Source organism: Corvus hawaiiensis, chromosome 2, assembly GCF_020740725.1.
Source record: "Corvus hawaiiensis isolate bCorHaw1 chromosome 2, bCorHaw1.pri.cur, whole genome shotgun sequence".
Taxonomy (NCBI): Eukaryota; Metazoa; Chordata; class Aves; order Passeriformes; family Corvidae; genus Corvus; species Corvus hawaiiensis.
The window spans coordinates 123,334,806-123,403,855 of record NC_063214.1 but is presented as its reverse complement, the minus strand read 5'-3'; the positions used below and the strand labels follow the sequence as shown (position 1 = coordinate 123,403,855).

General features: G+C 51.9%; 2 protein-coding genes and 2 long non-coding RNA genes across 7 annotated transcripts; 3 read left to right on the top strand and 1 right to left on the bottom strand.

The window, feature by feature from the left end:
• Nucleotides 1-27,527: 27,527 nt before the first annotated feature.
• On the top strand, nucleotides 27,528-31,751 carry LOC125320708. 4 transcript variants are annotated; one of them, XR_007201259.1, is made up of 5 exons: nucleotides 27,528-27,732; nucleotides 29,824-29,955; nucleotides 30,079-30,220; nucleotides 31,240-31,296; nucleotides 31,538-31,751. It is a non-coding gene; the product is annotated as an uncharacterized LOC125320708 (long non-coding RNA). The 4 variants fall into 4 exon arrangements; XR_007201266.1 differs by lacking the exon at nucleotides 27,528-27,732 and adding an exon at nucleotides 29,528-29,601 and having other exon boundaries at nucleotides 30,079-30,148; XR_007201258.1 differs by lacking the exon at nucleotides 27,528-27,732 and adding an exon at nucleotides 29,528-29,601.
• Nucleotides 31,752-36,058: 4,307 nt separating this feature from the next.
• LOC125320700 lies at nucleotides 36,059-40,551 on the top strand. Its single transcript, XR_007201255.1, has 2 exons — nucleotides 36,059-36,768; nucleotides 38,977-40,551. It is a non-coding gene; the product is annotated as an uncharacterized LOC125320700 (long non-coding RNA).
• Nucleotides 40,552-44,666: 4,115 nt separating this feature from the next.
• Nucleotides 44,667-56,657, bottom strand: LOC125321186 (epidermal growth factor receptor kinase substrate 8-like protein 2). Its single transcript, XM_048293581.1, is given in 13 exon segments — nucleotides 44,667-44,690; nucleotides 44,930-45,062; nucleotides 45,469-45,589; nucleotides 45,592-45,651; nucleotides 46,745-46,886; nucleotides 47,731-47,850; nucleotides 48,618-48,729; nucleotides 50,600-50,730; nucleotides 51,030-51,165; nucleotides 51,311-51,459; nucleotides 52,121-52,195; nucleotides 56,098-56,238; nucleotides 56,457-56,657. Coding segments are annotated over 13 exon segments (1,545 nt in total).
• Nucleotides 56,658-61,966: 5,309 nt separating this feature from the next.
• LOC125321185 lies at nucleotides 61,967-67,961 on the top strand. The gene is made up of 12 exons (XM_048293579.1): nucleotides 61,967-62,002; nucleotides 62,097-62,150; nucleotides 62,244-62,287; nucleotides 62,369-62,424; nucleotides 62,491-62,531; nucleotides 62,641-62,679; nucleotides 62,893-63,051; nucleotides 63,893-64,019; nucleotides 64,416-64,522; nucleotides 66,007-66,300; nucleotides 66,950-67,154; nucleotides 67,766-67,961. Exons 1-11 carry the CDS (start codon nucleotides 61,967-61,969, stop codon nucleotides 66,980-66,982), a joined length of 990 nt encoding a protein of 329 aa, XP_048149536.1. The 3' UTR covers nucleotides 66,983-67,154; nucleotides 67,766-67,961.
• Nucleotides 67,962-69,050: the final 1,089 nt, after the last annotated feature.

Sequence of the window (69,050 nt, the reverse complement as noted above, 5' to 3'; positions counted from 1 at the left end):
GCCGCCCCGCACGGCGCCCACTCCTTTCCATAGCTGTGGCCCCGCTCACGCACGGCCCTGTCCCTCGGCGCTCCGAGCCGCCCTTCGCCCCTCCCCTCCGCTGACAGACCCAGCCCCGCTCGCTCCCGCTCCTTGCCCTTGCCACGCTCGGCAGCCACCGAGGCCGCCGCCCTCTCGGCTCAGCCGGCACCGGGCGGCAGCAGCGCCGGGGCGCCGTGTCGGGGGCGGCAGTGCCGCGCTCTCGCCACCAGGCGGCAGCAGCGCCGCCCAGCTCAGCCCGGGGGCAGGGACAGAGCAGAGGCAAAAGCCGCCTCTGGGCGCTCTGCAGCTCCTGCAGCCCGAGCGTCTCGGCTCCCGGGGCCAGGCACTTGCTTCTTTCCTTCCTACAGAAAAACGCCGGCTCGTTATTCGCAAAACTTGCTGATCTCTATTCCCAGCTTCTTATATTCCTGTATGCGACAGAGTAGAGAGAGAGGGCTGGCTCATTTCAAAATGAATTTACATCTAAATCAGTAGCACTTGCCTATAGATGTAAAAGTGAAGAACTTAACAGGTTTTAGTATTCTGCACACATCCCTCGCTGGGAGGAATGGTAAAAAGTTAAAAACGAATGAAATGTAAAAAGTAGAAACTTAGAAACAAAGTTACAACAGCAGAAATTTAGAAACAAACAAAGAGGTAAAATACAAGAAACAAACAAATTTCCAAAGGTCGAAAGTTAAAAACAAACAAAGTTAGAAACAAAAAAAAAAAAAAATCAGAAACAAAATTAGAAAGGTAGAAATTTAGAAACAAACTCAGAAAGGCAAGTGTTGAGCCTTTGACAGGGTACCCTTCCTTCTCGGACCAGGGTGAAAGAGCAGAGGAGGCTGCTGTTCTGCTGAGTTCTTTATTTCACAGTCTCACAGCTGTCTTGAAGGCAGAGTTCGAATGGGGTTACATGATAAAGCCAAGCAGCAGCAGCAGGCAAAACCAGCTTCTTCTATATGCTCCATACACTGTATTTTTTCTTACAGAAGTGTGGATTCTATTTGTTAATTGACCAGTAAGATTAACACACCATTCTAGTTTTCTTTTTCTTAACCCATCCTGGTCTAATTCTAACAGTCGTAAGCCTCACACAAGTGTCATCTGCCCTTGTTCCATAAGGAATCCCTCTACAGACAGGGAGTTGTCACCGGCCCCCTGCTCATGGCCTGCAGGGGACACCTGCACTGAGGAGGAAATGGAAACGGGAAAGAGGGAAATGCAACCGGATGGGACGCACCTCTGGCACCACATTTCCTCTTCTTCCTGCTGTCCTGGAAAGTCCCAAGTAAATCCAGTCCCTCAGACCTTGCATCCCTGAACGCCAGGAGAGCCGGTGTTTTACCCAGATCCCAGTGCCCTGCACGGCTGCGCTGACACGAGCGCAGGCCGATCCCTCCGCCCAGCACCATCCCTCATTTGCCTCCCACGGCTCCCCAAGCGGCCCCAAACCACCCCAGCGTGCCCGTGCCGGGGCCAGGGCCTGCCCCGAGCCCGACCAGAGGCTGTCACCCAGCCCTGCACCAGCTCCCACCCCTGGGAGAGCTGGGAATGCACTGAGAGCTCGGCTCCCCGGGCTCCCCAGCACCCAAACCGCTCCTCACACACACAGAAATGCCCAACCTGCCCCTCTGGGCACAGCCAAACACCACAATTCCATCATCCCCAAGGAACTCTGGCACTTGCCTCTTCACCTCTGCCCATTTCCAGTAGCCGGGGCTAGGACCGGCCTGTCAGAAAGAGCATTCCCTAGGCAGTTCATCCCAGCCCAGAGGAGAAGAGGAGCCTGTCCCTGACCCACACCACGGGCAGGACAAGGGGGGCCCTAGCTGGCTTTGCCTACTCCAACACCAAAGCTCTTGGTCCCAAAGATGGGGCGAGGTCAGTGGTTTTTCCTGTCCTGAAAGAGAGCAGAAAAGGGAAGTTAATCCCACTGTGGAATCCAAGACTCCTGCATTTCCTATTTCTGCTCTGATTGCTCACCGTGCAGTTTTAGCCATGGGAAAAAAAAGGAGAATGACACCATATCAAATAAAAAGTTGATTAATCCACGTAGGGGCTGTGGAGAGAAGGATACAAAGGAACTTTTCCATGATTTTGGGGCTTGAAGAGGGAGTGAATTTCCCTCGAAGCTGGGAAGGGCCTGAGGATGATAAAGCAAAGGAGCAGCTTCATCTCTCCCTGGCAGAGAGCTCTGGGCTCCATTATGGATACAAATCAATCCCAGCAGGATTTCAAAGGGTTTCTTTAGGATGTCAGGTCCCTCTTTATCAGATCCCTGCTGGGATTCAGGGCCTGCCTGGTCACGGGGTGCTTTGATAAGGGCTGGATTTAAATCCCAGATCTGAGAGCAGACATGAAAGTTCCCTGGGTTTCTAAGGGTTGAAAAGCTCGAGCTGGATTCGCTGCAGAGCTGAAAAGTCAGGATAAGAGAGAGCAAGGAGTGGCCAGCAGGCTCAGGCTCCTGATCACGCCCCTGGGATCCATGGCATCCATAGGATCTGTGGCCTCTGGCACGCTGCTCCAGCACCCTGCAGGGTGACTGACAGCCGGGCAGGGGAAGGAGCCACCAGCAGCTCTGCGATGTGCACCATCCTTCACCTTGCACGTGGCCTAAACAGCCACCAAGCACCGATGGACTGACTGAGCCGAAAATATCGGAGAGATCTCAGTTTGCACTCCAAATTCCCTGCAGCCTGTTCCCTTCCTGATCCATCCCTTGAAGCAGCAAGAGTGGAATTCCTCCCGTGGTTGCTCTTTCCCTCCTGTTTTCCACGCAACAAGAAAAAGCAGCCACGTGAACAGGAGTAAAAGCCCCAAACCCACAAAAAAGCACATTCTCAGCATCACTAATCCCTGCCAAATTGCCAGGAACCTTCCAAAACTACATCCAAGCTTGGAAACAGGGAGCCAGTTGTTTGTTTAAGCAGCTATTGATCCAGTCTCTTCCAGCTAATTAAACTATTCACTATTTAAACTCATTAAACTGCTCATCCTGCTCCTGGCAGCCAGAGGCAAAGAAGAAATCGTGTCTAGATTAAGTGGTGATGGTGAATGTGCCCATGCCAGTCCTTGGAGAGGTTGGAATTGCATCCCTGTTCCTCTGCTCTCTTTTCCTTCCTTTTTCCTGCAGTGATTCCCACCCGGATTCCTCAGCTCCAGCTCTCTGAGCAGCCTCACAGGGAGCATTTCATCCCCTTGGAGCCAACTCCATTTGTTGCATCCTTCATGCCTCAACCACCCCTAAAAGCAGGGAAGTGCTGATGGGCAGTGCAGCTGCTTCCACTCGGGAATGTTTCCAGTGGAACAGGGAGGGAATTCTGAGAAGCTTCCACCCACTGCACGTTATTGCTGGATAAAAGGTGAGGCAGCAAAGGATCAACAAAGGGAGATTTCAGCAAGACAAAGTCCAGACAGAGAGGCTGCAAGTGTTGCTGGGGCTGCTAAGCTGGGAAAACTGCAAGGTCAGGCTGTGGGAACATGGATTATACTGAGGTCTGGAACCGGTGTTGGGAAGAGAGGGAGAAGGAGAAGGAGGAGAAAGGGCCCAAAGTAACTGCACAGCGAATTTCCTTACCATGAGCCAGGCTCATTCCCTGAGCTGACCAATATCTCTGAGCTCCCCTTCATGGCACAGCCCTGCCAGTAAAGAACAGAAGTTCCTGCCGCTCCCACTGGAATTCTGTAGCGTGCCTGGCATTCCATACGTTCTGCTGCCTGAGAATTCCTGCAGCCGTCCTTGGGAAGAGCAGTTCACTGCCACAGGAGGAACAAGAGGAAAGCAGTTGCCACTCTCGGGTTCTGTGCTCTGTAAAAAGTAAAACCAGATAAAGATCAAAGCTCCATAAAGCTGGAACCATCTCCAACCTCGGGACAGCCCTTCTGTGGGAAAAGCGTGGATGGGCAATTAGGAAGGAGATCATCATGCACATGGGCAAGGGGGGGGAATTAAATTCTGTTACTTTCTGATTGAGGCCTGCTTCAATTTGCAGCCTTTATAATATCAGTTTAATGGGACTTTTTGTGCTTTAAAGAGGTTTTTATTAGCTGGGGGTTGTCCCTGCCTGGACTGAGGCACAGCACAACGAGTCTCCTGCCTCCTGAAGCCGTGTCGTTATCCCAGCATCTGAAATTAAAAACCAGCACTCTGGGAAACCTCTCTACTCTGAGGAGAAGTGTGTTTGGGTCTGTGGAGAGCCTGGAACAGCTCTGAGAGACACCAAACATCCTGTGGATCCCAATGAACAGCAAAACATTCCAGCAGCTCCTTCCAACACCGCCCTTGTAGGGAACTCTGTCACCCCAGTGGGTATTTGTGGGAGTAAGGAAGAAATCCCACTGATGACCTCAGTGTGATCACCTCTGGTTCGTCTGGGGATAAATCTCCTTTATCCTTCTGGGAGAATAAAGGAATCCAATGCTGCCTTAATCCCCTGCTCCTCGGAGTCTGGATTTCCAGAATCCATCTCCTGGCCCAGCATGGGAAGGGTTGTCCAGCGCTGGAACAGCTGCCCAGGGCAGTGGTGGAGTCACCAACCCTGGAAGTGCTCATAAAATACATGGATATGGCACTTGAGTGTTCATAAAATACATGGGGAAATACATGGGGAAATATAGGGATAAATACAGGGGGAAATACGTGGATAAATATATGGATAAATGTATATGGATAAACATAGATGGATAATCCACGGATAAACATATGGATAAATATAGGGATAAATATGTATGGATAAATACAGACCTTGCCTCCCTGAACGCCAGGAGAGCCGGTGTTTTACCCAGATCCCAGTGCCCTGCACGGCTGCGCTGACACGAGCGCAGGCCGATCGCTCCGCCCAGCACCATCCCTCATTTGCCTCCCACGGCTCCCCAAGCGGCCCCAAACCGCCCCAGCGTGTCTGTGCCGGGGCCAGGGCCTGCCCCGAGCCCGACCAGAGGCTGTCACCCAGCCCTGCACCAGCTGCCACCCCCGGGAGAGCTGGGAATGCACTGAGAGCTCGGCTCCCCGGGCTCCCCAGCACCCAAACCGCTCCTCACACACACAGAAATGCCCAACCTGCCCCTCTGGGCACAGCCAAACACCACAATTCCATCATCCTCAAGGAACTCTGGCACTTGCCTCTTCACCTCTGCCCATTTCCAGTAGCCGGGGCTAGGACCGGCCTGTCAGAAAGAGCATTCCCTAGGCAGTTCATCCCAGCCCAGAGGAGAAGAGGAGCCTGTCCCTGACCCACACCATGGGCAGGACAAGGGGGGCCCTAGCTGGCTTTGCCTACTCCAACACCAAAGCTCTTGGTCCCAAAGATGGGGCGAGGTCAGTGGTTTTTTCCTGTCCTGAAAGAGAGCAGAAAAGGGAAGTTAATCCCACTGTGGAATCCAAGACTCCTGCATTTCCTATTTCTGCTCTGATTGCTCACCGTGCAGTTTTAGCCATGGAAAAAAAAAAGAGAAAGACACCATATCAAATAAAATTGCCCTTCTCCAGCATTTTTATTCCAGGCATTAAAAGGATGCTCATTTCTCTTCTAGCATTGTTTCCCTCATTTTAGGAGAACCGTTTTCATCCCAGACCCCACTCGTCAGTTGTTCGATCCTCTGGCACTGGATTTGGACAAAAGAAGGGACGCACCTGGACTGCAGGAAATCACTGAGAGAAAACCCTTCCAAAACCTGACAGAGAAAAAACAACAGGAGATGCAGGAAGACACATCCCTCATTTGCACATCTGCAATGCTTTTCTAAAGCCTTCTCTGCATCTGGACGCTCCTTGCTCTTGGCTTTCTTCACAAGAATGCATTTGCTGCTAAACACGTCTCAGACCCTTATTTGATCGGGATAAGGTGGGATGGAGATGAAGACTCCCACAGGGAATAGCCAGGGAGATGCAGGGCCTGGGAACATCAAGGACAGAGAAGAGATGGAACAGGGATTGTTTTTCTTGTTTAGAGCCAGCAGTGCTGTGAGCTTGGAGAACACACGGCACCGCAGGGATCCAGGGCAGGAGCGGGATAACTCCGGGATAAGGGGAATCTGCTCCCACTCCAGGGCTGTGCCAGTGAAGGAGGGGAATTTTTTAGTGCCTTCATTGCACGCAAAAACCAAACCCAGCACCACCGAGCTGGACTTTCGTGAGCTGCAAAACAAAGCGGCCCCTGGCCTTTGGGGGAACACAACCTCCCCGAGTCACGGAGCCAGGGGATGACACTTGGGAATGATCCTTGCTGCCTGCAGGCAAATCAGATGAGGGAGCCACAGGAGCTCTGGGGTTTCCTGCTCTTCCTGCAACGCCATCGGTCCAGACCAGGAGACCTTTCCTGGAACAGATCTTCCCTGTAAAGGGAGCTGCACCAAAGCTCAAGCCCTCATTTAGAGACCCCTGGAAAAGCAAAGGTGAGAGGGGATTACCTGGAGCCCCAGGGGACCGAGGTGAAGGCGATGAAGAAGCAGACAGCAAAGTGCTTCCACTGCTTCTCACTCCAGCAAGGGGAACATCCCTGGAATTTCATGTCCAGCGTCGCTCCCAAGCCCCACAGGTGAACCCACACGTACTCCAAGACTGATCTCCTTCAAACTTCCAGCAGCACAGACCCACCGGGAGGAACTGCAATCCAAGGACACACATCAGCAACCGTCTTCCCGCTTGCCGCTCTCTCCACATTTTCCCTTTCCAGTGGGATGCAGGTGCCACCCCCCAGAGGCAGGAGAACTGCCTTGCAATCCAGTACAAAACCTGCCTGGAAAGCCCAGGATGCCCGGAGCCAGCAGCCGTTTCTCCTGGAGCGCCTGCTGACAGGCATTTGAAGCCTGCTGTGCCTCACAGCTGCTTTTCTGCCAAGGGCATTCCCATCTTTTCTTTTTTAGCCCAAATAAAGCTTTGCAAAGCTGAGTTTTGTGAGAAGTGCTTCATATTTGGATTATTCTTAACTTGGAGTTTCCCTCGGCACCAAAATCAGGGGCTAAACCCAACATGGCCTCAAAGGGCCATAAGATCCCAGATATGCAATCCCCAGTTCCCTCAGGATTGGTTCATTAAAGCTTTTCAGGGGTAATTTGGCAAACTTCAGGGTTTGCTGATTTCACCATCAAAGCCACATGAAACCTGTGCAAAAGGAACTTAACTAAAGCTGGCTAAAAGTGGTCCCTGCTGATGACTCATTAAAACACCCCCTTAAAAAGGAGCTAGGATTGATTCCACACTCACAAACCCCCCTTGCCACGATCGGCGCTCTCTGCCCGCCAAGGACACGGCACCGGCCAGGGACGTTTCTCCCACTCCCCGGCAGAGACCTCCTCCTGCCACATCCAGGGAACCGCAGCCGCTCAGGGAACACCAACTTTGTCCTGGGCTGGGAACAGGACAGGGACAAGGAACACTTTGAAGTCATTCCCACCTCGGTGCTGTCCAGACCTGGCAGAAAGCGCTTCCCACACCTCTCCTGGAATTCTCTTCCCCGGCCCTTCCAGCTTCGGAAGGCTTCTGGGGGAGCCTCAACTTTCGGTGCAGCTCAGAAGCTGCACGCGCCTAAAGCATCCCCACGGGAACACGAAGCTTCCCTCGGGCATTTCGTTTCTTTATCCCAAATATTCTCCCCACTCAGCCACAAGCTAGAAAGAACAAAACGGAAAAGAAGGAAGACCAATTAATTTTGACATAAGGAGTCTTGACTATCCTGACACACTGCCACGTGAAAAAACATCCCTGCCCCTCTAACAAATCCCTCTGATACTGGCTCCTTTCAGGATCAATTATTTAAACGCTGTATTAAGGAGCGTAAGGACACAACGCTTGGAGTTCTCAACAACGGCTCAGCTCTCGGCTACTCCAAGCACTTTCCCACCCGGGGAGCGGAGCTGTCCCAGATTTAAACGCCACGTTTGATCCAAATCCGACAGAAATCTGATCTTGTTTGCCTACTGAGCTTTCCCAAAAGCTGTGCAGTCAAGCCTGGAAATCCTCACTGAAGCCTTGCCATGTCACATCGGGATTTACCCTTGGGAAAACCCCACTCTGAGCACTTGGGTTTCAAGAGGTTGCACCCGATGTTACAGACGCAGAATTCCTGTGGGGTTTGGCATTTCCTGCACCTCCAAACACGTGAAAAGAATGAAGTGCAGAGTCCCAAGGCTCCATTATTGCCATTCTCCTCACATCCCTCTCCTCAGCTGCACGTGGCTTTGTGCCTCCTCTGAAGGGCTGGAAAGGAATTTGGGAACCCCCCCTCAGCTCCTTCGGTTTTCAGCCTTTTCTCTGAGGCAGCCCAAAAGGCAAACAGGAAAAAAAACCCCCAGAAGTGCACAAAATCCCAGCCCCTCCCAAGATGCAGCTCCTCACACCAAACCTTGGGAGAATCCCTGGTGCTTCCAACACCGCTGCAATCCCACCTGGAGCTGAGCTTACAGGCTGCTCTGCCTAATCCACATGCAAGCCTGGATAGCCCAAAGCCTGCAAGAAAAGAGGAGGCAAAGTGAAGGGGAGAGGGGAAAAAAACGGAGTTTTGGGTTTTCCCCGTGTTTGCAACAGGATTGAAGGGCAGGATGGAGAGGTTTCGTGGAAAAGAAGTACCAAAGGCTGCTTCATTCCCAGCAATTAGCGCTGCTCAGGTTGAATCCAAGAGGACAAATGCACCGGGATCAAACAGGAGCGGCCGACAGGATGGGTTATGACACAGATTTGTGAAGCTGGAGCCTTCTTTCTTCTCCCGGGCTCTCCCAGAAATTCTCCATGGCCGGACGTGCTCCCGCTCTCCCCGCTGGGGAGGATGGACTTGGATAGCCCGGGTGACTGGTGAGCCTAAAACAGGAAAGTGATGCAGTGATCCAAGTGTTTTTCCAAGGAAATGACATATTCTCTGGACCTGGCATAACCCATATCCCATGGCCTTCTCCAGGAAGGGTCCCAGCTGGATATGGTCTCCCAGAAAGGATTCCATAGGGGCTCACCTTTTGCCTGGAGCTTGGCTGAAGTCCTCAGCAATGCCAGGGAATGTGGCCATTGGAGGCTTTGGGCAGATTTGGCTCATTTGCCTTTTTAGGCTTTGCTTCCTTCTCTCAGCCTTGCCACTGGATTGTGGCCTCCGAGGAATACGTAAAATCCCATTCTATTCCTATTCTTTCGGACAATTTTTTGTACCGTTCCTGTACAAAACGAGGCCCCCTGTTCGATGCTTTTCCCCACCGTTCTCCGGCAGTTTTATCTGCCACTGCATTCCCTGCGTTGCTTGGGCTCTTCCCAGGTCTCTGAGCTCCTTCACAAGGCAGGAGATCGATTTGGCCCAGGAACTAAACCCTCCCCAGGAATTGTCTGATGCCATCTCCGCATTTGACAGCTGATCCTTGTGCTCAAAGGATCCCTCTTTCTTCCCTTCAGCCAATTCCAAGGCTCGCTGCCCCCAGCTGGGATCAGTCCCCAGTCTGATCCCTGCAGTCTTCCCTGCCAGGATCCTGCTCAGGAATCCATGGGCTACGAATGTAAGAATTAATTCTTCCCACCCCTGCCCAGTTCCAAAGGATTTGGTGTCTGCCTTACCCGGCTGGAGCCTGCTTCCAACTCTGTTCTTGCTGCTTCTGCTGCTTTCCATTTCCCAGGAATTCCACCGACGGAGCGACAGCGATTTCCAGCTCCTCCAGGATTCCCTCTGTTGCCTTTGGGTGCTGGAAGGATATCAAAACCAGGGTCTCTGGGGCTTTACTATCAGGAATTACATCCCCGGATTTGTTCATTTCCAAATATTATCTCTTCCCAACAAAGCACTGGGCATCCAAGGAATACAGAAAGTGATGGGCTGACCACTGCTTACTCCTCTGGAATGTCAGAGCTTGGAAAAAAAGGGCAGTTGAGGCTTCTCCTGGTGCTGCCCATGAGGTGTATTTTACTTAAGAGCCCCTTCCCGTGTCTTTCCCTGTATCCACCAAAAAATCCACCCGTTCATTCCCCAGCTGCTTGCTTCCTCCCTCTTTTCCTGTATCCAACAGAATTTTAACAGGTGAATATTCCCCTCTGCAAGAGCACCTTTCATTCCAAACCTAAGAACAAATGAATCACTTCCCTTTGACCGTCCTCAGTAGGATTCCACTGAGAGCAGTGGATGGAAAACGATCCTCTCCTGGTCCCTGCTGGATTCCCGGAGCAGGGATTCTTTCCCTCTTTCACCCCCCCACGGTGCCCTCCTCCCCCTCCCCCTCCCGCCCCACCCCGCACCCTTTTCAGGCTTTGTTCCACAGCTTTTGCCTCCAGACCTCCGATCCTTTCGTTCTACAGGAGCTCCCAGCAGCTCCACAGCCTTTCCTCTCCCATCCTGATCATTTCTCCAAGAATGGAGCTCCACATTTCAATTGCCTTCTCTTTTCTCTGACAATTCCCACCAATCCAGACCTAAAACTGACACAAGGAACACTCGGTGCCCACAAATCCAAACCCAGACCCGGCCATCCCTAAACCAGCAACTCCCGGACAATTTGCGTTCGTTCCAACCTAACACTGAGGACTCACCCAATCCTTCAAAATTCCCAAGAAATATCCCGTTGCCTTCACAGCTCCCAGGGGATTCTGCTTCGTGCTCACACGGATTTGGGACTTCCCTGAAAAAAACCGTGCAGGGCACGCTGGAATCCCCGATCCCGTGAATCCGGGGAGCGTTAAAAGCTCGGTCCAGCCTGGGCCCCCGGAAATTTTTGCCAACTATCCCCCAAGTCCTCGGGATAACAGAACTCTCTGGTACTGCATTTTTGGCGTTGGAAAGCCTGGAATTACTTTATTCCTAGTGCTGGGCTCTGCATATGGCCGAGAAAATCCCGGCCTCCACACAGACCCAGATTCCAAACTTTTTGATACATTTCAGCAAACCGAGGAATTCACCTTCCCTGCTCCTTCTTAAGGGCATCCTTCTCTTCCCTTACCCGGCGGGCTCTCTCCCACTGGGGGTGGGTTTTTCCCTTCCCATGCTAATTAGTCCCTACTTCTAGGAGGTTTAGGTACCTTTCTTCCCTGCGAGGGATTTCTTAACACAGCTACCGAGGCTTTGGGAGTCTTCTTTATCTCCTACTTTCTGCAAAAACACCCTGTGATCCATAAATGCCACAATCCAGACGCCCAACTTCAACAAGACATCCTTTTTACCTAAAAACACTCACTCTCAACTCTTAGATCTTTTCAAGTTTCACCCCCGCAAAATTCCCCTATCTTTCCACCACTGAATTCCTCAGTCCTGCTTCCAAGGATTTCTTGAATACCACGGGGCTTTTCTCAACATTTACCCCCACCACCTTCCCTACGTGCCCACTGCTCATCACCTCATTTTTCCCTCAATGTCTTTGTTCTCCACCCCAGGGAGTTTGTCAAGTGTTGCCTCCAAAATGTTCCCCATCTGTCCACTACTCAGTTCCCCATTTTGCCTCCAAAATATTCCTTCTGTCCCCTCCAGATTGCATCCACTTTTACCCCCAACATTTTACTTCCTCTACAATATTGATTAAACCTTTTCCATCCCAAAAATGTGCACTCTCTCCCTTAAACAGCACCTCAGCTTTTCCCTCAAAAACGCCCCAGAGGGAAACTCAGATTCAGCCCCCAAACTCCCATTTTCCTACACAAACAGCTCTTGTGGCCCCTCTCAATTCCCCCAGGCTTTCAGCTAAAGGAAGAACTGGAAGCCTAGTCCCTCATCTCCGCCCCTGTTTTGCTTTCCCGGAAAACCTTGCGATCCCACACTTTCTCCAAGAGATCTGCTGGGAGTACTGCAAGGTTTGCTCTCTCAGAGTGCCAGGGGGGTTTACAGCACTTGTTCCTCTGCATCTTTATCCTTTCATCAGCTTTCCCCTGGAACGGTGTTGTGGGAGAAGCTTGGAATTACCAGAAATGGATCAGGTTCACATTTTTGCCCCACCAGTTTTTATCTGGTTTGAAATTCCTAGAATTACCCTCAAATGTGCCCAGGAACACTGCTGTGAAAGGATCAATGAGAAGAACAGCCTGAAAGCAGAAAACCACCTCCAGCAGCAGCCAGAATGATCCCATTTCTCTTCTTACCTGGTCCTGCCAGAGCTCCCAACAGCCATTCCCATTCCAAAACAAGAGCTATGGAAGACATTCCTGCTGTCCGTGAGGGTGAGGTGGCAGTTCTGGATGGTCTTTGCTGTGGAACCAGACAACAAACAGAGTGGAAATGATCTTGGTGGTCCCTTCCAAGCCAAACCAGCCCGTGATTCCATGCGTGGATCAGCACCTGTCCCAGCTCCACTCCAGAAACCTCCTCCCATTAACCCAGAACTTTCCTTTTGCTGCTCAACATCAGGGATTTGCTGCCGAGTGCCTCGGGCAGGGGACGCCTCAGCCTTCCCTGGGACCGCAGCATTCCCTGCGCTGCCTCAGCACTCCCTGCGCTGCTGTTCCACGCCGATCCCGTGGTCCAGCGCCTGTGCGGGCTGCAGTGCCGGGCTCTCCCCACAAGGCGGCAGCACCGGGAGCGAGCAGCCCCGGCCGGTCCCGCTGGCTCGGGGCAGCTGCGCCTTGAACCCGCCCTGAGCCGGCGGGGCCGTGAACACAGCGGGCACAAACCCCACCGGTGCCCTTTATTTCACCCTCAAAGGCACAGGATCGCAGCATTTCCTGGGCTGCAAGGGACCCGCAGGGAGCATCGAGTCCAAATCCTGGCCCTGCACCCCAAGAATCCCACCCTGTGCCCGAGAGCCTTGTCCAGACCCAAACTCTTCCCCCAAGACCCTGAAAACACAGCGGGGCTGGGAGAAGGATGACCATGGAGGATTTCTTAGATAGATCTCCTTGTACGATCGTTATATAATATTATTAGATAGTCCAGGAACCCATCCCTGTGCCTGGACACCCATCCCTGGGCCGGGACACCCATCCCTGGGCCGGAATACCGATCCCCCGCGGCCCCCACCGTCCGCTCGGGGCTGTCCCCGTTCCCCGCTCACCTCCGAGCCCGGAGCACCCGCGCCGGTGCCCCCGGCCCGGCAGCGCTGCTCCCCGGGCTCCCCGCCATTGCCGCTCCCGGCGAAGAAGGGCGGAAGTCACCGGGACCGCACCAATGTGGCTATTCGACCTTCTCAAGATGGCGGCCGGAAGGACCCCGCTCCGTCTATTCGACTGCCTGAATGCTCCCGCCTGCCCCAGGCGCCGCTGACCCCACAGTCGGTGTCCGCATAGCGGGAAACGCCTCAGAAATCTGCGTGCAAGCGCTGGGCTGGCGTCGGCGTCGGCGTCGCGTTCAGGCAGCCGAATAGACGCACCTTGGGGGGGCCTTCCCTGCCGCCATATTGAGAAGGTCAGAAAACAGCGTACACGGCCGCCATCTTTAGTGTGGCGGTGACGAAACTTCCGCTCTTCGCCGCCATCTTGGGTGCTGGCAGAAGCCACTTCCGGTCGAGCCGCCATCTTTAGTGTGGTACCCTTAAGGGGGGGGCCCCCCCGCCCTTTACAGGGGCGTCTATTCGGCTGCCTGAATCCGGCCCGGACTCCGACGCCGGCCCCGCGCTTTCCGCGCGATTTTCCGCGGTGCTTCCCGGTGCGAGGACACGGCTGGTGGGGTCAGCGGCGCCGGAGGCGGGCGACTGCTCCGCGACCGGCGGCAGGCATCGGCAGGGACACCTCTCAAAGGGGCCTAGTGCGTCCGCCATCTTGAGTGTGGCGGAAGTGTAAACCACCCTCTGCAAGGTCCTGGCAGGTTCTAATAAAAACGTCACTTAACGCCGTCCCGAGAGCGCCCAACTGCGCCTTCCTTTCCGAGCCGCCCCCTTGAGAGCGGCACGCGGGCGGCTCCATTCCGACCGTGCCCGCCCGGTGCCCCCCGCCCGGGTCGCGCTGCGACCGCGCCTCTGCTGCCCGGCAAAACCGGCCCCGCCGGGCCGCCCCCCGCGCTGTCATTCCTCGCGGTCGCCGCCCCGCACGGCGCCCACTCCTTTCCATAGCTGTGGCCCCGCTCACGCACGGCTCTGTCCCTCGGCGCTCCGAGCCGCCCTTCGCCCCTCCCCTCCGCTGACAGACCCAGCCCCGCTCGCTCCCGCTCCTTGCCCTTGCCACGCTCGGCAGCCACCGAGGCCGCCGCCCTCTCGGCTCAGCCGGCACCGGGCGGCAGCAGCGCCGGGGCGCCGTGTCGGGGGCGGCAGTGCCGCGCTCTCGCCACCAGGCGGCAGCAGCGCCGCCCAGCTCAGCCCGGGGGCAGGGACAGAGCAGAGGCAAAAGCCGCCTCTGGGCGCTCTGCAGCTCCTGCAGCCCGAGCGTCTCGGCTCCTGGGGCCAGGCACTTGCTTCTTTCCTTCCTACAGAAAAACGCCGGCTCGTTATTCGCAAAACTTGCTGATCTCTATTCCCAGCTTCTTATATTCCTGTATGCGACAGAGTAGAGAGAGAGGGCTGGCTCATTTCAAAATGAATTTACATCTAAATCAGTAGCACTTGCCTATAGATGTAAAAGTGAAGAACTTAACAGGTTTTAGTATTCTGCACACATCCCTCGCTGGGAGGAATGGTAAAAAGTTAAAAACGAATGAAATGTAAAAAGTAGAAACTTAGAAACAAAGTTACAACAGCAGAAATTTAGAAACAAACAAAGAGGTAAAATACAAGAAACAAACAAATTTCCAAAGGTCGAAAGTTAAAAACAAACAAAGTTAGAAACAAAAAAAAAAAAAAATCAGAAACAAAATTAGAAAGGTAGAAATTTAGAAACAAACTCAGAAAGGCAAGTGTTGAGCCTTTGACAGGGTACCCTTCCTTCTCGGACCAGGGTGAAAGAGCAGAGGAGGCTGCTGTTCTGCTGAGTTCTTTATTTCACAGTCTCACAGCTGTCTTGAAGGCAGAGTTCGAATGGGGTTACATGATAAAGCCAAGCAGCAGCAGCAGGCAAAACCAGCTTCTTCTATATGCTCCATACACTGTATTTTTTCTTACAGAAGTGTGGATTCTATTTGTTAATTGACCAGTAAGATTAACACACCATTCTAGTTTTCTTTTTCTTAACCCATCCTGGTCTAATTCTAACAGTCGTAAGCCTCACACAAGTGTCATCTGCCCTTGTTCCATAAGGAATCCCTCTACAGACAGGGAGTTGTCACCGGCCCCGTGCTCATGGCCTGCAGGGGACACCTGCACTGAGGAGGAAATGGAAACGGGAAAGAGGGAAATGCAACCGGATGGGACGCACCTCTGGCACCACATTTCCTCTTCTTCCTGCTGTCCTGGAAAGTCCCAAGTAAATCCAGTCCCTCAGACCTTGCATCCCTGAACGCCAGGAGAGCCGGTGTTTTACCCAGATCCCAGTGCCCTGCACGGCTGCGCTGACACGAGCGCAGGCCGATCGCTCCGCCCAGCACCATCCCTCATTTGCCTCCCACGGCTCCCCAAGCGGCCCCAAACCACCCCAGCGTGCCCGTGCCGGGGCCAGGGCCTGCCCCGAGCCCGACCAGAGGCTGTCACCCAGCCCTGCACCAGCTCCCACCCCTGGGAGAGCTGGGAATGCACTGAGAGCTCGGCTCCCCGGGCTCCCCAGCACCCAAACCGCTCCTCACACACACAGAAATGCCCAACCTGCCCCTCTGGGCACAGCCAAACACCACAATTCCATCATCCCCAAGGAACTCTGGCACTTGCCTCTTCACCTCTGCCCATTTCCAGTAGCCGGGGCTAGGACCGGCCTGTCAGAAAGAGCATTCCCTAGGCAGTTCATCCCAGCCCAGAGGAGAAGAGGAGCCTGTCCCTGACCCACACCACGGGCAGGACAAGGGGGGCCCTAGCTGGCTTTGCCTACTCCAACACCAAAGCTCTTGGTCCCAAAGATGGGGCGAGGTCAGTGGTTTTTCCTGTCCTGAAAGAGAGCAGAAAAGGGAAGTTAATCCCACTGTGGAATCCAAGACTCCTGCATTTCCTATTTCTGCTCTGATTGCTCACCGTGCAGTTTTAGCCATGGGAAAAAAAAGGAGAATGACACCATATCAAATAAAAAGTTGATTAATCCACGTAGGGGCTGTGGAGAGAAGGATACAAAGGAACTTTTCCATGATTTTGGGGCTTGAAGAGGGAGTGAATTTCCCTCGAAGCTGGGAAGGGCCTGAGGATGATAAAGCAAAGGAGCAGCTTCATCTCTCCCTGGCAGAGAGCTCTGGGCTCCATTATGGATACAAATCAATCCCAGCAGGATTTCAAAGGGTTTCTTTAGGATGTCAGGTCCCTCTTTATCAGATCCCTGCTGGGATTCAGGGCCTGCCTGGTCACGGGGTGCTTTGATAAGGGCTGGATTTAAATCCCAGATCTGAGAGCAGACATGAAAGTTCCCTGGGTTTCTAAGGGTTGAAAAGCTCGAGCTGGATTCGCTGCAGAGCTGAAAAGTCAGGATAAGAGAGAGCAAGGAGTGGCCAGCAGGCTCAGGCTCCTGATCACGCCCCTGGGATCCATGGCATCCATAGGATCTGTGGCCTCTGGCACGCTGCTCCAGCACCCTGCAGGGTGACTGACAGCCGGGCAGGGGAAGGAGCCACCAGCAGCTCTGCGATGTGCACCATCCTTCACCTTGCACGTGGCCTAAACAGCCACCAAGCACCGATGGACTGACTGAGCCGAAAATATCGGAGAGATCTCAGTTTGCACTCCAAATTCCCTGCAGCCTGTTCCCTTCCTGATCCATCCCTTGAAGCAGCAAGAGTGGAATTCCTCCCGTGGTTGCTCTTTCCCTCCTGTTTTCCACGCAACAAGAAAAAGCAGCCACGTGAACAGGAGTAAAAGCCCCAAACCCACAAAAAAGCACATTCTCAGCATCACTAATCCCTGCCAAATTGCCAGGAACCTTCCAAAACTACATCCAAGCTTGGAAACAGGGAGCCAGTTGTTTGTTTAAGCAGCTATTGATCCAGTCTCTTCCAGCTAATTAAACTATTCACTATTTAAACTCATTAAACTGCTCATCCTGCTCCTGGCAGCCAGAGGCAAAGAAGAAATCGTGTCTAGATTAAGTGGTGATGGTGAATGTGCCCATGCCAGTCCTTGGAGAGGTTGGAATTGCATCCCTGTTCCTCTGCTCTCTTTTCCTTCCTTTTTCCTGCAGTGATTCCCACCCGGATTCCTCAGCTCCAGCTCTCTGAGCAGCCTCACAGGGAGCATTTCATCCCCTTGGAGCCAACTCCATTTGTTGCATCCTTCATGCCTCAACCACCCCTAAAAGCAGGGAAGTGCTGATGGGCAGTGCAGCTGCTTCCACTCGGGAATGTTTCCAGTGGAACAGGGAGGGAATTCTGAGAAGCTTCCACCCACTGCACGTTATTGCTGGATAAAAGGTGAGGCAGCAAAGGATCAACAAAGGGAGATTTCAGCAAGACAAAGTCCAGACAGAGAGGCTGCAAGTGTTGCTGGGGCTGCTAAGCTGGGAAAACTGCAAGGTCAGGCTGTGGGAACATGGATTATACTGAGGTCTGGAACCGGTGTTGGGAAGAGAGGGAGAAGGAGAAGGAGGAGAAAGGGCCCAAAGTAACTGCACAGCGAATTTCCTTACCATGAGCCAGGCTCATTCCCTGAGCTGACCAATATCTCTGAGCTCCCCTTCATGGCACAGCCCTGCCAGTAAAGAACAGAAGTTCCTGCCGCTCCCACTGGAATTCTGTAGCGTGCCTGGCATTCCATACGTTCTGCTGCCTGAGAATTCCTGCAGCCGTCCTTGGGAAGAGCAGTTCACTGCCACAGGAGGAACAAGAGGAAAGCAGTTGCCACTCTCGGGTTCTGTGCTCTGTAAAAAGTAAAACCAGATAAAGATCAAAGCTCCATAAAGCTGGAACCATCTCCAACCTCGGGACAGCCCTTCTGTGGGAAAAGCGTGGATGGGCAATTAGGAAGGAGATCATCATGCACATGGGCAAGGGGGGGGAATTAAATTCTGTTACTTTCTGATTGAGGCCTGCTTCAATTTGCAGCCTTTATAATATCAGTTTAATGGGACTTTTTGTGCTTTAAAGAGGTTTTTATTAGCTGGGGGTTGTCCCTGCCTGGACTGAGGCACAGCACAACGAGTCTCCTGCCTCCTGAAGCCGTGTCGTTATCCCAGCATCTGAAATTAAAAACCAGCACTCTGGGAAACCTCTCTACTCTGAGGAGAAGTGTGTTTGGGTCTGTGGAGAGCCTGGAACAGCTCTGAGAGACACCAAACATCCTGTGGATCCCAATGAACAGCAAAACATTCCAGCAGCTCCTTCCAACACCGCCCTTGTAGGGAACTCTGTCACCCCAGTGGGTATTTGTGGGAGTAAGGAAGAAATCCCACTGATGACCTCAGTGTGATCACCTCTGGTTCGTCTGGGGATAAATCTCCTTTATCCTTCTGGGAGAATAAAGGAATCCAATGCTGCCTTAATCCCCTGCTCCTCGGAGTCTGGATTTCCAGAATCCATCTCCTGGCCCAGCATGGGAAGGGTTGTCCAGCGCTGGAACAGCTGCCCAGGGCAGTGGTGGAGTCACCAACCCTGGAAGTGCTCATAAAATACATGGATATGGCACTTGAGTGTTCATAAAATACATGGGGAAATACATGGGGAAATATAGGGATAAATACAGGGGGAAATACGTGGATAAATATATGGATAAATGTATATGGATAAACATAGATGGATAATCCACGGATAAACATATGGATAAATATAGGGATAAATATGTATGGATAAATACAGACCTTGCCTCCCTGAACGCCAGGAGAGCCGGTGTTTTACCCAGATCCCAGTGCCCTGCACGGCTGCGCTGACACGAGCGCAGGCCGATCGCTCCGCCCAGCACCATCCCTCATTTGCCTCCCACGGCTCCCCAAGCGGCCCCAAACCGCCCCAGCGTGTCTGTGCCGGGGCCAGGGCCTGCCCCGAGCCCGACCAGAGGCTGTCACCCAGCCCTGCACCAGCTGCCACCCCCGGGAGAGCTGGGAATGCACTGAGAGCTCGGCTCCCCGGGCTCCCCAGCACCCAAACCGCTCCTCACACACACAGAAATGCCCAACCTGCCCCTCTGGGCACAGCCAAACACCACAATTCCATCATCCTCAAGGAACTCTGGCACTTGCCTCTTCACCTCTGCCCATTTCCAGTAGCCGGGGCTAGGACCGGCCTGTCAGAAAGAGCATTCCCTAGGCAGTTCATCCCAGCCCAGAGGAGAAGAGGAGCCTGTCCCTGACCCACACCATGGGCAGGACAAGGGGGGCCCTAGCTGGCTTTGCCTACTCCAACACCAAAGCTCTTGGTCCCAAAGATGGGGCGAGGTCAGTGGTTTTTTCCTGTCCTGAAAGAGAGCAGAAAAGGGAAGTTAATCCCACTGTGGAATCCAAGACTCCTGCATTTCCTATTTCTGCTCTGATTGCTCACCGTGCAGTTTTAGCCATGGAAAAAAAAAAGAGAAAGACACCATATCAAATAAAATTGCCCTTCTCCAGCATTTTTATTCCAGGCATTAAAAGGATGCTCATTTCTCTTCTAGCATTGTTTCCCTCATTTTAGGAGAACCGTTTTCATCCCAGACCCCACTCGTCAGTTGTTCGATCCTCTGGCACTGGATTTGGACAAAAGAAGGGACGCACCTGGACTGCAGGAAATCACTGAGAGAAAACCCTTCCAAAACCTGACAGAGAAAAAACAACAGGAGATGCAGGAAGACACATCCCTCATTTGCACATCTGCAATGCTTTTCTAAAGCCTTCTCTGCATCTGGACGCTCCTTGCTCTTGGCTTTCTTCACAAGAATGCATTTGCTGCTAAACACGTCTCAGACCCTTATTTGATCGGGATAAGGTGGGATGGAGATGAAGACTCCCACAGGGAATAGCCAGGGAGATGCAGGGCCTGGGAACATCAAGGACAGAGAAGAGATGGAACAGGGATTGTTTTTCTTGTTTAGAGCCAGCAGTGCTGTGAGCTTGGAGAACACACGGCACCGCAGGGATCCAGGGCAGGAGCGGGATAACTCCGGGATAAGGGGAATCTGCTCCCACTCCAGGGCTGTGCCAGTGAAGGAGGGGAATTTTTTAGTGCCTTCATTGCACGCAAAAACCAAACCCAGCACCACCGAGCTGGACTTTCGTGAGCTGCAAAACAAAGCGGCCCCTGGCCTTTGGGGGAACACAACCTCCCCGAGTCACGGAGCCAGGGGATGACACTTGGGAATGATCCTTGCTGCCTGCAGGCAAATCAGATGAGGGAGCCACAGGAGCTCTGGGGTTTCCTGCTCTTCCTGCAACGCCATCGGTCCAGACCAGGAGACCTTTCCTGGAACAGATCTTCCCTGTAAAGGGAGCTGCACCAAAGCTCAAGCCCTCATTTAGAGACCCCTGGAAAAGCAAAGGTGAGAGGGGATTACCTGGAGCCCCAGGGGACCGAGGTGAAGGCGATGAAGAAGCAGACAGCAAAGTGCTTCCACTGCTTCTCACTCCAGCAAGGGGAACATCCCTGGAATTTCATGTCCAGCGTCGCTCCCAAGCCCCACAGGTGAACCCACACGTACTCCAAGACTGATCTCCTTCAAACTTCCAGCAGCACAGACCCACCGGGAGGAACTGCAATCCAAGGACACACATCAGCAACCGTCTTCCCGCTTGCCGCTCTCTCCACATTTTCCCTTTCCAGTGGGATGCAGGTGCCACCCCCCAGAGGCAGGAGAACTGCCTTGCAATCCAGTACAAAACCTGCCTGGAAAGCCCAGGATGCCCGGAGCCAGCAGCCGTTTCTCCTGGAGCGCCTGCTGACAGGCATTTGAAGCCTGCTGTGCCTCACAGCTGCTTTTCTGCCAAGGGCATTCCCATCTTTTCTTTTTTAGCCCAAATAAAGCTTTGCAAAGCTGAGTTTTGTGAGAAGTGCTTCATATTTGGATTATTCTTAACTTGGAGTTTCCCTCGGCACCAAAATCAGGGGCTAAACCCAACATGGCCTCAAAGGGCCATAAGATCCCAGATATGCAATCCCCAGTTCCCTCAGGATTGGTTCATTAAAGCTTTTCAGGGGTAATTTGGCAAACTTCAGGGTTTGCTGATTTCACCATCAAAGCCACATGAAACCTGTGCAAAAGGAACTTAACTAAAGCTGGCTAAAAGTGGTCCCTGCTGATGACTCATTAAAACACCCCCTTAAAAAGGAGCTAGGATTGATTCCACACTCACAAACCCCCCTTGCCACGATCGGCGCTCTCTGCCCGCCAAGGACACGGCACCGGCCAGGGACGTTTCTCCCACTCCCCGGCAGAGACCTCCTCCTGCCACATCCAGGGAACCGCAGCCGCTCAGGGAACACCAACTTTGTCCTGGGCTGGGAACAGGACAGGGACAAGGAACACTTTGAAGTCATTCCCACCTCGGTGCTGTCCAGACCTGGCAGAAAGCGCTTCCCACACCTCTCCTGGAATTCTCTTCCCCGGCCCTTCCAGCTTCGGAAGGCTTCTGGGGGAGCCTCAACTTTCGGTGCAGCTCAGAAGCTGCACGCGCCTAAAGCATCCCCACGGGAACACGAAGCTTCCCTCGGGCATTTCGTTTCTTTATCCCAAATATTCTCCCCACTCAGCCACAAGCTAGAAAGAACAAAACGGAAAAGAAGGAAGACCAATTAATTTTGACATAAGGAGTCTTGACTATCCTGACACACTGCCACGTGAAAAAACATCCCTGCCCCTCTAACAAATCCCTCTGATACTGGCTCCTTTCAGGATCAATTATTTAAACGCTGTATTAAGGAGCGTAAGGACACAACGCTTGGAGTTCTCAACAACGGCTCAGCTCTCGGCTACTCCAAGCACTTTCCCACCCGGGGAGCGGAGCTGTCCCAGATTTAAACGCCACGTTTGATCCAAATCCGACAGAAATCTGATCTTGTTTGCCTACTGAGCTTTCCCAAAAGCTGTGCAGTCAAGCCTGGAAATCCTCACTGAAGCCTTGCCATGTCACATCGGGATTTACCCTTGGGAAAACCCCACTCTGAGCACTTGGGTTTCAAGAGGTTGCACCCGATGTTACAGACGCAGAATTCCTGTGGGGTTTGGCATTTCCTGCACCTCCAAACACGTGAAAAGAATGAAGTGCAGAGTCCCAAGGCTCCATTATTGCCATTCTCCTCACATCCCTCTCCTCAGCTGCACGTGGCTTTGTGCCTCCTCTGAAGGGCTGGAAAGGAATTTGGGAACCCCCCCTCAGCTCCTTCGGTTTTCAGCCTTTTCTCTGAGGCAGCCCAAAAGGCAAACAGGAAAAAAAACCCCCAGAAGTGCACAAAATCCCAGCCCCTCCCAAGATGCAGCTCCTCACACCAAACCTTGGGAGAATCCCTGGTGCTTCCAACACCGCTGCAATCCCACCTGGAGCTGAGCTTACAGGCTGCTCTGCCTAATCCACATGCAAGCCTGGATAGCCCAAAGCCTGCAAGAAAAGAGGAGGCAAAGTGAAGGGGAGAGGGGAAAAAAACGGAGTTTTGGGTTTTCCCCGTGTTTGCAACAGGATTGAAGGGCAGGATGGAGAGGTTTCGTGGAAAAGAAGTACCAAAGGCTGCTTCATTCCCAGCAATTAGCGCTGCTCAGGTTGAATCCAAGAGGACAAATGCACCGGGATCAAACAGGAGCGGCCGACAGGATGGGTTATGACACAGATTTGTGAAGCTGGAGCCTTCTTTCTTCTCCCGGGCTCTCCCAGAAATTCTCCATGGCCGGACGTGCTCCCGCTCTCCCCGCTGGGGAGGATGGACTTGGATAGCCCGGGTGACTGGTGAGCCTAAAACAGGAAAGTGATGCAGTGATCCAAGTGTTTTTCCAAGGAAATGACATATTCTCTGGACCTGGCATAACCCATATCCCATGGCCTTCTCCAGGAAGGGTCCCAGCTGGATATGGTCTCCCAGAAAGGATTCCATAGGGGCTCACCTTTTGCCTGGAGCTTGGCTGAAGTCCTCAGCAATGCCAGGGAATGTGGCCATTGGAGGCTTTGGGCAGATTTGGCTCATTTGCCTTTTTAGGCTTTGCTTCCTTCTCTCAGCCTTGCCACTGGATTGTGGCCTCCGAGGAATACGTAAAATCCCATTCTATTCCTATTCTTTCGGACAATTTTTTGTACCGTTCCTGTACAAAACGAGGCCCCCTGTTCGATGCTTTTCCCCACCGTTCTCCGGCAGTTTTATCTGCCACTGCATTCCCTGCGTTGCTTGGGCTCTTCCCAGGTCTCTGAGCTCCTTCACAAGGCAGGAGATCGATTTGGCCCAGGAACTAAACCCTCCCCAGGAATTGTCTGATGCCATCTCCGCATTTGACAGCTGATCCTTGTGCTCAAAGGATCCCTCTTTCTTCCCTTCAGCCAATTCCAAGGCTCGCTGCCCCCAGCTGGGATCAGTCCCCAGTCTGATCCCTGCAGTCTTCCCTGCCAGGATCCTGCTCAGGAATCCATGGGCTACGAATGTAAGAATTAATTCTTCCCACCCCTGCCCAGTTCCAAAGGATTTGGTGTCTGCCTTACCCGGCTGGAGCCTGCTTCCAACTCTGTTCTTGCTGCTTCTGCTGCTTTCCATTTCCCAGGAATTCCACCGACGGAGCGACAGCGATTTCCAGCTCCTCCAGGATTCCCTCTGTTGCCTTTGGGTGCTGGAAGGATATCAAAACCAGGGTCTCTGGGGCTTTACTATCAGGAATTACATCCCCGGATTTGTTCATTTCCAAATATTATCTCTTCCCAACAAAGCACTGGGCATCCAAGGAATACAGAAAGTGATGGGCTGACCACTGCTTACTCCTCTGGAATGTCAGAGCTTGGAAAAAAAGGGCAGTTGAGGCTTCTCCTGGTGCTGCCCATGAGGTGTATTTTACTTAAGAGCCCCTTCCCGTGTCTTTCCCTGTATCCACCAAAAAATCCACCCGTTCATTCCCCAGCTGCTTGCTTCCTCCCTCTTTTCCTGTATCCAACAGAATTTTAACAGGTGAATATTCCCCTCTGCAAGAGCACCTTTCATTCCAAACCTAAGAACAAATGAATCACTTCCCTTTGACCGTCCTCAGTAGGATTCCACTGAGAGCAGTGGATGGAAAACGATCCTCTCCTGGTCCCTGCTGGATTCCCGGAGCAGGGATTCTTTCCCTCTTTCACCCCCCCACGGTGCCCTCCTCCCCCTCCCCCTCCCGCCCCACCCCGCACCCTTTTCAGGCTTTGTTCCACAGCTTTTGCCTCCAGACCTCCGATCCTTTCGTTCTACAGGAGCTCCCAGCAGCTCCACAGCCTTTCCTCTCCCATCCTGATCATTTCTCCAAGAATGGAGCTCCACATTTCAATTGCCTTCTCTTTTCTCTGACAATTCCCACCAATCCAGACCTAAAACTGACACAAGGAACACTCGGTGCCCACAAATCCAAACCCAGACCCGGCCATCCCTAAACCAGCAACTCCCGGACAATTTGCGTTCGTTCCAACCTAACACTGAGGACTCACCCAATCCTTCAAAATTCCCAAGAAATATCCCGTTGCCTTCACAGCTCCCAGGGGATTCTGCTTCGTGCTCACACGGATTTGGGACTTCCCTGAAAAAAACCGTGCAGGGCACGCTGGAATCCCCGATCCCGTGAATCCGGGGAGCGTTAAAAGCTCGGTCCAGCCTGGGCCCCCGGAAATTTTTGCCAACTATCCCCCAAGTCCTCGGGATAACAGAACTCTCTGGTACTGCATTTTTGGCGTTGGAAAGCCTGGAATTACTTTATTCCTAGTGCTGGGCTCTGCATATGGCCGAGAAAATCCCGGCCTCCACACAGACCCAGATTCCAAACTTTTTGATACATTTCAGCAAACCGAGGAATTCACCTTCCCTGCTCCTTCTTAAGGGCATCCTTCTCTTCCCTTACCCGGCGGGCTCTCTCCCACTGGGGGTGGGTTTTTCCCTTCCCATGCTAATTAGTCCCTACTTCTAGGAGGTTTAGGTACCTTTCTTCCCTGCGAGGGATTTCTTAACACAGCTACCGAGGCTTTGGGAGTCTTCTTTATCTCCTACTTTCTGCAAAAACACCCTGTGATCCATAAATGCCACAATCCAGACGCCCAACTTCAACAAGACATCCTTTTTACCTAAAAACACTCACTCTCAACTCTTAGATCTTTTCAAGTTTCACCCCCGCAAAATTCCCCTATCTTTCCACCACTGAATTCCTCAGTCCTGCTTCCAAGGATTTCTTGAATACCACGGGGCTTTTCTCAACATTTACCCCCACCACCTTCCCTACGTGCCCACTGCTCATCACCTCATTTTTCCCTCAATGTCTTTGTTCTCCACCCCAGGGAGTTTGTCAAGTGTTGCCTCCAAAATGTTCCCCATCTGTCCACTACTCAGTTCCCCATTTTGCCTCCAAAATATTCCTTCTGTCCCCTCCAGATTGCATCCACTTTTACCCCCAACATTTTACTTCCTCTACAATATTGATTAAACCTTTTCCATCCCAAAAATGTGCACTCTCTCCCTTAAACAGCACCTCAGCTTTTCCCTCAAAAACGCCCCAGAGGGAAACTCAGATTCAGCCCCCAAACTCCCATTTTCCTACACAAACAGCTCTTGTGGCCCCTCTCAATTCCCCCAGGCTTTCAGCTAAAGGAAGAACTGGAAGCCTAGTCCCTCATCTCCGCCCCTGTTTTGCTTTCCCGGAAAACCTTGCGATCCCACACTTTCTCCAAGAGATCTGCTGGGAGTACTGCAAGGTTTGCTCTCTCAGAGTGCCAGGGGGGTTTACAGCACTTGTTCCTCTGCATCTTTATCCTTTCATCAGCTTTCCCCTGGAACGGTGTTGTGGGAGAAGCTTGGAATTACCAGAAATGGATCAGGTTCACATTTTTGCCCCACCAGTTTTTATCTGGTTTGAAATTCCTAGAATTACCCTCAAATGTGCCCAGGAACACTGCTGTGAAAGGATCAATGAGAAGAACAGCCTGAAAGCAGAAAACCACCTCCAGCAGCAGCCAGAATGATCCCATTTCTCTTCTTACCTGGTCCTGCCAGAGCTCCCAACAGCCATTCCCATTCCAAAACAAGAGCTATGGAAGACATTCCTGCTGTCCGTGAGGGTGAGGTGGCAGTTCTGGATGGTCTTTGCTGTGGAACCAGACAACAAACAGAGTGGAAATGATCTTGGTGGTCCCTTCCAAGCCAAACCAGCCCGTGATTCCATGCGTGGATCAGCACCTGTCCCAGCTCCACTCCAGAAACCTCCTCCCATTAACCCAGAACTTTCCTTTTGCTGCTCAACATCAGGGATTTGCTGCCGAGTGCCTCGGGCAGGGGACGCCTCAGCCTTCCCTGGGACCGCAGCATTCCCTGCGCTGCCTCAGCACTCCCTGCGCTGCTGTTCCACGCCGATCCCGTGGTCCAGCGCCTGTGCGGGCTGCAGTGCCGGGCTCTCCCCACAAGGCGGCAGCACCGGGAGCGAGCAGCCCCGGCCGGTCCCGCTGGCTCGGGGCAGCTGCGCCTTGAACCCGCCCTGAGCCGGCGGGGCCGTGAACACAGCGGGCACAAACCCCACCGGTGCCCTTTATTTCACCCTCAAAGGCACAGGATCGCAGCATTTCCTGGGCTGGAAGGGACCCGCAGGGAGCATCGAGTCCAAATCCTGGCCCTGCACCCCAAGAATCCCACCCTGTGCCCGAGAGCCTTGTCCAGACCCAAACTCTTCCCCCAAGACCCTGAAAACACAGCGGGGCTGGGAGAAGGATGACCATGGAGGATTTCTTAGATAGATCTCCTTGTATGATCGTTATATAATATTATTAGATAGTCCAGGAACCCATCCCTGTGCCTGGACACCCATCCCTGGGCCGGGACACCCATCCCTGGGCCGGAATACCGATCCCCCGCGGCCCCCACCGTCCGCTCGGGGCTGTCCCCGTTCCCCGCTCACCTCCGAGCCCGGAGCAGCCGCCCCGGTGCCCCCGGCCCGGCAGCGCTGCTCCCCGGGCTCCCCGCCATTGCCGCTCCTGGCGAAGAAGGGCGGAAGTCACCGGGACCGCACCAATGTGGCTATTCGACCTTCTCAAGATGGCGGCCGGAAGGACCCCGCTCCGTCTATTCGACTGCCTGAATGCTCCCGCCCGCCCCCGACGCCGCTGACCCCACAGCCCGCGTCCCCACACCGGGAAACGCCGCGGAAAATCGCGCGGGCTAAAAAAGCTTCACTTACCGCCGTCCCGAGAGTGCCGAACTGCGCCTTCCTTTCCGAGTCGCCCCCTTGAGAGCGGCACACGGGCGGCTCCATTCCGACCGTGCCCGCCCGGGTCGCGCTGCGACCGCGCCTCTGCTGCCCGGCAAAACCGGCCCCGCCCCCCGCGCTGTCATTCCTCGCGGTCGCCGCCCCGCACGGCGCCCACTCCTCTCCATAGCTGTGGCCCCGCTCACGCACGGCCCTGTCCCTCGGCGCTCAGAACCGCCCTTCGCCCCTCCCCTCCGCTGACAGACCCAGCCCCGCTCGCTCCCGCTCCTTGCCCTTGCCACGCTCGGCAGCCACCGAGGCCGCCGCCCTCTCGGCTCAGCCGGCACCGGGCGGCAGCAGCGCCGCCCAGCTCAGCCCGGGGGCAGGGACAGAGCAGAGGGAAAAGCCGGGGCAGTTCTGTCACAAGAAGCAACAGTGCACGCCCAGAAAAATAGCTCAAGGCAAGGTCCCCTTTCATACTGAAGCATTCAGTGAATATGACCAGCAGAGACCCCTCTTAATGAATCTGCAGGACCATCAAAAGACTTCCAGGAGGAGGTGAATGCATGGAAACTCCTTCTAGGAAAGTGATTTTTGTGTATTAGATAAGAAACAGATTTTAATGACAATGTGTGTTTATAGTGGATAAAACCCCGCCCACCCCACCGCCCGCAGGTGCTGTTGCCGTGGCGGCCGCTGGAATGCGGCCCGGGCGCATCCCCAAGGGAAAAGGAGGCACAAAATGAGGAATTGGGAAGTAGGAGGGCAAGGCTGCGCAGCGCCCGCGGCGCCCCGAGAGCGAGGAGCAACCCCCGCTCCTCTGAGGGCCCATCTCTGCCCCCTGTCCATGTGCAGTGCCCGGGGAAGAGCAGAGTCTGGGATCAAAGAACCGCCCAGTCCCCCACAGCAAGGAAAGCCCGGCACCCCGGTGTTTCAGGGGCACACAAAGGGCTGTGCAGGGCAGGGAAGGACCAGCAGGACCTTTCTCCTCCTCAGCCCCCGCTCCAAGGCGCAGCAGCCCCAGCTGTGAGCGGCCAGGATGAGGAAGGGGCGGCTCCTGCCAAGGGCCGCTCCCAGAGGGTTCCCCGGGCACAGCTGTGCAGGGAGCTGCTGGTCCAGAGGGGCAATGGGGGCATCCCGAGTGTCCCTCCAGGGACAATGGTCGGAGCACGCGGCAGGAGCTGGGGAGCAGCCGGAGGCACCTGGGCACAGAGCACTGCGCCCACAAAATGCCCAGGGAAAACCCCTCGTGCCAAGGGGCAGCACCTGAGCAGGCAGGGCAGCACGTGGGGTCCCAGGGAAACATTCCACTTTCTCCTTTCATCTTGGCAGCCCTTCCCCAGTGCCCCCAGAAAAAAAGGGGGGTTATGAGGAGAAAAGGGTTTTAAACAGAGGGAAAAAACTTCCTTTTCCATAATTGTCTGTGTTTAAATTGAGGGGGAATCCCCTTCCTCTGCAATTTTAAGGGTATCACTTGAAGGAAACCCTGCCTTTTCCATGCTCTTAGGGGTATCACTTGACAGGGAATCCCCATTTTCCATTATTCTCCAGTTTAAATAGAAGGGGAAAACCTTGACAATGCTATTTTATTGGTCTGAATTGAGCATAACTCCCCCATTTTCATCATCCCAAGGTTTAAATTGAGGGGAAAACCCGGTTGTCCCTCCTTTATAAGGGTTTGAATTGAGGGAGAAATCCCCCTTTTTCCATCACTGGAGAGACCTGAAGTAAGGCAAACCCCTCTTTTTCCACTATTTTAGGGGATTCAGAGGAGAGAACCCATTTATTGCTATGGCATCTATTTAAGTAGAGACAAACACTCCCTAGTCTCTCATTTTAAGGGGTTCCATTGAAGGAAGCTCCCCCTTCTTCAGCATTTTAAGAATTTAAATCTATACTTCAGGGCACTTCTAGCTGGGTACTGGTACCCAATCTCTCACAAGGGAGCGAGCCCAGCACTCACAAAACCCTCCTGCTGCCAGAGAGCCCATTATTTTTTCAGTTTTATTTATAATGAATACAGCCCTAATTAGAGACCCTAACAGGAATTACACCACGTGTATTATTACTATTCTTCTCCACCCTCCATAGTCCTATGACTCAACAGTCACCAATGACCACTTACAGAACTTAACAAGGAATCATGCAACTCATCTATCTACACTGCCAAAACAAGAAGCTTTTTTACCCTTTCAGTGGATGCAGCTGTAGTAAAACAGAAGGCATCTACAGAGCCCCTTACTCACCTGGAATTTAAGTCAGAGCAGCCAAACAGCTGCAGCTCCTCCCAGTGCTTTTATCCCTTATGGTAAAATTGCCTCCTCCCTTTTCCCGGGCATTGTGGGAAGGAGAGGCGGGCCTGGCCAGGGGTATATTAACCCCAGCCCTGGGTAAAAGAGGCCCATTCCTTCTGTGGGGTTAGTTGGGGTAAGGGTGTCTTCTTATTTCTATGGGGGGGGGAACTGTTCAGGTTTTTTCAGCTTTCTTTCAGCAGGTACTTTTGGCATCTAAAGCAATAGAGGCTTTGAAGATACTGTGAAGGAGATAGCATTGAGTGCATGGTTAATGATTTTTGGATTGAGTGTTCAGGGTTGATAAGGTGCTTGGTGCTTTCTGTAATTTTTTTTTTTTCCCCCTTGTTTTTCTTAGAAGTATTGCAACTTGCTGGAATTCCAGATTGTGTCAAATATGACACTTTGCATTTGTTCAGCAGTTTCATTGTGCTGCAAGAGGGAGCTACCCTGGGTCAGACATGACATTGGAGATGGAGGCTTCTGATAGGTAAGTTAAGGACTGTAAGTATGAGTGGGAGTGGGAGCAGGGTCCCAGTTAGTAGCTGACTTGCTGGGATTTGGCTTGTATGGCACTACACTGGTGCATTGATTTTGGTTTTCTTTGTCATAGCTGACTAAGAGGCCAACCTGGTGATCCCAGTGCCTTTGGAGATGGCTGAGGTGGACTCCTTTTGCATCCAGTGTGGATTCACATCACTGGTCATCTGAAAGCTAAGTTGGGGGCCAGGGCCCGGAGATGGGATGATAGCAAGGTAGTGGGTTGGAAATTCCTGGGAGAGATTTAAAAACTAGCATAGGGGAAAGGGATGCTCTCCAAGGGGCTTCTTAGGCAAGCTAAAGGGAGCAGCCCTACTTTTGACTGCAACTGTAGGGTGTGCAGCACAGAGCAGTTCCAGTGTGTGTTGTCTTGTCTGGTGTGTGTTCTGTGTCTTTGGCTTCCCTTGGATCAGATCTCTCTGCCTTTTACCCTTAAGGGGCTTATCATAAGCATTGGCCATCATCTCTAGCTTCTTGAACTTTTGTACTTCTTGTTAGGATGCCAATATCACTTGTTCTTTTACCAGTGGGCTTGGCCCCATCTTGGAATCACATCTTGAAAGCATTGAGTCGGATCTCTTTTGAGGCCTTGTTCCTGGCTGTACTGCCATCCATCCTTTGCAGCTGTGAGCTGTAATGTCCTGGGGCTTGTAAGATTGTCCGGATATGGGAGCATTCTAAACGTGGCCTTGTCTCTCACAGCCATCTTGATCGTTGTGAGTGACAGTTCTTAGAACAGGTCACTGTTCCAGCCTTTTCTTCTGCTCCTTAGAGCCTCTTTCATCCACCATTGCCATACCTTCAGTTGTCTCTTTTGGCGTTGTCTCTGTCCTTGCCATTGTTCTTCTTGCCGAGAGCTTTTTTTATCATCTTCATGTCACACTGCTTGTAGTATAATGTGTTGTTTGAGTTTGTGTCTAGCCTGGAATTGCTCTGCCCTGTAGAGTAGTCCTGGGGGAGGGGGGTAGGTGGAGAAGAAAGGAGACTTTACAGGGAGCCTTTTGCTTTGCTCAGCCACCTGAGCCATGCCTCGGATGGAGTGACTGTGGCCAGTCTGTGTGGTGTTCAGTGGAGATGTGGGAGTGGTGCAGTGGTGTCTTGCAGTTTCATAGTAGTTTGTCCTAAGGCCCACTGTTGTGGGATCCTAGGCAGTTTGCTTTGAGGAATGAGAACTTGGGAAAGGCTAAGCTTTCCTTGTCTGTCTGGGTAACTTTGACAAATACTTCTTTTGCAGAGGGAGAGCATGTAAACCTGATATGAACGGAGGAGACCAGAGGAGCACAGCAGCGAGGTGGGTCGGTGCCTGAAGTCCAAGCTATGGCCTGACTTTGGGCTCTACGTTTACCTCACTGTTGGGATTTTCATTTTGAAGATGCGAGGCACTTGGCACAGCAGGGTATTGGCACCGGGGGGGACCATGAGCTGCATGAGTATTGATTCCAGCACAGAACTGGATGCTACTGGAGTTGTTGTATTAGTGATGAAACTATAAGTAGCCTTTGATTTTTTATTTTTTTTTTTGTGTTTTACAGGTGGTCTGCAGCATTGAAATTGCTACTCCAACATGACAGACACCCTTGCAGAAAGAGGTCACAGTTGAGCAGTTTCATGTGGAACCTACCTCGGCAATGCAACACTTTTGGACACTACATCGGCATGTGCCTTTCCGTTTTGTTTTTCCTCTTCTCCCCTGGGAAGGTTGGTCATGATTCAGCTTTTCAGGGGTGGTGTTTTATTTTGTTTATGTTGCAGGGCTGTTCTTTGTCTTTATTTTTAGGAAGTAAACCTGGATATCGGCAGTCAAGGTTGAGTGAGTGAGGTAAGCAGTGACCAGTGGACACAACCAGTTATTGCTCAGTTGCCAAATTCTGGGGCAGCTCAAAGCATGCATTGTCTGAGCATCCATTTGTGTGTTTTAGGTGGCCCACTTGTATTATGCCTGCAGGGGCTGAACCCCCTCATGGACCAGCTGATGGAGCCAGTTTATCACCCTTGAGCTGCCCCTGTGAGCCTTCCAGAAGTATTACAGGGCTCTGTGATGAAGCCTGTACCTTTTCTGTTTGAAGGTGCCATCTGGGCAGCCTTTGGCAATGGCTGAGGAGTTGTGGCGAGTTGGGGAGGGAGGGAGGAGCGAGGGTCCACTCGCGTTTCAGCAATGCCACATCGCCTTGTCTCCCCTTAACCCAGGGATACCCTGCGACGTCGGCCTCGGAGTGCGGCCACAGCGTGTGAGCCGAGGACCGGGGCGTTCTCAGGAGCCGGTGAGTAGTGGAATTGTTGGGTTTTGGCTGATGTGCTGCTGAGTTCAGGCACTGATGTTTGGTTTTCTTTATTGCAGTAGACTGAGAGAACAGCCCTCTGAGGGCAGGAGCTTCCCAGATGATGAGGCGGCTTTCTTTTGCACCTGATGAGGATTTGCATCCCTGGATATCCGAGAGCTAAGTCGAGGGCTACACCTCAGGGAGGGGGACGAGAGTGGGGTGCTGGGTCAGGACTTGGTGGGAGGGATTTTTGAATTAGCTTTGGAGATGGGGATGTCCACGAGAGGGCCCCTTAGGCCACGTAAAGGCCAAGTCTCGCTTTTGATCACAATGCTGAGGTGTGCAGGGCAGAGCAGTCCCTGTGCGTGTTGTGTCACTTGTCTATTGTGTGTTCTGTGTCTCTTGGGCATCTTGTGTCACATGTCTTTTGCCTTACCCCTTTGAGGGGCTTATCAGAAATGCTGGGCATCATCCTTAGCATCTCCTTTGTGTTCCTTGGCCCGACGCTGGTACCCTTGAACCTTTGACTTGCAAGCTCGGACATGCATCGGAATCGCATCTCTCTTTAGCACTCTTGAGTCAGACACCTTTTACAGTCTTGTTCTGAGCTGTATTGACAGCTGTGCACCGCAATGATCCCTTATAACAGATTAGGACTTGGGAGAATGCGAGGATAGGTAGAGGATTCCAACCGTACGATTCTCGGGCATCCATCTTTGCGGTTCTTGGCATAAGTCCTTCTGTTAGGGTCTTTTTCTGCCAGAGTTCTTTGAGCCTCATTGGCCTCATCTAGGTCATCTCATTGGTAATTCTTCTTGCTGAGAGTTTCCTCTCCTTGTTGCATCCCCTGGTTTGTCATCTCCTGTGTCACAGGTGTCTGTGTGTTTGGCCTGGGGCTGCTTTGCCCTGCTACATAGCCTGGGTGTAGGTGTAATAGGATAAGTCCTAGGGACTTGACATTTGTAATGTAGGGATTAGTTGGACTCAAGATGGTATTTCTAGATTGGCACAAGATGTCTGGAGGTGGTAAGTTCTCATGCGGTACTTTGACTTTTGTCATCACCTTCTTTCAGATGCAGATGGATTGAATCTGTGGCAGAGCGCCCCATACCAGGTGAGGTGGTTCCCACAGGAAGGTCAGTCACTATTTGTCTTTGCAGGGCAAGTGTAAATGGTGACTGTGTTACAGCTTTGTTCTTCATCATCTTTATTGGTAGGAAGTAATGCTGAATATCAGTGGTCAAGGTCGATGGAGCGAGGTGAGTGGTGACTGGTGGACAGAATGAGTTGTTACTGCTTGGGTATCAGTTTCTGGTGCAGCTCTAAGCATCCGTTTTTGTTTGTGCATTTTAGGTGGTCCACTGGGAAGGTGTCCCGGCCCTGGGATGCTGGAGGCCAGGTGGGTGCAAGCTTAAGCTGTAGGTGTGGTGTACTTGAGTTGGAGTGGGGAGGCTGTGGTTTCAGTCTCTCAGCACGTTTTTTTGCTTTGCTTCTCTGCAGGTGCTGCTGCTGCCCTGGGCATGCCAAGGGACAGAGGCGAGCAGGTGAGCTGGCATTTAGGTGGGGCGACTGATAGGTGAGAGGTACGTGGCAGCATGCGAAGCGTGTCCCTTTTCGCTTTGCAGGTATCGTCTGGGGGCCACCTCCAGAGTCAGATGGAGATTTGAGGTGAGCCTGGGCCAGTGGTGCAGAGGGAGCCCGTGCATTATTCTTCTGGAGGGCAATAGTCGCAGTTTCTGTTTTGTTGTCTTAGGTACCACAAGTAGGTGCAGAGCCTAAGTTTGGAAACGGCCGGTGAGTGATGTGCCTCAGCAGTTATGAGGGAGAGGGGCATTGTGCAAGGGGTCACTTCTGGGATGTGTAATCACAGTCTGAATTTTGTCATTATTTTCCGTCTTTTGCAGCTGCCCAAGTGGGCTGTGGGCCATGTATTGACATCCACGGTGCTGAAGCCTTCTTTTCTGTTGAGGACGGATTTTGTCTGCTGGTCTTCAGAGAGCTAAGTGTGGGGACTGTTGGTTGGGAGAAGGCAAAAGCCTTTGGAATCACAGGAGGCAATTTGAAGTTAGCTTAGAGGAGAGGGCTGTAGTGGGCTGGGCCCCTTGGAGGTTAAGGGAGAGAGGGTTTCTCTTCAGCATCACTCGAGCCTTTGCCGGGCCGGGCAGTTCCAACCCATCTCCATGTTCTTGTGCGCTTCGCATCATTGGATGTTGAGTCTCGATGTCATTGTCCATCTTTTCACCTGAGGAGCCTGCCTTTGGGTCTGGCATGATTGCCACGGTCTAAATTTTGCCTACTCTTCAGTGTAGCCACGCTTTTGAGCACTTTTGAGCGTAGCACACGGGCCTCTTGCATCTTGGCCATTTGTCGGTTGGTCATGTTTTGTGATGTTGCTTCAGCCTTTGGCGGCAGAATCATTCTCTAGGGATCCCTTTGTATCAGCTGGCAGTCGTTGCCTCCTTCTCTAGGCCTACTGCACTTCTTGAGCATCCTCTTACTAGCTTTGGCACTAACTTCTCATAAGGAGTTTACCTTTCACTGTCACGTACTACTGCCATAGAGCCTTCTTTCCTTTGGCATCATCGGCCTCTGGCTCATCTTGCACTAGGAATCTTGGGTCCATCAGGTAAAACTGCTGGGCAGTTTCAGTTTGTGTCTATGTTATGTGGTTTGTGTCCGTTGTCTTCAGTGCCATAGGGCTTTGTGATGTCTCAATGCTTTACAGGCATCGTTATGGGCCATATCAGCAGCAGGAGCGCTTACATACTTTCCTGGATCGGGCTTATTCTGGCATCTTTATGGTTTTGCTTTTTGAGACCAGAAGAAGTACACAAGGTGTTCCTATCCATCTTCCTTCTCAGTTTTGGTAGTATCTTTTTTTCATGTGCCATTCCCTTGGACTTCTATATGAAGTGTACTAGAGCCTCCTCACTGCAGTAGTTTTGTAGCTTCCGTTGCCTCAAAGCATCCTGGTCTCAAGAATTTATCTTCTGAAGCGTTCTCTCAAGTCTTCGTGTCATCTCTGCTTATATTTGATGCACTGGGTGTCCATGTGTCACTTATGCTTGGAGCTGCCCTGCCCTGGCACATTCAGTCATGGCTAGTTTGAACAGTTTCAAAACTCTCCTCTCTTGTCTATGGGCTTTTGGGTAGAAAGTTTATGGGCCTGGTGTGGGGATAACTCCTTGCTGTCAGCTACTTGCAGACCGCCTTATGCTGTCTTGCAGGTCCCCGAGGCAGATTTTGATCCCTATGGTCACTGATGCTACCAATTTTCCCAGGATCTACTGTTCCACATCAAGGAGCAGCAGATGGAAGAAGATGTTAAAGCATCTTCTTTAGGGGGGAGTGCTTCTAGTAAGGGCTGCAGTCAGCATGTAAGCTGCAGAAGGGGTGTCTGAGAGTGTGTCTGTCTGTGTGTGTTGACTGGCTCTAACCTTATGTGTGTGGTGTTTTTTGCCTTTCAGGTTCTTCAGTTCATTTTAAAATTTAGAATACAAAAAACCCAGCTGGTCCTGCCCATGCTGTGGGGTCAGTCAGAGGGACACAGGGTTCCTCTTCTCCTCTCTGCTGGGATGAACTGCCTAGGGAATACCATTTCTGACAGCCCAGTCCTACCTGTGTCTTTTGGAAAAGGGCAGAGGTGAAGAGGCGACTGCCAGAGTTCCTTGGGGATGATGGAGTTGTGGTGTTTGGCTGTGCCCAGAGGGGCAGGTTGGGCATTATTTGTGTGTCTGAGGACTGGGGAGCCGAGCTCTCAGTGCATTCCCAGCTCTCCCAGGGGTGGCAGCTGGTGCAGGGCTGGGTGACAGCCTCTGGTTGGCCTTGGGGCAGGCCCTGGCCCCAGCACAGACACAGGGTGGTTTGGGGATGCTTGGGGAGCAATGGGAGGCAAATGAGGGATGGTGCTGGGCGGAGAGATCAGCCTGTGCTTGTGTCAGTGCAGCTGTGCAGGGCGCTGGGATCTGGGTAAAACTCCAGCTCTCCTGGTGTTCAGGGATGCAAGGTCTGAGGGACTGGATTTACCTAGGACTTTCCAGGAACAAGGAGAAATGTGGTGCCAGAGCTGTGCCCCGTCAGATTCTGTTTCCCTTTGGGGATGGGGAGTCTCTGGGCTGAGGTGAGATTGCTGTGTGAGTGGCAGGGAACAGGGAGCTGAGAATTGCAGGCACTGATGGAATAGTTGTCTTAGGTCTGTTTGGTTTGTGTTGGTGAAAACTGGGATGTGGGCTGGAGAGGTGCTCTTGGGAACAATGGATAGAGTACATTTGCTCCATGGATGTGTAAGGAAGGACAGGGAAGGGGGGAGTATTTATAAACTGTTCTCAGTATTTCACGCAACTTTGGGGTGGAGCAGCGATGCGGGTGGGTGGGTTTGGCCTGGGCCTGTCAGGACTAACCACAAAGAATCCAACCAAGCCCCTGACCCCTCAAGGCATCTGTGAAACGCTTCCACAGCAACCCAAGTCAGAAATCCAGTGATTATGGAGGTAAAATTATAGGTAATTGCCTATGATCCGTGGGGAATTTCCTTTGGAATTATCAATCAAGGCAGAGCATATCTTTCAGCTCTTTTCCTGGTGTGCAGTTTCCTCTCTGGTTTAAATGAGTTTGTGTGCTCCTGTTAACAAGCAGTGTGTTTTCACCCTGAAATTTGGGGTGATAGTCTTTCTTTAGCGTTTTTCCCACAACTGAATCATCCCTTCCATGAATAGTCCATGTTGTTCTACACAGCTGCTTTGGCCGTGGCTCAGAGAGAAGGGAAATGACTTTTTAGGGCGTTGAAATTTCTCCAGGCAGGAGTGGGATGTCATCTTGCCCCTCCCCAGAGCCCTGCAAGCGCATGGGAGTAGCTCAGTGCCGGCCCTGATCTTAGAGAAATAACAACGCTTGGGAGGTTTGAGTGTTGATAACAGCTCTCCTGTCTCCTGGTAGCAGTCCTAGGCAGAGGAGGGAAAAATGGAACTTGTGTTATTCATGGAAAACCTTCTGCTGTTTCTTGTGCAGACTTTTAGATCTTTGTATGATTTACTATCCAGTGTCTGTAGGTAGAGAATGACTTATTGGAGGTAAAAATTGAGATAATCCCTAATGGACAGGTAGGGAAAACTTTTGAAGTAAACTTGAGGTGACCTGTAGTGGAGAGCATGAAGATTTTGAAGTAAACATTAGCAATCAGTTGTGCACAGGTAGGGAAACCTTTGGGGGTAAAATACAAGGGCATCTCTAGGTGAGGGAATGAACACTTTTTGAGGTAAACTGAGTGCATCAGTCGTGGACGTATTAGTAAATTCTGGGGGTGAAACTTGATGTAACCTCCATGGTAGAAAAGAAATCAATCTTTTGAGGTAAAAAGGAAGTAATCAGTGTTGGAGAGGCAGGGAGATTTTGAGAGTAAACTTGAGTCTGTAGTGCAGAGAATGAACATACTGAAGTTAAACAGAGGTAGTCACTTGCAGACAGGGAAAAAATTTGGGGCTTAAGTCTGAGGTAATCTCTAGGGGAGACAACATTTTTGAGGTAAACTGAGGCAATCACTAGGTGACAGGTTGGCAAAGTTTTGGGGGTAGAAATTAAAATGACCTGTTGGGCAGAGAATGGACATACTGAGGTGAAAATCAGGTAATAAGTAGTAGACAAGTAGCAATAATTTTGGAGGTGAAATCTGGGGTGATGTGTGGCAGGGAGAGCGTACATCATGAGGTAATGTGAGACAGTACTGGAAAGATAGTGAAATATTTCAGGGTAAAACTTGATGAAATCTCCAGGGTAGAAAGAGAATATTTATAGGTCAAAAAGAGTAAATAATTAGTGGGCAGGTAGGGAAAATACTGGGGGTAAAACCTGAGGTTATCTCTAGGGCAGAGAATGAACATACTGAGGTAAAAATCAGGCAATGAATAGTGAATGTTAGGGCAATTTTGGGGGGTAAAACTGGAGCTAATCTCCAGAGTAGTGAATGAACACTTTCTTGTAAAAAAGAAGAAATCAGAAGTGCACAGACAGGGACAGCTTGGAGGGAAAATCTGAAGCAACCCCCAGGGAAGAGAATGAACAGCATGAGGTAAACTGAGGTAGTCACTGGCAGAGACACAGTGAAAATTTTGGGGATAGACACTGAGACATTCTTGAGGATAGAGAAAATTACTTTTTGGGGTAAAAATGGGATGATGGGTAGGGCAAAGCTTGTGGGAAAAACTTGAAATAATCTGTAGGAAAGAGCATAAGCATTTTGATGGAAAAATGAGATATTTATTCTTTACTTCCCTTTGGGATAACTTAATCTGTACCCTTCCATGAGCAATTCCTTGGCTTCTCCTGGAGAAAACCCTGCGGCAGAGGCAGTCTGAAAAGGAGCCCAGAGCTGTGCTTGGAGCAGAGAGTGCTGGGTGCTGCGTGTGCCTCTGCTGCCCCAGGCTGGCAATATCCCCATGGAACAGACTGGGCAAATGGGATTAGAGGGAGCACAATCCCTTCCTGGAAGAGGTTTTCTGCTGTGCAGATCAGGCACAGGGCAGGAAGGGAACTTTGGAAATCAGCTGAATTCTCCCAGAAGGCATCTCTCATATCAGCATTGATGACATGACCTGTGCCTACTGCTCATGATGCACCAGGCCAAAATCAAGAGCAAAGGTTGGTTTGGGTGTGAGCACTTGAAATAACTTTGAAAGAGAAGCAATCACCTTTTGCTGCTTCTTTCTTTCTTTCAGATGCTGGGATTGCCTCTGGGCACATGTGCTGAGCTCTCCCTGCAGGGAACTGTCAGCCCTGAATGCCTGTGCAATAACTGCAGCTGCCCAGGCAGGCACAGGAAACTATTCCACACATGAAATTGCCATGACCCAAGGCCCTCCTGGAGAGAGTGTAGAGAGTTACAGCACTGATCCTGCTCCCTGCTTTCCCAGTAGTGCATGAACATGATTTCATCCTGATCCTGAGAGCGCCAAGGACAATAACCACTGAGGTGCCACTGATGATGCCACTTTTCTGATGGGCCTGGCCCAGAACCATAGCCCAGCAGGGTTCTGTGGGAGCAGTTCAGTTCCCCCTCCCTTCCTGCACTCTGGGCAGTTCCAGGAGACACCTGATCCCTTTCCTAGGCTGCCACCACAGCCTAAGCTCCCACCCCCACTGGGCCGTGATGGCATCAGCCCACCCAGAGCTAGCTGCCTGCTCCGGCCTTTGTGCTGCTGCTGCACATCAGGCCCGGCCAGGGGAGCTGAAATAAAGCCTGGAACTCTCAAGGGTAAACTGGCAGCACAACCACAACCCTCCCTCACTTGAGAGTAAAGAGGTGTCCCTGTATTTACACACATCCAGGAACAATACTTCTCTAGAGGAGTCTTGGATTTACTTTTTTTATCAGTTGAACTGGCACAGCTGCCCCCTGCTGCCATTAAATTCTCCATCCCCACAATCCCTGGTTACCCTTGGCTGTGGGGTTTTTGCTGTCCCACAGTGAGTTAGGAGGGATCTCTGGCCAGCCTCATTGCCCAAGAGCATTTGAAATCCTAATCCTCACTTCTCTGACTACTGAATGTCTTAAAAGCCACTCTGCATTGTGCAGACAAGCGCCTTGGTCCCACTGGGAACTGCACATCTCTAACAGCTGTTATCAGTTATTCCAACTGAGTAAAATAATTATTAAGGAAAAGAGGGACCATTTAAACCAAACAACTTTTGCCTGATGTTTTCCTCAGGAAGGAGTTGGGAGCTCAGCAGCAAGGCCATCAGACAGGCACAGTGTCTGATATAAACTATATCTGTGCACACATAAAAAATATGTTATATATAAATAGATAGCTATATGCCCTAATATATAATACATATTTATATTCATGAGTTATGTAAGGCATAAATATCTGCCCTATATATAACCAAAAATATTTTTTATCACAAACCTCCTATAATTTACCCCCTGACGCCTGATGCTAGGGATGTAACATTTTAGGGATCCTAAAATCAAACATATGCAGGAAAATAAACCATGATTTTATGCCATTAATTCCAAGATGTTTTCCTGGATGTGTACTGCTGCATCTGTTTTTCTGTAAGATCTTGTGCCTTATCCCTGAAGTGCACTCAGAATTGTCAGGATCATGAAATCCATTTGGGATTTTACTGTTGCTGCAGTATCCAGTGAGATGAGTTTTTTCAAAATTATTTCTCTGGGACCGAGCACATCTCCTCAAGTTCCTTCTCACTTTCTGCATCCTGGAAATGCAAAAAGGGAAAAGATCAATGTGCAGCTCAACTGAAACAAATAAAAAGCATCATTTCCCTTCTTTCTCTCCAACCCCAAATCAGTTTTTAAGCATATCATGGAATCCTGGAATGGTTTGGGTTGGAAGGAGTCCTGAAGCTCATCCAGTTCCACTCGCTTCCACTGGACCAGGCTGCTCCAAGCCCCGTCCAAGCGTGAGTCTGAAAAACCCCAAACAAGTCCCAGATCTAGACAGCCCACTGGAAGAAAACCCAAAATTAATTAGAACAGCAGAGCCTGGCTTTAGTCTGGCACTTCCTCTTGACAGCACGCAGAGCTGAACGGAGTGGTCAGGGCACACTCGAGGGCAAACTGGGAGAAATCACGGGGGGGTCTGGACAATGTCCTGGCGGGGCGGGATCTGCCCTGGGATGGAGACCCAGCGCCGCCACCGAGCGCCGTCCCGCTCGCCCCCCCTCCGGCCCCAGGGTGGGTCGGTCCCCGCAGCGCGCGCCCCTTCGGCCGGGCTCGCCCACTCTCCGTGAAGAGGGGCGGGAGAGGGGGCTAAGCAGAAGCTGCGGAGACAGGATCCCCTCATGCCGCTTCTCACCGTTGAAGTCCCCGGTGTCGGCCAGCACCGTGGTGTGGTGCTTGAGCTGCTCCAGCGCCGACTCCATCTTCTGCCGCTCCACGGGGGACACCGACACGTCCGCGGCTCCGGGGGACTCGCGCGCCCACGAGGGACGGTACGTGCCCGAAGGGCACCGGCCCGCGCGCTCCCGCCGCCCGCCGCCAATCCCAGCCTGGCTGGGCGGCAGCGGCCAATCAGGAGCGCGGACAGGAGACGGACGAGGCCGGGAGGAGCCGAGGCGGGGCAGCGGGAGGAAGAGCGATTCTGATTGGCTGGTTCGTGAGGGCCGGGCGGGGGTTCGCCTTGGCGACCGCGCCGCCGCCATCGTCCCCAGCGGAGCGTATCGGGGGGGGTCTCCTGGCCCCGAAATCTCTCGGGCCCGGAACCTCCTGTCCCCGGAGTCTCCGTGTCGCCAGAATCCCCGGCAGTCTTCCCCGCGGCCGGTACGGCGCCCGACCCGCCCCTGAGCCGCCCGTCCCTCATGGCCGCGCGGGGCCCGGGCGCGGCCGGTGCCGCAAGGTGGCGGCGGGCAGCCCATGAGGGAGGCGGCCGTGAGGGGAGGCTCGGAGCTGCGTCGGTGGTGCCCCGCTGCAGGAGCTGAGCGCTCTGTGTTCCCTTCCCCGCCGTTGTGGCAAGGTTCGAAATGGTTTATCGGGTGCAGCTCCAGGCGCTGAGAGAGCCCCCGGCCCAGTAAGGCAGGTGTTTTGGGCTCGTGGTTCACCTGAACTTTATTTAGGCTGTAAAAGAGGTGATCTTGTTAGTGTGGGCCCACTTGGAAATTGAACTCCCCAAAACATCTACAGAAGGAATTACCAGTTATTTCAAGTGAGTAATTTAATTATTAAGGAAAAGAGAAGACAAACTTTTGCTTCTGGGAACAGGATGGCTCTTGGCTGGAAATGTTGGAGAATCCGTGTAACAGGCTCCTAGTCATGGGGTTATGCTGTTCCCTCTTTCTGTATGGTTCCACTTGGGACAGCTGCCACAGTCGTTCCCCTTCCAGAGAGGCAAGAATGTGCTTTTGTACAGCCTTCTCGTGCTTTGCCCCTATTCTTAAGACACAGCTATCCAGGCCGTAACATCCTTCCTGTTGAATGTCAGTCCCCAAAACCAAAAGGAAATATGTGGTTTCAGACATTCTGCTGAGTTTCTGAGACTCTCAGTGACAAACCGTTATGAAAACCCAGTGAAAGAGTCGGAGATGGAGTTATAAGTATAACTTAACTATTTTAATAAATCTTGTACAGTGCACGGTTATATCATTGTCTCCTTCACTCAGTTACATCAATGTACTGTCTGCAGGCAGTACAAACAGAGCACAGCTCAGTCGCATGGAAATTTGTAAAAGTGATCTCTGCAATAAGGTCTACTGAGATACTTGTTTTAGGAAGTGCTCCTGTGGCTCCCAGCTTTACAGAGCTGTCATGTACACTCCTGTTAAAATCCCAGATAACTGTAATTCCCTGTGATTTGCTTTCCTCTACACCCCAGGATTAGAAGATGGCGTGTTTCCTAGCTCAACATTCGTTTTTATTTTCATTTTAGAAACTTTTTCACCTCCCGTGCTTGCCATCCTGCCTCCCATCTCCACCCTAATCCGGAGCCAGGGCTTCTCAGGAGGATTGTCCTCTTCATCCCTCCCTGACAAGGTGAGTGCCCTTCTCAGATCCTAGCAGGGCTGTGACTAAACCCAGGATCCTCCCCTGCCTGCACCCTAATTCTGCTGGTGAGAGCAGTGTCCCGTTTCAAACGAAGAAAACAGATTATCCATTGGAGACACTTAAGAATGAAGGCAAAACTAAGGTGCACTGGTGTTCTCAGTTTTAGACATGAGTTCCCCAGATGCTGTTTTAAAGCTTTTTCCATTAAATGTGCAATGACAGGCACAAATTTGGACAAAGACTCAGCATGTGCTGAGAGAGAAAACCCAGCTGTCCCTGGGCTGTGGGCAGCTCTGGAGCTCTGTGTGCTTCACTGCTTTGCAATCAGATTGGTCTGTCAGTCAAACAGAGCTAGAAATGCAGTGTGCCAAACTTGCTGTGGACAGGAACTACGCTGCTTGCTTGAGTTTTGAAATGGTGAGTAAATTTTGGAAGCATAATCACTTAATTCTGCTTCTAGGGAGAGGGATTTTCCTCACCCCTATTTACAGATTGTTATATACAATGCACATAACTTTTTGAAGGAAAACGGGAAGTAAAGAGCAACACCCTGTGCTAAATTAGAGGGGTTTTTTTCTTGTGGCCATTTAATGTGTGTTAAACCTGCCTTTCCCAGTGTGCTTTGGGGTTTCAGCTGTTTGGGAATCATTTCAGCTGACTTTTTGCAGTGAAAACGTGAAGATGGGGACAAGTGACCAACACCCTGGGAAGGGCTGTGGGTGTGCCTGGGTTGGGAGCAAATGGTCAGGGCTTATCTTCTCCTGGTTTGAGGCCCGGTTTGGCAACACCACCACAACATTCCAGTGCAGGATCTGTGCCCCAGGGAAGGGCTGCCCATCTGCCCCGAGCCCCAGCCTCTGCATCAGCAGCAGTGGGCGGGTGGAACTCACCTATTTCCAGATTCAAATCCCTTTGTTTGTCACTCCTGCTCATTTCTAGGCACTGAAAGCTCATTTCAGCTGTTCAGAGATAGCACTAGCTGGTCCATGGATTTAAGGAAGCAGCCAGACCTCGGGAATGTGTGTTGCCATTCTAGCCTTGTCCAACGAGGGGGCACAGGGGGACAGGACAAGGACAGGCAGTTGTCACCGGCCCTGTGCTCGTGGGCTGCAGGGGACACCTGCGCTGAGGAGGAAATGGGAATGGAAATAGAAAGGGTTAGGTTGCCCGGAGAGGTCATGACTCGCCATCCCTGGAAGTGTCCAAGGCCAGGTTGGACAGGATTTGGAACAACTTGGGCTTGTGACAGGCATTCCTGCCCATGGCAGGGGGGTGGAATGGGATGAGCTTTAATGTCCTTTCCTTAAACCCAAACCTTCTAAAACCTTCTAAAGCCTTATTCCTCTGGTCCAAGCTCCAAGCCTTGAGGCTGGCCTCTCTTGTGCTGTGTGCCACGCCTGCTCTGCCAGGGGAGAGTGGGGAGCGGGGGACAGCCCTCGGAGAAAAGCTTTGGGGGTCTTTTTTTGCTTGAAGCCAGCCCTTGTACATCCAGCCCCGTGTGAATCCTGCTCTGATCGCATGCACGGAAAATTTCAGTATAAAATATATAGTTATAAAAAAAATACTTCATGCAAAATTAAAACACCTTTCCCCGTGGGACATGGTCTTATTGTCAACTCTTCCCAACAGTGTTCAAGGAATTGTCACTCTGATGGCAGCTGGACCCCAAGGGGAGCTCTGCTGCATCCGGTCTGGGCCAGGAATCATTGCTTTCATTCCCTTTTTTTCTGCACTACTTAGGGCTAAGAGCTGAAATAAAGCAGAGAGACTTGAATTTGCAGAATCAATCCTTTCCTGGCGGCGCTTCATGATTTCTTGGAGCTCCGACTGCCTTCTGCTTTTCTGGAATGGAAACAAAACAGGCAGTTTGGATTTGAACTTCAAGCTGCAGTTAAGTGACAGTATTTAATTAATGCTGTAGAAGTAGAGCTAGTTTCAAAGAGATAAGTGATATCAGTAAAAAGCAGATTAATTAGTGGAAACAGGGGTATCTTACAGATTTGCTCAAAAGACACTTTGGAATTTTTACGTGTGTTTTATTGCTGGTGTAGGTTTGGTTGCATTTTTTTTCCCCACAATTGTATTTTTTAAAATGCCTGTTTAATGAGCTCTCTGACGCTGCTGGTACAGCCCCCATTCCAGCAGGAATTATCCAGAAAAATGCTTACCTCCAGCTGTTTTTTCTCCACTATGATCTTGCTGTAGACTCTGTTTCCCTCATCACCGCACACCTTCTTCAGCTCCTCTCTGTTGAGGGAGAAGAGCTGAGCTCCGGTGAGGATGTCCAGGTGTTCCACGGTCCTGGGGAGACACAGAGTAGGGAGATGACGATTGTGCTGCACGTGGCCTCGTGCCAGAGGTGAGGAGTTGGAGATGGGAGGCCAGGAGCTGCAGTGGGACCATATAACAGGGCCCTGGGGCTGTTCCAAGGTGGCAGCTGCAATTCCAGTAGCATTTCAGGCCGTGGATGTAGTTAGTTAACTATTTATCCTCAAGAAACTATTTATACCAGAGAAAGGGAGTGACTTTGGGCTCTGAACATTCTGGTTATAGAGCCTGGATTGAACAGGGTTGAAATCTAATTTGCAACACAGGCTCTGTAAGTAAATCCAAGTGGCTTGTCCCAGGTGAGATGGTGCCGGTGGCCTCCCCCGCTCCTTCTCCAGGGAAGGACGAGCATTGCACGTGGCAATAGGGCAAATCTTACTCTTTGCTGAATGACTTGGCCTCCAGCCAGGCTTTAACTTCTTCAGTGCTGGATTCAAAGGTGAGGGGCACAAAAACTTGCTGAGGCTTTTCCACTTTGAAATTCCTGTGGGGAGGCTGATTTTATTGTTTGTGATCTTCTCTAGCAGCTCGTCGTTCAGCTCATCCATTTGGTGAATAAGTTCTGTAGAAACAAGTAGGGAATGAAATCAAGTCTTCAGTCAAAAATGCCATTAAATGTTTGTGGGGAAACTGTAAGGCAAATGGGGATGTGGCTCAACATTCTTATTGAAATTCAGCCCAGAAAAGTGATTCCCATTTTCCTGTGCCCCTGTGTTGCCATTTATTTTGCTCCCATCACCCCTTGGCTGTTGCCTGATGTGGAAGCACAGTTCTGTGAGAATCTACAATTGGCGGTTTGGAATTGAGACCTTTTCAGTCCTCTCTGCTACTTCTAGTCACTAATTTGCTGATCGCAGAGCTCCAGGTTTTGCTCCGCAACAGAACAGAAGCGGCAGGAAGCACAAACTGGGAATGAGCAACACACTCATGATGGGATGAGCTTGAAGGTCCCTTCCAGCCCAGGGCATCCTGTGATTCTGTGCAAACTCCAGTGACTCTTCATCCAGTATCGCTTTCCCCATGAAACTCCTGAAGACTGTGGAGAATAACTCAGTGATATGAACAGATTTGTGTCCTTGTATTGTGGGGCTTCCTGTCGTCCCAGAAGGGCTCCTGCTTCCAGGAGTGGACAGGGTGGGATAAGGGGTGAGGTGAGCAGGGCCCCTGATCTCTCTCCTGCTCTGTGAGCCCCACAGCGTGTGCAGGGTGAGGGAGTGATGCGGATCTCCTGTTTGGCCGGGAATTCTGTGGAATCACATGAAGGAAGCGGCCAGGCGGGCACTGTGTGTGTGCCGGGAGATGAGCAAAAGGAAGTGAGAGAAAGGGATTGACCTGAGCTGTTCCTTAGACACACTTAAACATTTTGGAAGAGAAAGGAAACTCTCTCCTTGGGAGGAGGAGGAGGAAGTTAGAACTGGAGGAAGGAGGCATGGGGTGATCACTTATTGCCCTGCTCGGCCCAGCCCGCTCGAGAGCCCCGGAGGTGTCACAAGCCCCAGGGCTGCTCTCTTGGCTCTTGTCCTGCCTGGAATGGCCTCCAGACACAGTGCTGCTCCATTGCTGTGATCAGTAAAAGGTGCAGGGGAGCCCCTTGGGCAGGTCTGGTCCCCCGAGCGCCCAAACCCAGGGGAGCCCAGAGTGGGACACACACGTACGTTCTTTGGCGTCCTGTGCGGAGTAGCGCGACAACATCTCACTGCCCCGCTTATCCCCGGCGTAGCTGGCAGGCAGCTTGTGGGTTGGGCTGGATGGGCCATAGCCCCTGGGGCTCAGGTCTCCTTTGTACCTCTGGTTAGAAAGGGAAAAAAAAAAGTAAGACTTTTTTTTGGTAGTTTTTAATTTTCTTAAGCTTTCGGCCTCACACCCACGGAGGGACAAACTGCCGTGTTCTCCTTGTGCTGATGTGGGGCTGGGGAGACCTCAGGTGGAGCTGCATGGAAGAAGTTAATTTCTGGGAATGAAGAACCCAAAGCAAAGTCTGAAGTTTGCGCAAGGGAATTCCTAGATGTGCCAAACATGTTCGATCTCACTGGAAGGCAGAGCCTCACTGCTCCGTAGCTGGGATGTGAAGCGGGACCACTGCCAAGGGCCTGGAGCAGACTGGAAAGTTTTTTGACGTTTTGATTAAACTAGCAGGGATTTATCCAGAAGCCTGCTGGGCCCCCTTAGGCTTTGCCCAAACGCTGCAATACCAAAATGGGGAAGCAATTCCATGCTTCCCTTGGGTGTTTAGAACACTCCAGCTCCACATTTCTGCAGTGCAAGTTGCAGTATTCAGTTAATTCTCACTTAGATGGTGTTTCCATCTGCCTCCACTCCAGTAACATGTTCCTGGTGCTGAACTGAACTGGCTGAGGGAAGTGTCCATCTTTAATTTAACCCCCAAGAAAAATCTTGACGTGGAAAAATATGGAAAGCAGGAGGCTGGTGCACAAATAGGAAGGATAGGCCTTATTTGGGAAGACGATCGTGGCAAAATGTGAATTTTATCATAGGAGACTCAGGAATCTCCTGGCTTTGTCTACTTCTGAGGGTCTGTCCTGATTTGTGCATAGTATCCTAAGAAATCCAGGGAGGTCTAATGACAGCATTATTCCCAGAGGCAGATTGTGCCCTGCAGCTGATACCAGTCAGGTATTACCTGACGACAGACCTGTTCGAGCTCTTCCAGTTTCACCACATCCAGGATATTGTACAGAACATAACCGGCCTGCCCACTCCGGTTGAGCAACTTCCACCACTGCTTATTATCTTCCAACACCTGAGAGAGGGACAAAAATAAATCTGCTAGTGGGAAAATGGGATTTCAGGCATAAATAACCAGGATATAGCAGGGTTGGACCATCCAAAAGGTGAAGTTACTGGAAGGAAATCACTGAGGCCAGGAGCTCTAATTAGATCTGTTGCTCTCAGATGCAATCCAGGACTGAAACTTTTCCTGGAAAGCATCAGAATTTATCGTAAGGATGAACAGGAGAGCACCTCTGCGTGCTGAAGAGCTCATAGTTCCTACATAATGTCCCTGTTTCTCCAGACCTTTTTTTCCCAATGACTGAGTTTCTGATGTCTCTTTGCATTAAAATAAATAATTAAATAAATAAAAAGCTACATTTTGCAGAGAAACCTTTTCCTCAGGTCACAGATCAGTGTCAGCCCAAGTCACATCCCACCTTGTCCAGCTGCCAACAGTGCTGCAGTAAGAGAAAGGTTATGAGAAAGGTGCTTTTCAGAGAAAACAAATCCTCGTGGAGGAGGAAGGGGTAATAAGGAGCCGACCCAGCGGGGGATGAGCAGGGCTCTAGAGCGAGTTGTTGTCCTCCCTCCTCACTGTGGTTAAAATGGGACCGATGTGTTTGAGCTGAGGAAATGACACAACACAGCACAGGCAGCCTGCTCCAGCTTTGGATTTGAGCAAAGCTTTGTGTCACTGCTGAGATACCACCAGGGAAAATGGAGTTGGTGCTTGTTGCTATCCCGAGCTCTCTCCTGCCCCTGGGGGACACACCTTTTCCAGGAGCGGTCACGTACCTCCAGGATTTCATCCTTCAGCACCGAGAGCTCATTGGCGTTTCGCGCGGTGAAATCGTAGCGGATCTTGGCAAATCTCTTGGGCACAGCCACCCCCTGGGCCTCGAAATTCCTGCAGAAGAGAAAAACTGGAGTTTTAGTGGAGGCCCATCCAACAACAAGGCCAAGAAAATCAGAATTGGAGAAGAGAAATGATCCTAATTCTTTCCCTGCTCCACATTGCATCTCTACCACCTGATGTTCCTACCAGAATCAGTGATGGGGTGAATGAGAAAAAGTTATTTTGCTGATATAATTTGATTTAAGGTACTTTCCTGTGGATTTGAACTCTTGTAGTAAAGCTTATAAATCCTTTAGATTAGAACAGAAAACCATGGAAAACCAGTCTGGCTTGAGGGTTTTTTCCCAGACTCGAACTGGCATCAGCAAAGTGGATGGTCAGCTGAAAACTTTGAGTCAAATCCCTGTAAAGTGATGTGTCAAATCACGGCAGAGGATTCGCGTGGAGTTTGGGAAGAGTTTGGTTGCGCTCCGAGATGTGACAGTTTCCAAGGTGTGAGCTCATGTAAACAAGGAAGCAGATGGGGCTTCTAAACTCTGAACTAAAAGTACTTTGGTGAAGGTTTTGTACCGCGGAGTAACCGGTGATGGGAAATGAGTGTCAGGGCTGTTAGAAGGTGGAAGAGCCATCTTTCCCTTGGGGAAAACCGAAGGCAAAGGGGTGGCCTTGTTTGTTCTGGCTTTGGAAGTGACCTTCCCAAGACTTCTGAAGAAAGGGGACGGGTTTTCCCCCATTTTCTAGAATTCTGTCTCATTAAGAAGAGTTGTCTGAACGCAGCGCCCTGTCGGTTCCCTGGGGGAGAGGTGGGCAGGACTGAAATACACTGTTCTATTCAGCCCCTAATCAGTGGGTTTGCCTTTGGTTTTGTTTAAAGCCAAGGGGGAGCTGCTCTCTCCAGTGAAACAAAGCTCCTTCCTCAGCTAAAATGTTTTCCAGCAGCGCTGGGAGGTCGGGCTGCTCTTCCCTGGCCCTGTGTTTCCAACAGGTGAGGTTTGTGTGTGCCCTTCCCTTAGGGCAGATTCCTCCTGTAGGCAGCTTCTGTCTGTGCAAGCTGGGGTGACTTTGGGATGGATGGAGAGATCCTCAAGGGAGTCCAGAGGAGGCCAGGAAGGGCCAGGAAGTGCTCCAAGAGCTAGAGCATTACACAGACGGGCTGGGAGGGCTGGGAATGTTCAGCCTGGAGAAGAGAAGGCTCTGGAGAGCCCTTAGAGCCCTTTCCAGTGCCTAAAGGTGCCCCAAGAGAGCTGGAGAGGGACTTGAAGAGCCTGGAGTGAAAGGACAAGGAGGAATGGCTTCCCGCTGCCAGAGGGTAGGTTTAGATGGGATATTGGGAAGAAATCCTTCCCTGTGAAGGTGCTGAGGCCCTGGCACAGGGTGCCCAGAGCAGCTGTGGCTGCCCCTGGATCCCTGGCAGTGTCCAAGGCCAGGCTGGACAGAGCTTGAAGCAACCTGGGATAGTGAAAGGTGTCTCTGGCCATGGCAGGGGGTTGGAACGGGATAACCTTTAAGGTCCCTTCCCACTCAATCCCTTTTGTGATTCCATGATTCCAGCGTCTCTACACACATGGAGAGCCAAAGCGCAGTGCAGCATCTTTGGCACCTGATCCTTAAGGTCACTTTGCTGGGCTGATGTTGGGAAACCAGACCTATGGATGGACTGATGAAGTCAGTCAATATTTTTGCCTCCTGCGGTGGAAAACACCTGCGATTCCTTTCCTTGCAGAGCTGCTGGGGGTTAAACAGCAGACAGTGCTTATGGGAATAACCCCTCAGCTGATCTTTGTCTTCCCTTGGTGGTTATTTACAGTGGCAGGGAGTTGTCTCCAGGATGCCCAAACGTCCCAGTGTCACTGTACGTGTCCGTGTGCGTTCATGAGGTTCCGAGGTGGGAGCCAAAGCTCCGGGCGTGCGGATCCATTACCTATTTCCATGTGGAGTGATGTTCTGTTTGAAGGCATCCCCGACCTGTGTCTGCTCAGCCGTCTGGCCACGCTTGAGTGAAGAGAGCTGGAAAGGCAGACATGGAGTCAGTGTTACCAGGAAAGGGGAAAGCTGGTCGGAGAAAAGGAGAGGGATAGTGGTAGATGAGTCATGGTCTGGCAGATTTTGGTCAAGGTGTTCTCCAGGGAAGCCTGTGTCCCTGGAGCTCAGTTACGCTGTAGGGTGCTGTTGCCTTGGATTGGGAGAGGCTCATTATTGCTGCCCTTTTCCAGCCTCATTTGCTTTCTGTATTTAACTGGGGCAACCAGATCCAACTGAGTTTTGAGCCAACTACTTGTTGCACGCCACCACTACCCCTGCAGCTCCATTTCTCCGGAAAAGGGGGAGGGAGAGTGAAGAGACAGGGACACAGGACTAACCTCCTCTTGCAAGTGTCCAATGTCTATTTCCCAGGGAGCTCCACAGAAGATTTCTATGGGCGTTTCCCAGCCGTTGTGGAATTTGGGAATGTAGGTGGGGATGTTCGTGTCTCGGGGCCACTCGGCTCTAGGACAGAAAGTGGGAATATGAGGTGACATTCACGAAGAATGTGTCTTTCAGGGCATCCCCTGAAAGAAGAAGCAGGAGCATCAGGGAATCCAAGCATCCCGTCTGCGTGGGGAGCCTGGGGAGATGGCAGCTCTGTCCTTACCTGGATCTGGTCCATGTCTCCCCCAGGGAATCCCAGAGGTTTATCTCTTTGGGTGTCAGGTGTCCTCTCAGGAAATCGGTGGCGTCTTTAGAAAGCAGCGGGCTGAGGACAGACTGGGCCAGCTCGGGGCCACCGCAGCTGTTGATGATCTGGGTCACACACAAACCACACAAAGAGGAGAGAACTTGCAGGAAACGGTCAAAATGTCCAACCAGGGACACACAGACGAGCAGGAATAGAAGACAAAGCTGATCCTTGGATCAGCTCAGTCACTGCAAGAAACATCAACCTAAGTCTTTGAAGGAGACTGGACAGTTCAAGGGAACATGAGATTTTTTTGGATTGGAGTCAAAGGAAGAGCTGATCTACAAATGAGCTGTTGTTACAGACAAGTGAAGTGTCAGAAGCTGACACTTCAGAAAATGGAAAGTATCTTGCTATTCCTTTGTGGCTCCTTTTCCAAGTTGGGATTTCTGCTTCCAAGCATTTTCAGTGCAAATACTGAGCCGTATTTGCCTGAAGGTGAGACCAGACAGATTCCCAGTGGGGACTCCAGCTGGCTGCCCCTTTTGTTCACAGTAATGCCTTATTGACCCGGTGGAAGGATTCATATTTGCTGGGGTTCCTGTATTTACTTCAAGCTTCAAACTGGATCAGAGGCCAGGAACAACCGGCATCGCTTCTGGAAGTTCCTGAGAAAGCTGTGGCCAGGTGTGAGCAGTTTTCCAACCCTGTTTCACAATCTATCTACTTGTAAGTGTGAACTAGAAATAAAAGGAGTTCCCAGTGAGACCTGGGAATAAGATTTACCAGTTCCAGTGGCCCGAAGAGGAAATGCACCAACTCCGAAGCACGGGGGTTTTGGATGTGCTTCCTTAGTTTGGCCTGAAAAGAGAACGTAAACACAGTTTAACCCTAACCTGAGTGTGCCTTCTCTTTTCTGTCACATGGGGCGAGTGTTGTGGACTGATGAGAAGAGTAAGGGATGGAGGAGTAGGAATCATTCATTTTTATTTTGTGTCCATTTCTATTTCCCAATGAATTTCAGGAGGGGGGGAATACCCTCTCTGTTAAATCAGTGACTTTAAAGCTAATTTGAACAGACACAGACGACCTTGGCTTAGTTTGAAAGTCCTAGTGAGGAAGGGCCAGGATTATTGGTGCTTCTGCCTCTTGCAGGGTTGAGAATCCCACTAGTTTCATGGATGAAAACAACAGGATAGGTGTTTTGAGGGTCCCCTGGCAAACTGCTGACAAGGGAAAGTCTCCACCAAGGTCTTGCCTGTGGCACCCGGAGCTGCCCTGGCCACTGAAAGGCTCCAAATCCAGTGGTATTTGAGGTGAGCTGTGGCAGAATGGAGGAGCAAACACTTGGGATTAATTTACTGCAAGAACTGGGTTTCAGTAACAGCAATCAGCTGAGCTGTGGTGAGAAACCTCTCCAGTTTGTGCTCCCATTCAGCTCCTTCTCCTGTCCTGGACTCCTGGCACTGTTGCCATGGGAGACAGGCTCCCTGCTCCTACCGAAATGCAAAGCATTTGAAATGCCGGAGATGAAACATTAATGTGGAGTGGGAAGTGGGAGCCAACTGCTGGCAGCAGGGTGACCCAATGAACGGGCACTTCCCAGGGACTCGGCAGCCCCATGGTGAGGAACGTGGCAGGACCCCAGCACAGTGTCCCAGCTCTGCTCCGTGCTCCACCCTGGGCTCTTGCCAGGAGATCAGCTGCTCCCTCTGATCCTGAGCAGGCACAAATTAGCCATATTTGCTTCTCAAAGAAAAGGCTGGAGCTTGGTATCCTGCTTTAAGGTTGTTTACAGTCTCTTGGTTTTCCTTATTAATAACTGCCCAGGAAGGAGCTTGTAGGATGTGTTCGCTGGACAAGTTTGGTCACAACTGACAGAATTCCTGCTGCAGTGGTGAGGCAGGGACTCAGCCTGGTTCATTGTCCCCAGAGCTCGGGTAGTACAGGACAGTCAGGCCAGTAAAGCCCCTGCTCAGGGCTGGGAACGAGATCCTGGCCAGCTTTCCCTCTCTGCCCCTCTCTGCAGTCCTGCTGGGCTATGTCATGCCCTGGGGCCACTCTGCCGTTGCTCAAATGGCCAAAATCCACTCATCCAGGAGTGGGAAAGGGAGGGAGGGCACAGGAATTCATCTTAGGTGGTGAGGCCTGGAAATTTTCAAGGCAACGAATTGATCTTTGGATAATTCCAGCAGAGCAGAGAACACGGTGCCGTGGGCTCTGGCAGGGCTGTGCTCAGCTCTTTGTTCTCTCCCAGGTCCAAAAGTGTGACCACTTCCAGCAGCAGCAGCAGCAGCAGCAGCAGTGACAGCTCAGCCAGCGACTCCTCCTCTGACAGCCAGGACTCCTCTACCTCCTCTGAGGACAGTGACAGTGAGGACAGCTCCTCCTCCTCCTCCTCCTCCTCCTCCTCCTCCTCCTCCTCCTCCTCCTCCTCCTCCCCCTCCCCCTCCTCCAGCAGCTCTTCCTCCTCCTCCGACTTCGACTCGGATCCGAGCTCCTCCAGCAGCAGCAGCAGCAGCAGCAGCTCTGAGGAAGGATGAGCCCCCAAAGAAGAAGAAGAAATAGCTGGGGAGCTGCAGGACTGGTGTGGAGTGGGGGACAAGCCCCTCCCAGGGGCTGGAGCACACGGCTGCCAAACATTCAATGGTCAACATTTCTACTGCTCACACTTTCCAAGTGTTTTGCCTAGTTGTTCCTAGGACATGGAAGGTATTAAATGGCTTCCTGAGACTTACTGAGAGAGTATTTTTGTGCTTTATCCTTTTATGGAAGATTTTACTTTTTTAGTTCCAAGAAAAATTTTTTAAAAATCTATCATCAGATTCGTTGATATGAGCTAAAGTCCAGTAACCTGGATGTTTACATGCCGGAAAGCAAAAGCTTTTTATTGCAGGTTATGCTGTGCATCATGTGCTGTTCCTCTGTTAATGACAGCTTCACTTCCATTGAGAAAATCCTCTGCAACAGTTAAAAGCAGAAGTTCTTCAGCGCTGCTGTGGAGCTGTGGCATTGTTGAAGCTGAATGCACAACGTGTCCCACACAGAGCCTCCCATCTCATCAGCTGGTGACAAATGGATTCTGTGCTGCTGAGCTTGTGTTCCAATGGCTTTTCCTGATGCTTCCAGGTCCAGTCTTAAGTGCACCATCCAGCTGAGCTGTGTTGGTTTGTTACTGATCAATGGAGTGCTTGTCCTGCCCGCAGGCTCTGGGCTTTTCACTCCCCTGTGGCCTTGGCTCATGTGTTGGAAGTGTTTGCTGAGACACAGAGTGTTGGTGGTGGGAAGCAGCAGCTCAGTGACTTGGGGCTGCTGCTGCTTTAGGAGTTTCATCTTTGTGCCTTTTTTTTGTCAATTCGGTGTGCCCCAGTGAGACAAGGGCTGCAGTGCATGTTCTGCAGAGCTCCAGCACAATATTGCCACGCAGCAAAAGCAGAGAAATAATAACAGCCACAACTGGGCACTGTTCTCACTGGATGCTCAGTAAAAAAGAGACTCCTTGAAATAAAGGGCTCAAAGGAAAGTGTTTCCCTTTGGATGTGTGAAATGCAGGATTGCCGAGTGACAGTCCGCAGAAATTCAGTCATCATTGTTTGTGGGAACTGCCCTGGAGAAGGAAGTGAGTGCAAAAGCCCCACAAGCCCTACAAAAGCAGATGCAGACAGGCTGCAGAGCAGGGATTGCTGGATGCAGAGTGGGAGTTCTTTGTTCTTCTGGTGCATTGAAGCAGTTGCCATTAGGATTTTATTTGGTGATGCAGTCTCCTGAATTTCTTCTTGTCGGAGTGCCCTTTGTGGGCAGGGGGCATCACTTGTGGAAGAATTCTCAAGTATCTTGGTTTAGGTAAAATACAGTAACTAAAGTATTTTTTATAATTTTTATGGGAAAAGTAGTGCGTAGACTTCCTTTGGAATAAACTGTACTTATTTAAATGTTTGTGTGTGTGTGTCTGTGAGCACTCCTGTGTTTTACAGAACACACTGCAGACTGTAAATAAAACTACCAGAAAGGTGTTGAAGTCTTGTGGACTGAATGTACCATTTAATGGGAAAGTGAATAAATTATTAAGCAGCAGTTGCTAAGTGGATGCTTCCTGCAAATATCTGAAATCTTTGTGGTGTTTGTGTGCAGGTTTCAGCTGGAGTTGCCCTGGCATTGCCTCCCAGAGGGGCAGGATTGCTCCCCAGGAAGTTCTCCAGCCAGAAGTCCCTCTGGATCCGGATTATTTTTAAAAAAAAGTTTAGTTTGTCTTGGCTTTTTCTTTTTTTCCTGCCCTTTCTGGTTTGTCTCTCCATATTCTTATTTTACAGAGGAACCCCTCCCCAGCCTGGCCGGAGCTGCAGCCTCCTTCATGTGCCGCTGCCTCACTCGCTGCTGCCGTGCTGGCTCAGGAATGTGCTCAAAGCCCAGCTAAGCAGGAATCGTTCCGGGCCTGCTCTGTTTAATCGCTGCTGCCGCGAGCAAAGCTGCCCCTGCTCCTTGAGGGGAGCGCTCGCTGCAGCCCGGCAGGAAAAGAGCCCAGGAAAAGCTGTGCCCTTTGCAGGAGAAGCGCTGGGAGCAGAGGGGAGAGCGGGAAAAGGGAGCGAGAGAGGTGTCCACATATAGTTGAGAAAGTCCTCTTTCTGTTCTGGAGATGAAATCGTATTTGTTTCGCTGAAATGGCACGGGAAACATGGTTCAGCATCGTGTGATTGTTGTGATAATCCTCTGAGTGGTGTTATCAGAGTGATTGATAGGGGGTGCATGCCGTCGTGACACGGTACCTGTTGAAATGTCCCTGCTGTGTGTCCACGGCTGTGGCTGCGGTGCAGACGGGGGCTGTGTGGACACAGAGCTGGTAGGAGGTGTAGCTGCCGAAAGCTCGTACGATGGAGCTGCAGTAGCCGAAAGAATTGCACTGCTGGCTGGAGGTGCTGTGCTTATCGGTCGTATCGGCGTGGCAGCTGAAGCATCCGTGTGTGGCTGGAGGTGCCGGGCGGGCGGCCGGGACCGTGGGCGGGACCGGGCTGGCCTGAGAAGCGCTGGTGCTGGGCAGCGGGGCCGGGGCTGGGCTGGAAGCGGGGGCGGGGCTGGGCTGGAAGCGGGGCCGGGGCTGACGTCCCGGGCAGGGCCGGGGCCGGGCCAGGAGCGGCTCGAGCCGCGAGCGGCGTTGCCGGGGTAACCGCGGGGTCGGAGGAGGTGTGGCCGATGCCGCGCCGCGCAGGCGTGGAAGCGAGGGCTCCCGAACGCGGAAGTAAGGCCGGGATGGAAGCGGCGGGAGTGATGACGTCAGCAGCAGGCGCCGCCGTTCAAACGCGGAAGCGGCCGCGAATCCGGGCCGCATGGGGATAGCGGGAGGGCCAGATGGAAGCTCCGGGACCGCCCCTGGCCGCGCGCATGGCTCATCTGATGGGAGGACCCCAGGCTCGGGAGGTAGGGACCTGCCTCTGCCTTGCGCCGTAACAGATGGATCGGGCGAGATGGAGACCGAGAAATATTCTCGGCACTCTCGGCTCCTACACTCAGGTGTATTCCTAGTTCCTGACATTCCTTTAAAACTACCGAATTCTTCTCTCAGGTCCCTGGCAAATGGGGCTTTGCAGCCTGGGGGAGTTCTTGCAAAACGGGGTCTAGTGAAGCGCTCTGCAGGAGTGCTTGTGCACCTGAGCGGTCATTTGTCTCCTCTAATGAGGGAAACGTGATTAAACTCCCGGCGCTGTGCTGCTGTTGTGTGTCGGCCTCGAGGTGTGAGACAGTCTCGGTATCACACTGGAGTTGTTTAGTGGCTGGACTGGGACTGGGACAGGTCTTGTTGGTCAGGAACAAAAGGGAAAATTTATCTTTTGGCTTGCTTAATATCTTGGCTTTATTAATGTATCAATGTCAATTTTTGTCATTTGCTGCCTCCTGCACAGTGTGTTTGCAGCTCTGTGTGAGAGCAGACTCTCCCCTGTTGGGGAGTGAGACAATCCTGGAATATCCTGAGCTGGAAGGGACCCACAGGGATCACCCAGTCCCACCGCCGTCCCTGCCCAGACCCCCCAACAACCCCAGCCTGGGCATCCCTGGCAGCGCTGTCCAAACGCTCCTGGAGCTCTGGCAGCCTCGGGGCCGTGCCCATTCCCTGGGGAGCCTGGGCAGTGCCCAGCAGCCTCTGGGGGAAGAGCCTTTCCCTGATCTCAGCCTGAGCCTGCCCTGGCCCAGCTCCAGCTGCTCCCTGGGTCCTGTCCGTGTCCCAGGGAGCAGAGATCAGAGCTGGAGGGCCCCGATGTGTTCTGACCTCACACTTCTCTACCAGAACAAACCCAGTGCCCTCAGCAGCTCTTTCATGGTCCTTCCACACCCTTCCCCATCCCCATGTCCCTTCTTTGGATGCTGTCAGCTTTGTATCTTTTGTATATTGTGGCACCCAAAAGTGCCCCCAGGACTCCAGTACAGTTTAACAGCAATGAAAGAAAACAGTGGATTTCAACTTTGATCCAAAAGCTGTCTCAGGCCCCTGATAGTGCCTCGAAATGTCTTTGCAGTTCTTGCTTTATGACTTGTGTCAAACACGGAGAGAGTGAGACTGAGCCCCTGGGCTCAGGTTCTGTGTGAGAAGCCACACAGCAAGCCAGAAATCTTTGCTCCAGATCACCAGAAATTTACACTGTTGAGGGTGGAAATACTGAGAGTTGAGTCTTGGGAGCTGAGCCAGGAAAGCAGCACCTCTGCCATGGGCAAATTTGGCACGTGGAGAGAGCTCGAGCTGCTTGCAAGAGGTCCCAGCAATGTGTGTGTGGAGCTGGGAGGAGCATGAGTTGCAGTGTCGTGTTTGGAGTCCCCCTGGGTGAGGATGTAGGAATAGACTGGAGGTTTTGGTGACTGAGGTTTCTTTTCTGTGGCAATAATTGTTCTTGGCCACATCATTTCGGTTTGTTACTCTCCTGTGGTTTGTTTTACAGGCCTGTTTCCTTTCTCTCCTGCTATGGTGTCTCAGTTATCTTCAGCAGAGGCTCAGCAATAACTAAACTTGAGCTTAGATACTTAAACTTCAGTTCAGAGTAGATACACGGAAGAAATCCTTCCCTGTGAGGGTGGGCAGGCCCTGGCACAGGGTGCCCAGAGCAGCTGTGGCTGCCCCTGGATCCCTGGCAGTGTCCAAGGCCAGGCTGGACACTGGGGCTTGGAGCAGCCTGGAACAGTGGAAGGTGTCCCTGCCCTTGGCAGGGGTGGCACTGGATGGGCTTTAAGGTCCCTTCCCACCAAGGCCTCGTCTTCCTTTGCCTTCAGTGTCTGCCTCAGAGTTTGTACCAAAACCAAAGTGAGGTTGGTGTCACCTTCTCTAAACTGGGAGAACAGATCACTCCAAGCTGTGGGGAGATGGAGAGGCTGTAGGATGGAGAGGGTGCAGCCCTGCAGACGCCGAGCTGTGGGGTTGCTGCTTTCAACAGCCTCGTTGTTCCTGCGGACACAGCTCCAGGTGGGTCTGAGAGAGACAAACTCTGCTTTTGGGGGTTTGTGTTGATGAGGAGGGGAGGGGAGGTCACTGCTCTGCTTATTGTAACTGCTGGGGCAGAGCCAGGAGCCCAAGGCAGGACAAAGGCGAAGCAAACCTCTCCGAGCTCTTGGGTTCTCTTCATTCCCAGATATTCTGATTCCTGCCCAAGTCCAAGTTCATTGTGCTGTGCAGGATGCGAGTTTAATCAGGTTTTAGTGCTGGTTTAGCTGAGTATTTCTAGGGCTTGAGGATGAAGCCAAATGCTCTGCATTGAAAAAGTGATGGATGTTCAGCGCAAGATTCTCTTCAGGAACTGGCACGAAAAGTGGTTGCTGAAGCCGAGGGAGGAGCAATTCACAGCTTGGCTGGAAGAGGGAGAAGTGCTCACTGCTGGTCTGTCACTTCATCCTCATGAGTGAGTCTGGGAGCTCCCGAGATCAGCCAGGCTGCAATTTCAGATAGTTTAGATGGTCTGGCCTTGAAAAATTCATATTTTGGTGCCTGGAGCAAAAGCTGAAGGTGGCAGGAAGTGGCAGCAGTGGCAGGGAACTGAAGTGACACCACCCTGAGCTCAGAACTAATTTTGGTTGTGACCTTGAGCAGTCCCTGGGCCACACCAGAGCTTTTTGTGTCACCTGCTTTGGGAGGTTCTTCCTTGCCCGTGGAGAAGTTGGGTCTCGCACAGGTCTGCTGCGGAGCACCTGTGCCACCACCTTTAAAGAGCCACACTGGAGGTGTCAGTGAGCCCCTCAATGCCTGCCCAGCCTAGAGCAGGGCTGGGAGGGCAGGGGGCTCAGGGAGTGCTCATTCCTGGTGGTGTTGGAGCTCGGAGCCCAGCCCTGAGCTGGGTTTGTGGCTCTGAGGGCACGGGGAGTGTCCGGAGCAGGCCTGGCCTGGGCAGAGTAGGAACTCCTGGAGTAACTCCTGAGTAACCCACACCTTCCACGTGAGAGGGAGGCACTCCCAGAGTCAGGCGCTGTCTCCTCAGAGATGCTTTGGGGTTTAATTCTGTTCTCACAGTGACTCCTCTCACCTGGGAACCCCGTGGTTACCTACAGAGGGTCTGAGGCCTTAGGGATGTAAATATGGACAGGAGGGGTTGGAATCTGCCTATCAGGGGATCTTCCCCTTGCCCACAGGAGAGTGTGCAGAACTCTTCTGTGTGATGATAATGTTTTCATACTTTAGGTGTGAAAATAAAAAATGGGAGAAATCTCGTTTTTCTGGCAGCACACAAAGAACTTTCTTCTGTGTCAGCACTAAAACTCTGTGAGGGGATGAACACCTGGGAATCTGAAAGACACATAGCTGGAAAGCATCAATATGAATGGATTTTTCTGCTTCTTTTTGCACTTGAAAGAAAAGTGAAAGTTACAGGCTGAGTCAAGCTTTTACCCTTTATTTCAATCAATTCAGTTATTGCTAAATATGGCTACACACAGGTAGCCCAGGTGACAGAGCTGCCTCCAGCTGCTCCTTGGCCCCAGTGTCCCACGCGGGATGCTTGAGTTATCCACTGAGAGCCCCCTTGAGACTGGAGCACAGGTAAATCTGCCTGTCTGAAGGGCAGGATTGTGTCCTAAGTCCCTGCTCATTCCTTCCTTTCCTCAGGCCCCACCATTGTGGCTTGGGTGGCAGTGGCACGTTGGAAAGCCCTGGGGGTGCCAGCTGGGGGTGAGAGCTCGGGGTGCCAGCCCAGGCTCCACCAGCACTTGGCCCACACTGGGGCACAGATTGAGAGATGAACTCTTGGAAGCTTGTCCTGAGGAGGATGAATGGTACCTGCTGGCGAAATTCGGTGCTTTCACAGAGCTGTGATAAACCCCAAAGTCTTAGACTGCCAACCTACAGCCTCTGCACCGTCACGTTCCCCAGTTGCATTTTGTATTGGAATTTTACCTGCTCCCACCTGCGTCCTTCTGCTGGCAGTGCCAGCAGCCCAAGTGCTGCCTCTCCTGAGAGCAAGTTCCTGCCTGTTTCCTCTCCCAGCCCCAGCTCTTGCTTCCCTCTGGCAGAGGCAGCTTTAGGTGCAATATCCTGATGTTTCTGGGAGTGGGTTTTGGAATAAACCTACACACGGGATGTCCGTGGGTTGCTGCTATGGATTCTGTGAAAGGTGATCAGGAAAAGCAAGTTCAGAGTTATTCAGGGGATCCTCTGATTCCTGCCCATCTCATGGAGCTGCTCAGGGTGAAACTACTACTCCCATGCTTTTTATTTTCCTCCTCTTAGTGCTGGTTTTTCCCCAGGTAAGTCAGTGCTGGAGCAGCCCTTGTGGGTTTATCTGTAATGAGCAGTGGTTGTGTCTGCACACGGAGATAGCAGATTCCAGCTGTAGTGTGCAAACGTCGGTGCTTTGTGCCTTAGTGCACACCCACATTTGTCAGCTGACAGGGCTGATGCGGTGAGAAAACCTCGCACTCTCCAATAACCTGAGCACAGGAACTTCCTGCGTTGTTACATTTAACCAAAGCTCTGATAAAAAATACTACATTAATTTTTCTAATGGAGACCAGATTCCGCATTATCATAATTTACGTTTTTGGATAGTCTTTGATTGACTCTGGTGGGAAGGGAGGTGAATCAGTATCTTGTACTTTAGGGAAAGATCTAGAGGAGAATTGAATTGTACTTCCTTGGAATTCACATCACCCCCCCCTTAGTCGGAGATGTTGATCTTGAGAACAACAAGCAGAGAACAGCCCAGGAAGGGCTGAACATGACAAAACAGTGCAGAGCATACAGAAATCCTCTTTGCTGTGTTCATCATTCTGTCTTCATCTTGGATTGTTTCCACCCTTCTCCTGCACCTGGAAGTCACAAGCATCCTGCAGTGGCAGGTAGTCTGGGTTCTTCTGCCAGGAGTAGTCTAAGAACAGCTTTTGCTGGGAGCAGCTCTGACCTTGCTGAAATCACTGCTGAAATCTCCCCTGACTCTTGCAGTGCCAGAATTTCACGGTGGCAGTGGTGAGGCAGGGACTGAGCCTGGTTCATTGTCCCCAGAGCTCGGGTAGTACAGGACAGTCAGGCCAGTAAAGCCCCTGCTCAGGGCTGGGAACGAGATCCTGGCCAGCTTTCCCTCTCTGCCCCTCTCTGCAGTCCTGCTGGGCTATGTCATGCTACTGTGTTACAGCATTGTTCCATGTCTTTTTTTTTTTTTTTTTTAGGAAGTAATGTCGGATATTGGCAGTCAAGGGCGATGGAGCGAGGTGAGCTGTGACCGGTGGACAGAATGAGTTGTTACGGCCTCGGTCTCAATTTTTGGTGCAGCTCTAAGCATCCGTTGTTGTTTGTGTGTTTTAGGTGGTCCACTTGCAGGATGTCCTGGCCCTGGATGCTGGAGGGTGCAAGCCTAAGGTATAGGTGTGGTGTACTTCAGTCGGAGCAGGGAGGCTGTGGTTTCACGGTCTCTCAGCATGTTTCGTGTGGTTTTGCTTTGCTTCTCTGCAGGTGCTGCTGCCGCCCTGGGCGTGCCAAGGGACAGAGGCGAGCAGGTGAGTTGGCATTTAGGTGGGGTGGCTGATAGGCCAGCGGTCTATGGCAGCGTGCTGAGCGTGTCCCTTTTCATTGTGCAGGTTTGTCCTGGCCACCTCCAGAGTCAGATCAAGATTTGAGGTGAGCCGGGGCAGTGGTGTGGAGTAGCCCGGGGATGCTCTTCTTGAGGGCAACAGTGACGTTTTCTGTTTTGTTGTCTTAGGTACCGTGAGCAGGTGTGGAGCTGAAGCTTGGAGAGAGCAGGTAAGCGATGAGCCTCGGCAGTTTCGAGGGAGGGGGCCTTGCGGAAGGGGTCTCTTTTGGCGTGTGTTGTCAGAGGCTGAATTTTCTCGTTGTTCTCCGTCTTTCGCAGCTGCCAAAGCGGACCGTGGGGAGCGTGTTGACATCTGAGGTGCTGATGCATTTTTTCTGTCAAGGATGGATTTTGTCCATTTGTCTTCAGAAAGCTAAGTGTTGGGAGCAGTGGTTGGGAGAAGGGAAAGGCCTTTGGAGTTCCAGGAGGCAATTGGAAGTTAGCTTAGAGGAGAGGGCTGTTGTGGGAGGGTCCCTTGGAAGTAAAGGGAGAGGGTTTCTCCTCAGCATCACCCGAGCCTTTGCTGGGCAGGGCAGTTCCCACCCATCTCTGTCATCGGCCTTTGAGTCTCGACATCATCGTGGATCTTTTTGCCCGAGGAGCTCGCCTTCGGATCTGGCACGATCGCCACGGTCTCCATTTTACCTACTCGCTGGCGTAGCCGCCCGCGGGCATCTTGGCCACTTGCTGGTTGGTCACGTTTTGCATCGTCGCTTCAGCCTTTGGTGGCAGAGTCCTTCCCTAGGGATCCCTTTGTATCACCTGGCAGTCATTGCCTCCTTCTCTAGGCCTGCCGAGCTTCTCAAGCATCCTCTTAGCAGCTTTGGCACTGGCTTCTTGGAAGGAGTTACGTTTCACTGTCGCGTGCTGTTGCCATAGAGCCTTCTTTCCTTCGGCATCGCCAGCCTCTGGCTCATCTTGCTCTAGCAATCTTGTGCCCATTGCTGGGCAGGTTCAGCTCGTGTCTGTGTTCTGTCATTTGTGTCTATGTTCTGTAGTTTGTGTCCATCCTCTTCTGTGTCACAGGGCTTTGTTACGTCTCGGTGCTTTATCGGCCTCGCTCTGGGCCGTAGCGGCAGCGGGGATCTCTGCTTGCGTACTTTCCCGGATCGGGCTCATTCCGGCATCTTTACAGTTTTGCTTTTGGAGAGCAGAAGAAGTACACAAGATGTTCTCATCCATCTTCCTTCTCACTTTTGGTAGTATCTTTTTTTCATGGGCCATGGACTTCTCTGGACCCTCCTCACTGTGGTAGTTCCATAGGTTCCATTTCCTCAAAGCATATCGGGTCTAGAATTTATCTTCTGGAGAGTTATCTCAAGTCCTCGTGTCATCTTTGCTTCTATTTGGTGTGCTTACACTTGGAGCTGCCCTGCCCTGGCACGTAGAGTCGTGGCTGGGTTGAACAGTTGTAAAACTTTGTGGTTCATCTCTTGTCTGTGGGGTTTTGTGTAGAAAACTTACGGGCCTGGTGTATGGGGATAACTCCGAGCTGTCAGCTACTTGTAGACTGCCTCATGTTGTCTTGCAGGTCCCCAAGGCCGATTCCGATCCCTGCAGTCACCGATGCTACCGCTTTTCCCAGAATCTGCCCTTCCACGTCAGGGAGCAGCAGTTGGAAGATGTGTTGAAGCGTCTTCATCAGTGGAGTGTTGTGAGTAAGGGCTGCAGTCAGTGTGTAAGCTGAAGAAGGGGTGTCTGTCTGTGAGAGTGTGTGTCTGTCTGTGTCTGCGTGTGTCAGTCTGTGAGAGCGTGTGTGTTGACTGGTTCTAACCTTGTGTGTGTGATTTTTATCTTTCAGTTTTTTCAACTGATTTTTAACTTTATAATAAGAAAACAGCCAGCTGTGAGGTTTTTTTTCCTCCCCCATCTGGGTTTTGTTTTTCCTTGGTCCCGTCCTGTCTGTGAGGCGATGTTCATCGCCAAGGTTTGGGTGCAGCCAAACAAACAGCCTCCCTAACAGGGTGGAGAGTACACAGTGGAGGTTAGGAATACAGGGAAAAGGTGCACCAGCCCTTACACCACCCCTAACAGCACCATTTTCCCCCCACCAGCAGCACAATGCAGCAACCCTGGAACCCTCAGTGCAGCACAGCTCAGTAAGCCTGGTGCTGGGATAACCCTGGAACCCTCAGAGGAGGCCAAGCCCCACACCAAAAAGGTAGGGATGACATCTGCAGGCTGGAGAGTGACAGGTACGGGTTGGGGGCTGGGGCGTGTAGAGCAGGAGTGAGGGGTTCCAGGCAGCAAGAGCAGTGCGGGGTATAAAGTAGAGGGGGTTAAAGGTTAGGGGATAAAGGGACAAAAGTCAGGGCAAAGGTTGGGGGGTCAGGGAATCAAAGGTAAAAGTCCAGGGGTCAAAGGTCAAGGTGGTCAATGTCAAAGCACAGAGGTCACATGTAGAAGGTTGGGGCAAAGGTCACAGGGCTCAGGGGGGGGTCAAAGGTCCTGGGGTCAGGTGTCATGGGTCAAAAGGTAAGGGTCAAAGGGCTACGGTTGGGGGGTCTAAGGTCAGGGATCAAGGTGTAAAGGTGGATGGTCAAAGGTCAGGGGTCAGGGATCAAAGGTCGGGTTTTCAAGGAATGGGTCAAGGGGTCAAAGGTCAGGGGGTAAAAGGTCAAGGCTCGGGCTCAGGATTAGAGGTTCCAGCATGATTTTCCACGGTGGTTCCCAGTGTGGGGACACGGGGTGTGGGGTCAGTGGCGCCGGGGGCAGGCAGGAGCCCCGTGGGCAGTGGCCGGCAGCGGCGGGGACGCCTCCGTACGGGTCGCGCCCCTCCACTGCCAGCAGAAGCCCCCCTGCGCCGTGCGGTGCCCGGCCGCACTCCTTGCCCTCCCCGCCGCTGCCTTCCCGCACTCCCACCGCACCCCCTGCTCCCCTCCAGCCCAGGGAAATGCAGGAAAACACAAAATCATCGAGGTGGAACAGTCACCGGAGCTGTCCGAGCCATCCCCCCGCCTGAAGGCGGCAGCTGCCCAGAGCCAGGGGCACCCAGCAGGATGCAGCTCCTCTTTCCCAGGAGCTGGAGGCAGGGTTTCCCAGGCAGGGGGAGCAGGGAGAATTTCAGCTCCCAGCAGCTCTCTGTGAGTGCTGGATGGACTCTGGGCTGAGCCAGGTGGGAGGTGTGGGGGGTGTTCATGTCCCCAGGAGCTGCTCAAATCCACCTTAAACTCCTGGAATGGTCTGTGCTGGCAAGAACCTTACAGACCATCCTGTTCAGCCCCTTGCCATGGTCAGGGACACCTTCCTGGGGTGTCTGTGCCAGAGTGGTGGAACGGGCAGGACTTACTCCCTGAGCCCAGTCCCGGGCAAGATTGGAGTTCCCATAGGAAGAAGCCTGTGAGCTGCATTTCCGGAGCTGGGAGCCTCCATGCCTGGGAGTGTTTCCAGTACTGCTCTTTGGCTTTTTCCATAACTGGGCATGATGTTTCTCCCCAGAGCAAGGTGGTTTTCCCTGGATTGTTGGGGTTACACACTGGCTGTTTGACAGCTCTGTTGTCTCTTTCTCCTGAATGGAAGAGCGAGGAACGGGGGATGCTCCCGACTGTCCCAGGGATGTGGGAACAGCCCAGTTCCAGTGAGGAATGTGACGCCCAGCTCGTGGCGTGTGCCCTGAGATGGTCTTTGCTGTTGTTTTGTCCTTAGAGCCTGTTGGAGTGCTGGCCTGGATTTGGGAGGAGCCAAGTAGCCTGGAGCAGTGAGGTTTTTCCTGTCAGAAATCCATGCTGGGGATGTTTTCCCTGGCTGTCCCAAGGGGAAGGAACAGCTCTGGAGTTTTTGCAGCCACAGGCTGGGGATGCATCCCCTGAAAACCAGTTCAGGATCGGTCATCTGACTCTGTCCCTGACCTGTGGCTTCCAGGGAGCCTTCTGGTCTTCTGGATATTCCCAGGAGAGGATATTTCACCACTTGACTTTTAAGCCAGGAATTCCAAACCCAGTAAGTCGGTCACATTCTATGGGAGCTGCCCCAATGGTGGGATGGCAGAGGGCACACCCGACGCTGCTGTTTGGGACATTCCCGACTGGAACGGGAGCCAGCTGGGCATTTTGGAGCGCTGAGGCCACCAGGGCAGCCTTGAGTGGCATTCCCAGGCAATGCTGAGGCATCCCATGGCTGTGGCACGTGGCAACACATGCCTGATGTGGAGCAGAGAGAGGAAGGGAGAAATTCTGAGTTGATGGGAGGAATGGAATTGGGCTTTCCAGAATGGAATTGGTATAGGTGCTGATGGTATCATGGAATCATGGGGTGGCTTGGAAGGGACACAAAGACCCTCTGGGCTCTGTTATCCCATCCCGTGGCAAAGAACACATCCAAAACTGCCTCCTCACCCTCATGGAATGGCAGTGGGTGTTGGGAGCTCTGGCAGGAGCACCTGGAGACCAGGTAAGAATAGCAATGGCATTGTTTTGGCTGCTGCTGGATGTGGTTTTCTCTTTTCAAGATGTTCCTCTGATGGATGTTTTCACAGTAGCTTGCTAGGCCTCATTTGAGGATAATTCCAAGAATTTGGAAGTCGTTGGAAAAGAATGAGGAAAAAAGGTGAACCTGATCCATTCCTAGTAATTCTGAACTTCTCTTGCAGCACCGTTCCAGGGGAAAGCTGGTGAAAGGATAAAGATGCAGAGGAACAAGTGTTGTAAACCCCCCTGCCTCCCTGACAAAGCAAACCTTTCTGCAATCCCAGTAAATCTCTTGGAGAAGCTGTGGGATCATAAGGTTTCCTAGGAAAGGAAAACTAAGGACAGAGATGAGGAAAGAGGCTTCCAATTAACAATGATTTGATGGAGGTAGGAATGATTCTTGTATGTTTGATGCACCCCTTTTTATTCCTGGGATAATTTTAAATGATTTCCTTAAAAAATCATTTCAATTTGGGAATTCAGATTAGAGAGGAAACGATGCAAAATAAATGCAGGGAGAGATCACAGAATCATCCTGGAATGGCAGAATAGTTTGGGTGGGAAGGGATCTTAAGGATCACCTCATTCCATCCACAGGGTGCTCCAAGCTGCGGCCAGCCTGGCCTTGAACACTTCCAGGGATGGGGCAGCCACGATTTCCCTGGGTTTACGGGCACAAGAGGGAATTTCCAGCAGGAACTGAGGGGTTTCCCTTGCTCTGCCTGGCCCTAGCAGGGCTTTGGGAGGCAGAGGCTGTGGGAACAGGAGCTTTGTCCACTGCCTTGGGGGAGTCTCTGATGTCCCAAAACCCAGCAGAGCAAGTGGTTGTGGTTTAACATCCCATTCAAAGGAGATGCCAGGCCAGGAACGGGAATGGACTGCAGAGCAGGGATGGTGCCCAGCAGAGGGGTGACTGTCCAGGGGGTCCCAGCAGTCCATCCCTGCTGCCCAGGTTTGGGATGAGCAGGCTGGTGACTGTCCCTGTGCTTGCTCTGCAGGATGAGGAAGCCAGGCCTGCTGAGGAGGAAGATGAGGAAGTGTGTGAGGATGGAGACAGCGGCCACCAAAGGCTGGGGAAGGCACAGATCCAGGTAGGAGACGTTGCCTTGCGAGGAGAGGGACTTGTCTGTCCCGTTGGAATTTGGGGCGTGAGGCCAGTGGAACAAAGGGTTTGATTCCATTTTCTTGCTCAGATTTTCACGTGCCTTAAGAGAGCTTTGCGAAAATGTCATTATCCCTGATTGAGTCTCTGAAAAACAGGGATTGAAGCTTTCAGAAGGGGCCCAACCCTGCCTGCATGTATCCAAGTGCAGCCCACCCTCCTTGTTTTTGTGTACAGCTGGGATGAGACCTCAGCTGCTGTTACTTGCCAGCTCACAAGTTGTGTAGCTCAGAGCCTCAGCCATGAAGGGCCAGGCTGTGTTTAAAACAGCCCAAGGTACCAGAGAGCTGGAGTAATTTCCTAGCAGGTAACTTGACTTGGAAGCTGCATTCTAAAATTTGTCCACATTTAATTTATGCCCCACATGGAGACACCTAAAGAAGCAGAGGTGGGGTGTTCCTAAGAAAAGAACATCCGAATTCTTTGGTGGTAGAGGGCTTAAAATTAAAGTCTGAGTGGAGGTGCCTTTAGGACACTTCCATTCCAGTATCTGAATGGAATTTAAATGAAGTAGCCAAATCCTGACAAGCTTGTATGAACTCCAAAGCCTCTGCAAGGGTTTCACAGCCAGGGAAGGAGATAAGAGTCTGGAGTCTCTCTCCAAAACCTGGCTGCTGGTTTGTTTGGCCAATCATAGGAATAATTGTGTATTTCCTGGGGCTGTCCTTATGGGGAGAGGTTTACTTATGTGCCCTGGGTTTATTCAGTGCATCTTCAAAGTGATGGAAATTGATTTCACTGAAAGGCCAGGGGTGCCAAATGTTTTCCCCAGCCAGAGCTCGGAGCCAGCCCAGTGGGAAGGGGTTTAGTGGCCATTTTCCTGCTCCCTTGGGCAGCAGCACTGGAGCACTCGCACCCAACCGTGCCCGAGGTGCCGAGTACTGGCAGGAGGCAAAGCCAGGGACTGGGCAGGAGGAGCTTGCAGTGCTCCTGGAAGCGCAGACCTGGAGCCGTGGGTTAGAACTCCCAGGAGCTGCTGCCTCACTCAAACCTTGTTTAAAGCTCAGCATCCCTCCTGCTCCCTTGGAATGATTGTTGCTTCTGTTGTTGCTCTTTCCCGATCCATTATGATTATTATTGTAAATTGCCACTCCATTTCTTCCATAGCCCTTTGCTTCCTA

Bases quoted from the DNA above. Each gene is read 5' to 3' on its own strand.
- LOC125321185 (XM_048293579.1), top strand. From the start codon at position 61,967: ATGTCGGATATTGGCAGTCAAGGGCGATGGAGCGAG. The intron at 63,052-63,892 runs GTTGGTCACGTT...GTTGTCTTGCAG, and splicing joins GGCATCTTGGCCACTTGCTG to GTCCCCAAGGCCGATTCCGA. The intron at 64,020-64,415 runs GTAAGGGCTGCA...TCCCCCCACCAG, and splicing joins TCATCAGTGGAGTGTTGTGA to CAGCACAATGCAGCAACCCT.